Source organism: Impatiens glandulifera, chromosome 1, assembly GCF_907164915.1.
Source record: "Impatiens glandulifera chromosome 1, dImpGla2.1, whole genome shotgun sequence".
Taxonomy (NCBI): Eukaryota; Viridiplantae; Streptophyta; class Magnoliopsida; order Ericales; family Balsaminaceae; genus Impatiens; species Impatiens glandulifera.
Window position 1 is genome coordinate 81,460,723 of NC_061862.1, and position 72,089 is coordinate 81,532,811.

Sequence of the window (72,089 nt, forward strand, 5' to 3'; positions counted from 1 at the left end):
TTAGACGAAAATAGAATTTATATTATTTGATTGTTAATTTGATCCAAAATTCAATGTTTGAAGATATTTTGTCGAAACTACCTACCTTTCTCACCTAACTTATGTTGTCAATTTATGTGATTCGTCGACGTTCAACCGTTTATACATTTGATTTTTTCTGTAATTGTTCTTCAGATAAACCAAATTAAATTTCAAACTCATATAAATGAATTTTTGTAATTTTAGATATTTGATCAATTTAAAAATATATATTAACATTAAATTTTGATTGAAATTAATTTTTATAAAACCAATCCAAAATTAATTAATTAGATTAATATTACCTATCTCCAAAATATTTATACATAAATTCTATTTTTTTTATATTCATACAAGGGGAAATTGGATAAAATGAAACCCTCAAAGGATATCTCAAAACTAACCCCATAAAAGACATTTGCAAAAATAACCTTTTTTTTTTTAATTTGGACCATTTTACCTTTCTTAAATTTTACTTTTTTTTACACCCCACTCCCTTCATAAATTTTTTTCCCACGCAAAATGCGTTTTACGCCCCTACGCAAAATGTTTTTTGCACCCAACGCATTTTTGTCCACCCCTGCGCAAAATACAGTTTGCCCACCCTACACAAAATGCAGTTTGATATAAGACCCTATTAAAAGTAAGGTTTTAGGCTTACAAATACATGTCATGTTTTCTTATTTATTGGCGATCGCTTCATGTTCTGTCTTGATCTCGACGATTTCTGTAACTACATTTGGTAGAACTAGGGTTAGTCTTCTAGATTCTGAGGTTCTCAATGGTTTGTTTCATCTAGAAAACTTGTTATTCGCATGAACTAGGGTTTTTTCATTTGTTTGTATATTTAATGTTACTCTTGCTCGGTTTTGGGTTCTCATTCACATTAGTGTAATCTTAAGTGATAATTGACTTACAAACTCGAACTTTAATAAGATTTAAATATTCACAGTTTTTACCTAGAATTTTTTTAATATTTGCCAACTTGATTTGGGTAATTCCTCATTACCAATAGTTTTATCTCGTAATAGATGTTAACGTGTACACATATATCGCTATTTATTTGATCTCTTATGCATAAAAAAATATACATCTTTATTATGTAAAATCTTTATTTATTTGATCTCTTATGCATAAAAAATATTTACATTCAGAATTGATGAGAACCATGTAGAAGACCTTGAACTTCAATATTCGCCACTGTTATTACAATCAACATGATCAATGTCAATAACTATATAAACATAATATAACCTCATAATCCACATTTATCCATCACCCATGTACTAAAATGTTAAAATCAAGCTTCTCCTTCAATGCATTTGATTCTCTATGCATATACGATATCTCAACTTTATTACTCAATAGGCCCTCCAACTGCTTTTCCATTTCATGCCTTAACCTTGAGAGAACTTTCATTTTTGATTCAACAACAATAGTTACAGGCTTATCTGGATGGAACAGCCTAGTGTAGCCTATTTTTTAAGATAATATGTTAACTAGTGGAAATTTCACAAAATAAAAGATGAATTTACTACATATATTCCAAAATAAGAAGCCTTACATTTGGTGCACCAGAAACAATTTTGGTTACAAATTTTTTTTTTACATGTAATCAATTCTTCCATCAAGTTGTAGTTAGTGAGTAAACCTATACAAGAAAAATAAATAGTCTTGCTACATCATATTAGAATATGGTTACAGGTGACGATGTAATATAATATAAGGTTCAAATGCTTACGTCCAGATGTATAACACAAGACAACATCAACTCCTTGCTCTTTACCTCTTTTCACAGCCTGTGAAAGAACTATCCCGAAAGAACATTAAGAATGATTGCCAGATGATATGTTAAACTAGATAAGACAGTCTCATAATCTTAATATACCTTTTTGTTGCCTTGGAATTTTCCTTTTCAGCCACCACAACTCACATTCTGTCCTCTCTATCCAAATTCCCAGTTGATCAATGGAAGCTGACCTAAACAAAATGTATCACCTGAGAAAAAATGCAATGTGAAGAATGTATTAGAAAGATATAATGTTATATATAAAGACCAAAGGATAAAAGAAAACAAACCAATTTTTTTTTTTCAACCGGATTATAAACCCTATAATAAGCTAGAATCAATAATCATATGCACTATATTGGTTAAATTTATAATCATAGTTTTTGTAAATGAAATCTTAACCAAACTATTTAACCCATTGTTAGAATAGTAACTATAATGAGTAATATAGAATGTAGCCCTTTAAGAACTCGGTCCTACCTCTCTCAGTTTTGTTTTCGTTTTATATTTGTGTGATTCTCAACATCCATATGCATAACTTGAAATGTTAAGGAACCATGAGGGAAGAAGTGTATTACTTACCAAGAGATGTTCCCCACCTCCATTAATGCCTACAATCATGATCAAAACTGATTTCCTTGTATAATAAAGAACAAATGCTTCAAAATTAGAACACCATATAACAATGCATGTGATATCAATGTTACAGTACCACCAACCTAAAACCAAGTTGAAGCTTTGTTTTCTTTCATTTCTTAGTCAAAAAGTCCAGCACACTCCTTTTCAAGGAATTCTACAAAGAATATAAAATTTGAACCTAAATTAGTTAAGGAAATCATAGTTATAGTTGAAAGATTTATTTTCTAAGAAAATTTGCATTAACATTTAGACATATGGAGTCAAGGTTGTATAAAACTCCCCACGATCTTAACAATAATCATCAGTCCAAAATCAGCTTCTAGCAACGCCTTCAAGTATGAGATAAGGCAACTTTTTGAAGCACTAATCGTCGCATTAAATAGTTCTTGGCCAAACTCTTAATAAAGCTAACACTCTCACTTTTCAAACCATACTACAATGAATCCGTCAGCAGATAATCCAACATTAGAAGATAAGAACTAGCAACAAAATAGGTAAAAATTTCAGTTCAAACTTGAGTGAAATGTAAGAGCGAAAGGAAAGAAGAAAGGAAGACCTCTTCTAATTCACCGATGACGCAATTATTTTATCGTGGGACGCAGTTCTTTTTATCGTGGGACGCAAAATGGAATTTGCGTGGGACGAAAAATGTAATTTGCGTCCCTCGTAATATACATAAATTCAATCAGGATAATAACTATTCATACTCATTCTTCTCATCTTTATTCAAACCATATCCAAAGTAGAAAAACATTCACCTAAAACCTTAAAACCCTAAAAACCTAAAACCCTAAAACCTATCATACATAGCATGCAAAGGGAGCGAAAAAACTCACTTGAATATGCAAGCGGTGAATGGCTGCGGGGAGACGTACATCGTTGCTTTGGGATTGTCCGACGTTGTTTGTCTTGGAGATCGTCGGGGAGGAAACCGGGGAAAAGAGTGAAGGGAGAGCAATGGTCGGTTCTGGGGAGAAGAGGGAAAGAAAAGAAGAAATATTGGGGGAAGAGGGGAAGGTTACTGAAATAAATAAATAAATTATTAAGGGTAAATGTTCAAATTTAAAAAAATGTATTAGATAAAATAGATAGTTAATAAGTAATTAACTATCTAAAGAACCTAACCAAATCCACCGTTTGTGTAGGAGATGTAGGGATCAGTCATATCTTCAAATCAGTTTTATCACTCTAGTCCGGTCGATCGATCTTGAAAAGGTGGCGCAACCGGTGGTCTGTCCAGTAAAATACTTGGTACAATCCTAAGCTACTATTCAAAGATAATCCATAAAACGACCGGTAGGTTGATCGATCAGATCTAAGATATGGAACCAGTCTTATGCCAAGACAGATTTAAACTGGAAACGTCTAGAAGTTTCTATTTTGGTGCAATTCAGAATACTTTGGGAATATACAGAAGGAAGCTTTCAAATACACAGATTGTATCATTGTCATTTTGATACAAGTCTGATGATAGACCTTAGGAAGTAGAAGACTGCCAAAATTGATCAGATACCTATTTTGGTATAAGTCCAACAACAGTCCCTAAGGAGCAGGTATTTGTCAAACCGCTCCAGATGATCAAATCAATAGAAGACAAACCTTTCAGCTAATCTGCTCCTTGGAAAGCATCAACCGCATTAAATGCCATGTTGTACCTTCTTGAACGACCAATCAGAATCAAGGATCAAATGATTACCATGCAAGTATCCGTTGAGAATGAGAAATATGACCGTCGTCATATTTCACTATTTAAGAGGTCTTGAAGAACATAAAAAAAAAGATATACATACAAGAATACACGAAGCAACAGAGAGAAAGATAACAACCAAATCCAAAAAGCTTCAAACTGTTCTTGTCTACATACTGTCTCAAGTGTTAAGTATATTACAATTTCATTCATTCTGTGTAAGAAGTGAGAGTTGTAAGTCAATAACGAGCAGTAAATAAGTCTCGGTTATTCGACATATTGTAAAGTGTGTTGAATATTCTTAGTGAATATCCTTCTTAACGTTTGAGAAGAAGGGGTGATGTAGATGTTTTATCTCCGAACGTCCATAAATCTAGTGTTGTGTTTCTTCTCTACTACATACCTCTTTATTGCTGTTCAAACTGTGTGTGTCGCTTCAAGTTGAAACGAACTATTCTGCACTTGAACTCGGTTCAAGAGTTTGTGACAACTTGCGAAGTATAGAGATCGATATTAACCTCTAACAGGGTTAGTATCAATTGTTGGTGTGTGTAAGTGTTCACCTAAGGCAGACCCTCATTCTTCTTCGGCGATCCCGATCCTAACAAAATGTTATTTTTGCAAAAACGTTTTATGAATATTAATTTTGAGACGAGGGTTAGTTTTAGGGTCATTGGATCAAATTCCCCAATACAAATACAAATGCACGAGATTCACGATAGCCTTAATTTTTATTTTTGGAATTAGATTCATGCAACTATCATGAACATCGATCATCAACAAATTAATGAATCTTAGTAGATTTATTTCTTTATCCAAACAGATTTAAGGTTTAACACTTAAAATATTTATTCTCTATAACCTTAATATATTATTTCATTCATTAAACATATTTTATTCAATTATATAAATCTAATTTTTTTCTAACATGAAGTGTATTATCGATCTATAAAAAAAAAATACGATTAAAACCGTCATAGATTTCCCCCTCCGTATCCACTTTAGTTTAACTTGAAGACTATATTTATATTTATTTATGTTAATTCTAATTTTTGTAACTAAGTTTATTTTTTAACGCTTTGTTAGTTTCTAAAAATGTTAGAATCTTAAAAAAATAATATTATTTTATGATAGAAGTTATTAATTTTCTATAGTAACCATATTGAATTGTTTTTTAAACAAATATATTGTGTTTATTATGAACAATATAATACATATATTGTACCTAAATCTTGGTATGATCGGTATATTATTTGTATTAATATGATTTTTTTATACCGAAATTTTTGACACGGTATGCCATATGGATAAAAAATTCGGTATATACCGACCTACTCCTAGTCAAATACATATTATTTAACTTTCTATCATTAAAAACATATTAATTACAATAGAATATTATATATGTGTTAACATACTTCATAAAAGAATGTTGGTGGTCTTAAAAGAAAAAAAATGAAAATCATCATCCTTTAACATTATAAAATATCAAAACTTATAAGAGATTTATAGAAAAAATTATACACACAATTTTGTAGATTCAAAGTATTTTTTTTATATATAAATTTAAAATATAAAGACTTATTAGTTTAGTTGATTAGAACTATCACTAATAATATAAATGTTATAGATTATTTTTTAATTTGGTATGTATTGTTATTTTTTTATGCAATTGATGGTTTAAAATTGATCTAGATTATTTTTCAATTTTGTATGTATTATTATTTTTTGTATGCAACTGATGGTCCAAAATTGATCCATATATATTATTAATCATTTTCCAAATTCTATAATTAATTGAAATTAAATGTATATTAAACATTACTATATACCTTATTTATTTTACTTATAATGAAACAATTTGGGTCAACTTCTTAAGTTAAATCTTCTTCCTCACCTCCGCCTTTGTGTTGACAATAGGGATGATATCCTATTTATTTGATATTGAAGTATTTGTCATGAATCCGGTTTTGATTTTAATTTTACTATTTAACTTTGATCTCCTACCTTGACATTTATCGTTATTTTTATTACTATTCCCTGATTTTCTTGTTACACACTCTCATTTGGTGTGTACCTATTATCCAATTAAATACGTATAAAATTATAGAAGTTAAAATAATTATAATTATATTAAATGATAAATAATTTTAAAACTAGTAATATTGAAATAAAAAATTGAAACATTCCTTATCTACTTACTTCTGTTATAGAGATTACAAAAATATTTTTTTTTTTACTTAAATTGAAAAAAAGAATAAAATATTAAAGAATAAAGGTTAAAGTAAAAAAAGTGATGGAGAGAAACAACATATTATTATTAAAAAAGAAGTTAAAATAAAAGTGATAGCTCATGAGAAAAAAGATAACTTTTTTTGTTATTAGAAAAATGAAGTAATATATATAATATGGATGTTATTTAAATAAATTTACTCTATTGTGATGTTTATTATGATGTGTCATTTGAAAGATCTTATTAAAATTTAATAAAAATAATTATTTTTTAATATTATTATCGTCGGATATCGAGTTTTGGTTTAAAACATTCTTGATCTTCATTCTCGAACTCAATTGAGTAGAGATTGTAATAGGCGGTTCGGTTCGAGGAATTATATTACCATCCCGCCCCGACCCGACGAAGATTTTAAATATGAACCATCCCCGCCCCGATCGGGACGGGTGCATCGAAACCGGAAAATAGTTTAAATTTAAAATATAAATAATAAAATAATTCATATAAATATAAATTATAAAAATATTAATAAAACATCGATAAATTAATACTCAATAAATTAATAATCTCGATTAATTAATAAATTTTGGTACTCCTAACTCGGGACCATTAAGATAAATTAATAATTCGTTAAATTTATAAGATAATATATTTTTTATTAATGCATATAAGTTTCATATAATATATAAATTAATAATTCTATATTATATCAAAATTATAAATATTTATTTTAAGATGTACTTTTATATTAAGACTCTAATGTAATTTGTTTTTTTTTTGAAATTGATGTTTCTATGTACTTAATCTTGAATCCTTCTTAATGTATTATAGAGTAGTGGCGTACTATATTCATATTGCAAGAGAAAATTACGCAATGTAATTGTTGCTTGAAGTTGATGGAACATTCTTTCGTGAGACCGACTCTAACTCTGTACTGTCATTTTCTACTTCATCTTTTTTCTCATTTTTCATAACACTGCTAATGGTTTAGTAATATTCATAAATATATTTAATTTATTTAAATTAATGCATCTACAATTTAATTACATTCAATAATTTATTTAAATAAAATTCATGAATATCTCGATAAATTAATAAATTATTAATTTATCGATTAATTAATATTTCGATTAATTAATTATTTTTCTATCATTGATAGGTATTAATTTATTGAAGTTTTATTATATAATTATAATGATTGCATTAAGTAATTTTGAGAAGATAAAAAGTTTTTTTTATTGAAAAAATTAATGATTTTATTAAATAAGTATATATATTAATTATTTTAAACAAATATTATTAAAAAAAATAATTACATATTTTTTGATTCGGGTATCGGTGATATGAAAATACCATCCCGTCCCGAACTCCAATCAATATATTTTGAGTTTTCCTTAATCCATCCCGATCTCGTTAAAAAAGAGAAAAACCGGAGCAATTAGTTCAGTTATTTGAGACGGTTTCAAATTGACATTTTACCTTGGATTAAGTGAATTTGAAATGAGAACCTCTTTTAGGATCGAGAGCTCAATATAATTTTTTAAATTTGTTGGACTATTGGTATTTTTTGGGCCGGTTTCTGGACCGTCCGGTTAATTGTTGGACTTAGAAAAATAATAAATAGGCAAAATAAGCATCGATTCTTAGAATCACATGGACTAATACTCATTTTCTCTCTCTTCCAGATAAAACGTGATTGTGTTCGACGGGATTTGTTTTTCGCAGCGTCGTCCTCCATTGTGAGATTTTAGTCAATCATTCATTGATTCAAGTGTTCTAGGTGAAAATCAGAAACAGTTCATCCACAAACTTGATCATTTCGATTGCTAAAAGGTCAGAAACTTCATCTATTAATCGACCTCGATATGTTTGCCCTGATTTCCCCAAATTTTGGCTTCTTTTCATCTGGTGGTGGCAGTTTGCGGCTTTTTAATTGACTCAGAGGAGCGACTCTTTCTGGTGCAGCATAAACTTTAAATTAGTATACTGCCTGTTAAGGGTTTGATCAACTATTTGTTTACCTTGCCTATCAATGGACATCCCACTGCAATGATGTCGAATTATTGGAGTTTCTTTTGGTCTGTATGTATTTTACGTGTTAATCATGGTGCTAGGAATCGAACCCTTTTGTCTTCTTTCATTTCAGTTAAACTTTTTGGTATTTTCTTTTGGAAATGGTTGCAACATTGGGTAATAGCTTTAGTAGCCATTAAGTGATAATTCAACTAGGAACTATATTGTAGTTGGTTGTAAGACATTATTAAGCTTATACATTTCTACACTGGAAGGGGATAAAGAACTGTGGTGGTAGTATGATGTTTGTGTTGGCTTGAAATGGGTATACTTTTACATTCTTGTTGATGTTCGCTGTAAAGAACTTCAAGTATTTTTCTCATGCTTCACTAGGTGCTGTTTAAATATATTCATTTTGGACTAATTTTCTTCTAAGTTTTATGTTACAAGGTGGAACTGTTTCTGTTTCGTTTTTATACTCAGGTTGGTTACAGATGATACCATTTAACCTGAGGTAACAAGAATTGACAGTGAGCACATGAACCTCCATTATCACAGGTGATGTACCAATTGAAATGAAGTACCTATATATTACAATCATGAAGATGGATATTGCCACCATTCTTAATTATATTATATTTCATCAATGTTTGTTGCGTATATCTTGTAGATGAATGTGCAGGCACATATGTCTGGGCAGACTAATCAAGCTGCCTCTCAGATGCCTGTTCTAGCTCAGCAAAACGGAAGTTCTGTTCCCAACCAAATTCAAAATTTAGGAATCCACCGAAATGCAATGGAACCAGATATACTTAAAGCTCGCAGGTTTATTCAAGAGAAGATGTATGTCATTCTTCCTTGATATGTATTCGTTATGGCTGCAATTTGCTATTTACTCACATGGGGTGATATCACTTCGTTTGATATCACCCATGGGTGCATCTCCTGACAACAAAAGTTTTAAATTATTGATACTCCTTAGTCCCATGTGGCACCTGATTCAAAATTTTCATCTGCTTATTCTTCCCAATTTTGTTAGCTATTTTATATGTATTTTTTCACCTGTTTGATATTTTATATATTTCCTTTCAAAAAAATTAAATTAATATTTTTTTTCCAGCTATGACTTGCTTATACGTCGGCAGCAGACTTCTTACGAGATGCAGCCAAATAGGGTACTTGATATTGTAAAGCGTTTGGAATATGGGCTCTATAGAAGTGCTGCTACTAAGGTTGTTATTGCTATTGCAATTCAGCTTTTTCCCTTCATGATTTTTCCTTGAGAACAGTGATACATTTGTGCATGGTTTATTTCCTTCTCCTTTTGTGTTATAAATAATTTTGAAGCTTTAAAACCTCTATTTTGTATGCTATTGTTTAATTAATTTTGAATAGATTTAAATTTATTATTTAGGAAGAGTATTTGAACTTGGACACTTTGGAGACTCGAATACATGCTTTTATCAAACGTACCTCTTTAAGCAGCCTTAATCAGCAATTTCATCAAGTTGTCAAGTCATCTTCTTCCTCCATTGGGCCAATGATTCCAACTCCTGGTATGCCCCGCGTTGGGAACACGAGCTTGGAGATCTCACCATCTGTGGATTCTACCATGGTTCCATCTACTAGTGGTAATATCTTAGCTGCCACAGGTAATGGATTTTCACATCCCGCTGATTAATGATGGTCTTTATGTTTTTGGCTGCAAATAGACTGTTCTGACATTCCATGTAACAATGCATTTCTGCAGGGACTTTAGATTTGTCTAATGCTTACCAACAATCTTCTTCCAAATTTTCCGTCAGTTCCAATGGAAACATTTTGTCAAAAGGTGTTCAAACGACGCCAACTCAAATGATTCCAACCCCTGGATTTAGTAGTATGAATAATCATAATACAGTGGAGTCCCAGCCACCTCAGCAAAATCAGAATGTTAGTGGTCAAAACTTGGGGATGATGCAAAATACTAGCAGCCGCACAGTCAGCGGACGGAGATCTAGCTTGCAGAAGAAATCTCGTGGATATCCAAATGGTCCAGCTACTGGGCTTTTGGGTATGGCAGGAAGCCATTTGCAAACAGTCAATGGTCCTGTAACTTCTGATGGTTATACGACAGACATTGCTTATAGTGATTCATCCAAGCATTCACAGCAACACCATGGTAAACAACAAAGATCATTGATTAAGGGTACCTAATGCTTTGGACAACTTAAATTAGTTATTGATGTTATAATCCATACTAATATATTAAGAAAATTCTACTTTTGGTGTTTGGGTTTTCTCTTTTCATCCATAACATACTCTCCTGGTGGTGTTCACATGAAATACTCGTCACATTTCATACAATTTAATAAGAATCTTATAATCATGGTAAGGGGTAGAAAAACACACCACATAATGAGGAATTGAACCCATTATCAATTTTAAAAACCCCAATTGCATGAACATCATTACAAGTGGAAGAATATCATCTTTTGATGGTTATATGGTACATTTAATGGCTGTTAGTTTGTGAATTCACCTAAAATGAATTATTTCTGCAACACATTTCATATGTTTGGCATCTAGTTCCTATTTTTCACAGTATTTCTTAATTTTGATGACTTATTCGGCAGGTGATGGATATGAGGTCATCCCTTCCAATTCTTCTGGCTATGGTGTTGGAGTTTTAGATGGATCGATGAACCAGAAAAAAAGTCTTGCTCCATCTATTTCCAGAACTGAATCCTTGAAGACCAGCATGTCCAATTTGCCCAATATTCAGCAGGTTGCAACTTCTCAACCTGAAACTGTGAACCATTTACAGTCTCATAATCATCAGCAGTTTCAGATGCAGCCTCAGCAGCTCAAGCCACAAATTTTCCTGCGTAAGCAGAAACAACATAATCAGCAGCACCATGCTATGACGAGAACTGATAGCTTGGGCCGGCCTCAAATGAATCCTGACATTGATAATCAAACAGAGCCTGATCTCGAAATTGAATGTCAAGATGGTATTCTGCGGTCTGGGGTTTCAGAGCAGTTCAAAATTTCTGAAATGCAGACACAGTTCCAGCAGACAGATGATCAATCTAGAGGCTCACAATTCATTCCAGTTCCATCTGTCTCACAAGAAATATGCCCATCACTAGATCAAACTACGCAGCAGATGCAAGATCTTTTACACCCTGAGCCATTGATAGACACTCGGAATGTTTTCAGTTCTATTCATAATCAAGAACAAAGAGACGCGGCATTACATAGTCATTTGAATTTCAAGTCTGAAGAGATGTCTGAGATACCAGGGAACTCAAAACAGGAGCTAACCATCAAAGAACAATTTCACCAGAGAATTCATGGGCAAGATGAAGCTCAAAGCAACTATTTCCCTTCAGAAACTAACCAAGCAACCGATCCTAGAACAACAGAGGCCCCAAACTCGGATGCTCCAGCCTGCCGACCCAATAGTCCAAATCGCGATAGGCAGTTCAGGTATCAGTGGAGATGGTTACTGTTTCTGAGACATGCTCGCCGATGTACTGCTCCAGAAGGAAAATGCCCAGAAGTTAACTGTATATTAGCTCAAAAACTCTGGAGGCACATGGCTGCATGTAGTTCATCTCAATGCACATTTCCTCGTTGTGTTAATAGTAAGAAATTACTTACTCATCACAAGAATTGCAGGAACCCTACCTGTCCTGTCTGTATTCCTGTCAAGAAATATGTAGACCAACAACTAAAAGCTCGTGTTCGCTCTGGCCTGACATGCTCAGTTGGTGACTCATCCAAATCCTGTGATGCTGGAGTACCAACCACTGGCTCAGTTTCAATGAGTCAACCAGTTGCTGGGACTTCTGATGACGGTCAACCTGCTTTAAAACGCATAAAAATTGAGCAGCATGATCAGTTGATTTTACATAATGGTGAAAGTTCTTTTGCATCACTTCCTTCCGGTGATGAATGTATAGAAACAAAACCTAAGGTCTCAGAATTGAAAGTGGATATTCCTTTGTTATCAGGCCAAGCCAGTTCATTTATGACAAAAGATACTCTGGATGATGTCTGTACGGAAAATAAGCCTTCCAGTGAACCTATGTTAAGGGATGACCATGTTTCTGAAACCATTAAGGGTGAAAAAGAGATGGCCCAACCCAAAGAAGAAAATATGACATTACCTGGTGAAACTTCTTCCATGACAAAGCCTGGAAAGCCAAACATAAAAGGAGTATCATTGGTGGAATTGTTTACAACAGACCAAGTTAGGCAGCATATACAAGGCCTCAGACAGTGGGTTGGCCAGGTCAGTATGAACATGCATTACAATAGACAGTTACATCATAAGCTTTACCATTGTGCTGAGCCCATGGTTTATGGAATCTAATTAACTTGATGCTTACTGGTTTTATTATAAGATATCTACTTTTTCAGCACTGCTTTCTAACACTTTCTTTTTCTTATATTTTCTTACTAGACTTCAAATGGTTTCCATTATTGTTTTACAAACTCGACTTTCTCTTTAAGAAAATCTTCTCTGTAAGATATTGAATGGTTAGCTTTTTGAACGTGGGACATCTAGCTTCATTTGTGCCCTTTTTATCCCGACTCTGTAAGAAAAGAATACAAGATCAAAGAATTACAATCTTCAGCTGATTTGATTCCCTATTCTACATGATAAGATTGTCTTTGATCTTATATTCTACATGATACATCTTGCTATTTTCATTGACTTGTTTCTGATTTCATGGAACTCTCATATATTTTCCTATTCATGCCTTAACGTTCTTTCATCCAACTTCTTTGATCTGTCATTTTTACCCTTGGCGTAATCATATACACTTTTGTGCATGACTTTTTTTCTTATTCAAAATTTTCCATTACTGGTCTTAACTTATTTTCACCTCATTCTTTGTCTTTGATAGAGTAAAATAAAAGCTGAGAAGAATCAAGCGCTGGAGCACTTTATGAATGAAAACTCATGTCAGCTGTGTGCAGTTGAGAAGTTGACTGTTGGACCTCCACCTATATATTGTTCACCATGTGGTGCTCGCATTAAAAGAAATGCAATGTACTATACTGTAGGAGCTGGTGATACACGTCACTATTTCTGTATGCCATGCTATCATGAGTCCCGCGGGGAAACTATACTAGTTGATCATATTGCTATTCCAAAATCAAGGATGGAAAAAAAGAAAAATGATGAAGAGACTGAAGAGGGGGTACATGTTTTTTGTGATTTCTGACTTCTCTCATTTCTATTAACCTAAATTAACATTTCTATAACCACTTTCATTCTTTGCAGTGGGTGCAGTGTGATAAATGTGAGGGTTGGCAACATCAAATATGTGCATTATTTAATTGTCGGAGGAATGATGGAGGACAAGCTGAGTACACTTGTCCAAACTGCTATATGGAAGAAATTAACAGAGGTGAAAGGAAGCCCCTACCACAAAGTGCTGTTCTTGGTGCAAAGGATTTACCAAGAACAATCCTCAGTGACCATATTGAGCAGCGTTTGTTTAGACGGCTGAAGCAAGAAAAGCTAGAGAGAGCAAAGCTTCAGGGAATAAGTTGCGATGAGGTGAGCCATTTAACTTGTCATGTCACATACATTGATAGTTATGAAGTCAAATCTTTAAAGTGTGGATGGGTATTTTTCTTTTACTATCCAATATATGAGCTGAACATGGTACAGTATTTTGGAGAAGGTTCTTATTTTCTAGATGTTAAATTGTGTTTAAACATTCTTCAAATGGGTGCAGTTCAGACTACAAATGGCTGATAAGAGTTTATGTACTATATTCTTATGGGCTTCTCTAGGTTGCCAGTGCTGAAGCACTTGTAGTGAGAGTTGTATCATCTGTTGACAAGAAATTGGAAGTGAAGCCAAGATTTCTTGAGATTTTTCAAGACGAAAATTATCCAAAAGAGTTCCCATACAAGTCCAAGGTAAGCTGGGCACATAGGGATCTGCTGCTATTTATTGTATATATATTGAACACAATTTTTTTCTTTTCAATTTTGTCTTGTACTTCCTACATGGGAGCTGCAAATATGCATTTTTTTCAATCTTTTGGGGAATGTAAATTATGAATAAATTTTTGCCTTTTGCAGGTGGTATTATTATTTCAGAATATTGAAGGGGTTGAAGTATGCCTATTTGGCATGTACGTTCAAGAATACGGGTCAGAGTGTCAACAGCCAAACCACCGCCGTGTCTATCTATCCTATTTAGATTCTGTCAAGTACTTCAGACCTGAGGTTAAAGCTGTAACAGGAGAGGCCCTTCGCACCTTTGTTTACCATGAAATACTGGCAAGTTTCAACTTTAAAATTGTTGTCTGGGGTGCATTGTTCTTTTGCTCTTTTATTTTTTGTTGTCGTTATACATCTTGATATTGATTGACCTGCCTGAGATAAAACAATTTCATTATTTGGCAGATTGGATACTTGGAATACTGCAAGAAACGCGGTTTCACTAGTTGCTATATCTGGGCTTGTCCTCCATTGAAGGGTGAAGACTACATTTTATATTGCCATCCAGAAATTCAGAAAACACCAAAATCAGATAAACTGAGGGAATGGTGAGTGAAAGAACAATTAGATGGCATGATCCTGTTTTTCTGTTTGTTTGATGCTAGTAGTTTAAGAAGTTTTTGTCTTAATTGATCACATTCTGACATAGATTACTGCTTTTTGTTAGGTACTTGGCCATGTTAAAAAAAACATGGGAGGAAGGTATTGCGGTTGGCCTGACCAATCTGTATGATCATTTCTTTACAACAACTGGAGAATGCAAGGCTAAGGTAACTGCTGCCCAGCTTCCTTATTTTGATGGAGATTACTGGCCTGGGGCTGCAGAGGACATGATCTATCAGCTTCACCAAGAAGAAGATGGCAAGAAGCTACTTAAGAGAGTACCAAGCAAGAAGAGCTTAACAAAAAGGTCTTTGAAAGCATCCGGGCAATATGATCTTCCCCCAAATACATCAAAAGATTTGTTGCTGATGAGTAAGGTGATTCCAATTGCCAGTTTCTGCAAAGAAATAATTTTCTGATATTATAATGTTCTCGCAGGGATCAGTTCACCTCGGTAGAAGGATGTTAGAAAAGAATGGAAAATGATTTTCTTCTAGGTTAAGAATAATAAGAGTCTTTCCTTCAAATTAGAAACTTTTAACATTTATTGTACATGCAATGCAATATATTATTTTCCTGCCCGAAATATAAATCGAGTTAATATTATATATATGTTTATACATTTGTTTTGAATATCTACCCCAACATATGCAAGAAAAAGTAATTTGCTTTCACTTTCTTTTAGTTTTTTCTCATTTCCTTTTAATTTCATTCTAACCAATTGGAGCAGTAGTTAATTTCCTTCTTCACCTACCTCATATTCCTTGTGTTTTTTTGTATGTTTTCCTTCCATTTCAGCAAGAAATTTTAAATGTGAATATTTTGATTGTTTTGAGATAAAACTTGTAGATTCTTACAAGCATTTTGATTCCTCCAGCTTGGTGAAACAATTTTAACAATGAAGGAAGATTTTATCATGGTTCATTTGCAACATGCTTGCACACATTGCTGTGTATTAATGGTATCGGGGAATCGCTGGGTTTGCAGTCAATGCAAAAGTTTTCAGATTTGTGACAGGTAAATTTCAGTACCTTAATTTGTTATTATGCTCGAGTGATATGATATATTTTGATCAGAAAAGTTATAGAAGAAGACTTATTTTGAATTGTTTTGGGGGAAGGCCAGAACCTTATTTTAATAGATGAAAAACTCCTTGGTAACCAACAAAAAAGTAGGAAGAAAAAGATACCCAACACGAGTATCACAAATAGATAGAAAAAAACACTTAACCTTTTCATCAAAAAAAGGCCAAATAGATAAGAAAGTATAAAAGACAAGAATGGCATCACCAAACCAATTTATGAGATTTGTTCGATCAAGATGAGATTAATTGGAGGCATTTAGTCTTGAGTGAGTATTCATCTGCCATTCTTTGCGCAAAAGTCAGTTAGTCACTTGATTGTTCGTGTATTTATTTAACCTCTACTTTGAACATTGCAGCACATCTCAATCATTTCCCAAATTCGCTCTTATATTTTTATTGGTCTACCAAACGCCCTCAGTACTTTCCTTTCAGTCTATGTATCTCATAGACAATTGCATCGAGCATCATCGTAGCATCATCGTGCATTTCATTATTCTTTGCCATAGATAGAGAGAGAAAAGGCAATCAAACAAGAGAATGTCAATGTTTTCTTCTTCATTCCTGCAAAGAGGAAGTGAAGTAAGTATCTACATTTGGAAGAAATCGTCTCACTTGTCCTTCTCATCCGTCTATTTTGAAAAGTAATATATAGGAAGATTTTTGCTTGTTCTTAGTGGTGAGTCTTCTTCTATTAGTAGGGGCTTTATGTTTAAATATTTCCAAACTATTCCTCAAATAATCCTTTTCTTCTGTACTATTAAAAGGAATAAACTGTACTGTTTCTGTTCTTTTACCCCATTTTTCTGGCAAGTCATGTTTAGTACCATATGTCCAAAATTTGTTGACATGATGATTTCAGGGGAATGTGACAAAAATGCCAATTCTTTTCTGCGTTCTTGTTCGACCATTGTTTGTTGATGAGTTCTTTTTATATTGCCTTACCTTCTTACCATTTTAATTTGAACTTCACTTTTTTTTTATATAATATATATTCTTGTACAGTTGTTACGAGGCTGAACAGAAACTTGACGACAAAGATAAACATCCAATCAATCTGAGGGAGGCACATATCCTTTATCCTGTAAGATCATTTATTTAATTCTTTTTTATTCACTTGATGCCTTTCCATTATAGATTAGAAATTTGATTTTTACTTGTAGCATAATTTTCTAAAGTAAAGAGAAACTTGCAGGTGGAAATAACAGATGTACCCAACGATACCAAGGATAAAGATGATGTTCTTGAGAGCGAATTCTTTGATACAAGACAAGCGTTTTTGAGTCTCTGCCAAGGAAACCATTATCAATATGATACTCTACGTCGAGCCAAACACTCTTCCATGATGGTCCTTTACCATCTTCACAACCCTACTGCCCCTGCATTTGTTTCTACTTGCAACACTTGTCATCTAGATATTGATGTGGGTCAAGGATGGCGATGTGAAATCTGCCCTGATTATGATGTATGCAATTCTTGTTATGTCAAAGATGGAGGGACAATTCATCCTCACACGTTGACTAATCAATCATCTCTAGCTTATCGTGATGCACAGAACAAAGAAGCCAGGGAACTAAGAGTTTTGCAGGTACTTTCGACAATATTTTACTTCAATAATGTGGACATAAATGGTGTTTTCCTTAATGTAAATGATATAATGTTAATAATGAATCAATTCATGAAATAAAATGGAACTAATAATAAATTTTATGTGTTGAGTACGTGAATTTATTATGTAATGTGATAGTTAAACAAATTTTTAATTTTTACACAATTACAGGTAGGGTATTTTGCAAAGATTGCCTTTGGAGAAAATTAGAATGGATTATGTTGTTTCACTCTTTCCATTAAATTGTTAATAAACTGATCCTTCTTTTTTTTTGGTGCTGTTGCAGCTTAGGAAAATGCTCGATCTTCTGGTGCATGCATCTCAATGTCGATCTCTGCATTGCCAATACCAGCATTGTCGCAAAGTGAAGGGGCTTTTTCGTCATGGAATACAATGCAAACTACGTGCATCTGGTGGTTGTTTGCTTTGTAAGAAGATGTGGCATCTTCTTCATCTTCACGCCCGAGCTTGCAAGGAATCTGAGTGTAATGTACCTCGATGCAGGTTTGAACATCAAATCAGCCTTAAAAGAAATAGAAAATATTCACAACTTGTGAAAATATAACCTAAAAAACTCCGTCATCCACCAAACAAGCCCTTATAGTTTGTAAAATGATCTTATATAATACTATTTTCGTAGGTTAAAGTGTTTGTTTATATGATACTTCCATGATTCTGTAATTGTAGTTGATCTTTGACTTCATACTAGATAGCTTGGTATAGATAGTAAAGAACATCACACTAACATTTATATTGATGGCAAATTAGGGATTTGAAAGAACATGCTAGAAGATCGCAACATCAATCAGATTCTCGACGAAGGGCTGCAGTTATGGAGATGATGAGGAAAAGGGTGGCTGAGGTTTCCGGCAATTCAGGTTCATGACATGGGTTTTGTATGTAAGTTCATCAAGCAAGAAACTCGACTAAAGCTGTTGGTCTGGCCGATTTTTGGGAGATAGGGTTCGGGCAGGAAATTGCATAATCGGGTCTCTTGGAATCATGAAGAAATCCAATGGTAATGAAATGGTTGAGGTAAGGTGCCTAATGTTCTGATTGGGATTTCTAACTGTTCCCAGTTGAAAAAGGAGGAAGCTTTGTGAAATAGTTGAGAAGTAATGCGGTTCTTGGTTCTTGATTTTGCAATTCTTTAATTTTGAGTGCTCGATTGTAGCTGATATATGGAGGTGAATTGCTTTCATTAATTTTGTACTAGATGTTTCATGTACCCTTATATAGTCATGAATCTCATGATTACCTTGTACACTATACCTTATTTTCTTCTTCTTTTCAACCTATAGTGAGAAAAAAGTTTATCAGGTCCTTCCAAATTGCAGTTTGGTGTCTTGAACTTTAGAGTTCATCATATGATTGATTTTTGGGTATGATTTGTAAACTCATAAAATTATGCAACACTTGAGAAATCAAATAAATTGTCTTAAAACCATGTTTTTGTTTCAAAACAAGGACATGTGATGATAATATAGATAGAAGCCAATTAGACAATACTTTCAATGTATGATGTTTTTATAATCCTTAGTATTTAAAGAGTAGCTCAATACTCTTTACCTTCCTTACCTTAGAATTGTTGGAATAATTTGGGTTTCAAGCACTACTTCTCATTATTATGACTCATCATTTATAATGTATGAGAATGATAACTTTTAAAAAAGTTTGATTGTTAATATTATAAATGGTGGGTTTAATTTTAATTAAGTTTGGTAAATAATTTAATAATTGGAATTGAAATTAAATTAGAATTATAATTTGAATAGAAATCAAATCTTTATAATTCTTTATTTTACTATTTTTATTTTGGAAATATAATTTAAATAATTTATTTTTTAATTTAAGAAATTAAAAATTGAATTGATTTTTTTTCCAGTTTAGTAAGTTAATATTTTATATCGATATATATATTTTAAATTTATAAAATTAATATGAACCGATATTTGTTTTATGAATTTAGTAAGTTAACATGTTATATCGATATTTTTTTTTAAATGAGAATTAAACCTTAGAAAAAACTCTTTTTATTTTGTTAAATTAATATTTTAAATATATATATTTTTTCAAACATAAAAATTAGAATTTTATATTTTTTTTTCTAAACATAAAAATTAAATAATAATTTAATGTTAATTATAATATAATTAAATTTAAAATTTAAATATCAATTTTAATATAATTGTGTAGGATAGAATTAGTAAAATATCTCAACAAACTTATTTAGTGTATATTATTTAAAACTAGGATAATGTGATTGTGTTGTAATGTTAATAGCTCAATTTTTTGTGAACAAATTTTTTTTGGGTCAATTTTTATTTTTTAAATGTCAAACTTTTTATTGAAAGTAAACGCAAGATGCGTTTAGTGAATTACAGAGATGAGAGGGAGAAGAGAAACATAAACAAAAGAACAGAAGGAGAAGAAAAATACTAAATTCCAATAAGTTCAAATATTTTTCAATCCGTACAAAATCTCCTTTTACGAATAGAAGTAAACGCGTGAAGCATAAAACCTTTGATTCTTTCAGCTCCACAACTTTTCTCTTGGAATGTTCTTCTATTTTTTTTATTTCCAAATTGTCCACCTCATTATGAGGAGTATAGGCTTTCAATCATCACTATTGTTATTGTTTTCTCTCCACCTTATCCATCTTTTTCAGAAGTCAGCGACGATAAACGACATCTCCCACTGAAACTTGAGAATGTTTTGTATGACTCACATGTCTTTGCCAATGTTGCAATGGAGAAGAATGTGATCGGTAATTTCCTCTTTCTTTTTACAAAAACAACATCTACTGGCCAAATACATCATTTTTAAAAGTTTGACGGTAGTTAAAACTCCCCCATGAATTGCTTCCCGCGCAAAAATGAAATCCTAGAATGGATTTTGGATTTCCATACTTCCTTCGAAGGGAACCGAGTTGGCGCCCCTTGAATTATCGCATGGTAGATAACACTAGTCTTAAAATCTGGGGATCCAATTGGAGTAAAACTATCACCAGACTTCGGTTGAATTGTAACTTGCATAAGATTCTCCACTAAGCTGGAAAGTCTGTCCTTTTTAGCAAGCGAAAGGTGGCGATGTGATGTGATTCTCCATTCAGTGAGGCTATAAGTAAGTCTATTGAAGTCAACCACTTTTCCTTTCTTTTTATTAGAGATCTCATATAAGTCCCGAAATGATTCAACCAATTTCTCCCTAGGATGCCACGTATCGTTCCGGGAATCAATTTTGTTTTTCCGTTTCCCACTGAGAAGGAGAAGAGGGTAAAGGGTCTTCCACGTCCTTGTAATATGCCCCCATATGCTACTACTCTTGAGAGATTTCCTTGAAAGTGACATCCATTCATTATGACAAAGGCCATATTCCTACTACTCTTGTGAGATTTCCTTGAAAGTGACATCCATTCATTATGACAAAGGCCATATTCGACAATGATAACATTCTTCCAAAGATTGTCATTCTCATTTTTAAACCTCCACCACCACTTGCAAAAGAGAGAAGTGTTAAAAATAGAGATGTATTTGATTCCAAGACCGCCTTTAGAGATGCTAAGTTATGTAATGTCCCACTTGACCAGATGAGTGACCCTTGTAGAGTTAGTGTTACCCTAGAGAAAATTTCTCATGATGGTTCAATTTTGTTTGCCATAGAGACTGGGATAGGGAAGAGAGACATAAGGAAAGTGGAGATTGTGGCAAGAAAGTTCTTCACGGACAAAGGACCTCCTTGTTATTACCCATTAGTGTCATGGTCCACTAAGCTTCTTGGTGCTCGCTCATGCCTTCTTCAAGCCGGGTCACCCGCGCTTCTATGGCAGCACCTCTCTCAACGGGCTTATCCCTCTTAGATCCCTTGTCCTTATGTTGTCGATTGAAACCTTAGTGATGGTAGTAGCACTTAAATCAATTTCTTACAGCTTGAATGTGGAAGCACAACATTGCTATAATACCACTTGTCATGTGATGAAATTCGACCCGTGTGGCACTAGGCTATATCGACTCAAATTATAGCCAGTAAGCCTTTTTAGACAATGAAAGAAGAACTTAAAGAGAGAAAGTGATTAAGAATAAGAATTCTATTGAATGAATACTTGGTGTTTACAAAGAAATATATTTGAGGTATTTATATGACTAATTACAACTACTACATTAATGATACTACCCAAATACCATATTAATTATATAATACCCAACTACTCCATTAATAATATTCTCCCAACTATCTCATTAATGGGCCTACTATCCAACTAATATATTAATTACTCTAGGGAATGTCTTTTCCAATGCTTCTAGAATATTCCTTGTAGTGGGCTTACTTAGACGATTGAGCATCCCTTTGGTTAGGGAGATTAGTGCACTTTGAGGCCAAAACTTCAAAGAATCTCGACATCTCTTTGAATGGATCATGACACTAATGGGTCGTAATAATAATCTATCATCACGTATATTTGAGTTTGTGTTCTTCAATACCGTACGGTTCTTTAAATTTTTTATTGGTAATTAATCCTAGTATCTTATAATTTTTTTTGTTAAATTGGATTCAATTCATTCATCTTGAATTAAAAATATACCTAATTTGATTTTATAATTTTCAAAAAACTGGGTTGTTATTCTTGTGGAAACCTAACAGTGATCATAATAATTTCTAAATGTTATTATGAGTATTTCTAAACAAATCCCAATTGATTTGATGAAAGTTTGCTCAAATTCATAAGAGTTCTACAAACTCTCGGTTTTGAGTTTTATAAACAATATAGAACTGGTTTAGGTTGTTATTTGTTACTCCATTTAAGTTTTAACATATATAAAAAAGTTTTTGGAAAACTCCAAATTCGAATTAGATTGAAAAATTCCGAAGTTTAGTTTCCGACCAAGCTTTCGATTTACCAACGAGACTCCAACGATGTCTTTGCATGTTGAATGATGACTTTAGACAGGTTCAAAAATATTCTACATGAATAAATAAAACTTCCACTCTATTTAGTTTTGAGATTGGAGGCCCAAAACGTGAAACCAAACAAATTTGAGCATGACCCTTTAGTTTCTACTAAAGGTTGAGAAGATGCAGTCCCGTCTACTTCCTGACCAAACGATTTCCTTAGCAACCTAGGGAAATACATGGTTGTCCTCCCTTTCGACAGTGGCGTTTGGTTCACTTCCCAACCGATGTAATAACCTTGCGACAAGAGCCATCAATTTTAGTTAGGGTCGTTGTGTTGGCCCGCCACGCCAAACAATTTAGACGGGTTGGGTCGAGCTTGGGTTGGCCCGCGGGTTAACAAAAAAAATCTAATTTGATTTATAGTCTTATAGGCATATGCCGCATAGCCCTAGTTTTTTTCTCACATAGGAAGCATCACAGCAGTCAATACTCAATACTTCGCTCATCAGCTGCCAGCTACTTATTTGTTCTGCATTTCTTCTCTTCGTTCTCGCCTTCAAGGGTTTGTCGATTCAAACTCGGTTCCAGACTGCAGCAGTCAATACTCAATACTTCACCCATTGGTCGTCGGCTACTTATTTGTTCAACCTTTCTTCTCTTCGTTCTCGCCTTCAAGATTTCGTTGATTCAAACTTGGCTCCATTTTCAGAAGCTTCACACTGAAAGTCTGAAACTTAATATTCTATTAAATTAATTTTTATTTGTAGTGAGACAACCTGCGGGCTGGGCCGCCTAACCCGTAACCCACCTTAGGTTGGGTTGGGTTGAGTTGGGAATTTCAGCCCACCTAAATGGTGGGTCGACCCGTCAAACGATGGGTTTGGTGGGTAGGCCCGCCCCGCCATGGGTTGTCCTGTCTGAACGCTCTACTTGCGACCAAGAACAAAGATCATTTTGCGCCTAGTGCTCGACCGAGAAGGCAATATGCATCGGCGCACCTATTCACCCGCTCACTCACTCTGTCATGTCCCTTTAAACCAATTTTACTTAGAACATTTCAGTTAGAAAGTTAGTATATTTTAGTTACTTAGTCGGAACTCCTTAGTATAAATAGATAGATTACTAATGGTTATGATATAATATTTTGGATGTAAACCACATTACCTTTCTTCTAATAATAGAATACCTTGAGTAATTGCTCTTAGTTTTTCTTTCTTCTTTTTCTTCTTGTTCTTCTTTATCAAGACTCTCTATTTCTCTTCCTTCTTCTTCTTCTCTACATGCTCACCAAAATAATTTTAGTTTGAGTTACAGATTTATTGATAACGTGCATTATTGGAAAACGTGAAATTTATCGGGACACGACATTTGGTATTATAGCTAAACAATCTTTGACAAAAATCCATTGACACCAATGAAAAGATCACAAGTCACAAAAGAAATCATCCAAAAGCTAGGAGAGCGAATGGATAATCTAGAAGCAACTATTTCTACTAAACTAGAAACGGTCGTGGCAATGCAATTTATTACGTTACAGCAAGAAATTCAAGAACAACAAAGGTTAATAGAAACAAAGTTGGTATCCCAATTCATAGAGTTACAACAGGAAAATGCTAAACAATTCGAACTCATACACCAAGAAATCGCAAGATTCCAACAAGATGTGACCAAACGTCTTGAACTGATGCAGTCAAAATTCTTAACTAATTTGGATGTCAAGCTTGAAGCAAGAAACATACCTAACAAAAATAATAAGTAAGAAATTATAGGGTATTTTCTTCAAATTCAAAAGGAGAGAAAAAAGTTGTTGAAAATGGATTGTTGAGGCGACCAGATACAAACTTGACAACCAATAATAAATCTAAAAAGATGGAAGCTCACGACCTACGAAACTCATTGAACTACAATCAGTAGGAAATCTATCACTAAAGAATCCTATGATTGATATGAAAAAGTTTGATGGAACAAATCCAAAGGGTTGGGTTACAAAGACAAACCAATTTTTTGGAAATTTCATACTTGAAGATATTCACAAAGTGAATTATGCGATTTATTTATTTAAATCTCGAGAGGTTTTAAAACATATATTTTTTAGTTGAATTTATCATTTCGGTTCATCATCTTTTCTTACGAGATTTAAGAAAATAGTAAGTTATGAGATTCAGACTCTCGAGATTTAAAACCAAAAAAAAAATAGTTAAACTAAATCAATATTGGCTACTTATAAAAAGGCTTTACATTATGGAAATAATGAAGCACTAAATAATGTAGAAGATACAAATTCCTCAAAATAATTGAACATTAAATAACAAAGAAGATAAAAATTTCTCAAAATATTGAAGAGATTAGCCTAATTAAAGAGGTTTAATCTCAACTTATCTTGTTTGAATGTGGTATTTGAATAAGGAATATATAAAAAACAAATTAGAGAAATGTGCATTGTTTGACTTGTACATAATTATATTACCTCTACAAGGAAAAGAGGGGAATACTAGGGACAAATATAATAGAGAAAATGTAAATAATGTAGTGGTAGGTGAGACCAAGTTAAGTTAGAGATATATAAGACAAGATGAGCTTAATCTATTAATATTTCTCATTATAATTATTGATCAACACATGACTCCTGTCATGAGTCAAAGCCAATTCATGGAAGAAGAACAATAAAAACATAAATTAAATTTGGTAGACATCATAGATGAACATCTGAAACAACATAGGAAGATGCTAAACTAGTTGATTTAACATGATTAACTCATAGGAGATTGAGTTAATTAACATGTATAGTTATTAACTATTATCAGTCTATTAATTAATTAAACTGCTGGCGGGATTTTGGTATTCATGCTTCGCTTGACGGTTTCTGCATTCTCTTTAACAGCTTCCTTGGATTCTTCAGCTTTTCCGACGACAGTTTCCTTAATCTTCTCAGCTGTCCCTTTAATTGTCCCCCAGGTATCCTGTGCTGTTTGCTTCGCTTTCTCCGTCAAATCTTGTGCTCCTTCCACCGCCTTTCCTGCTACCTCTTTTGCTTTTCCACCCATCTTAAACATAAATTTTGCATGAATATGAACATTTGCATATATAATAGAGGTGGGAAAGTTATATATTAGTTATGCATGAACTATTTTAATTAGAACATTCTTATTCTAATTATAGAGTAACAATACCCTCAAACTATTTCCTTATATGCAAATTTACTCAATCCTTAATTAGTTAATTTGGTATATGTAAATACTTGAATATTCTCCCATCAAATTAAATACCATCAAATTATTATATTTAAAAAAGACAATTAAGAAAATGTTGTAAGAGCTCACATCATTGGCAGCAGATGAAGCCTTGTTCTTGATCTCTTGTCCAGCCTGGCATGCTTCGTCGGAGCTCTGTTTTGCTGCTTCTGTCGCCTTCCTGCCGATTGTCGATTCACAGCGAATGCTAATGGCCTGATATATATGATAACCAACGACGTATCGATTCAGAAATTAAAGTTTGAGTGGGTTTAAAAATAATGTAAACAAAAATTTGAGTGAACTTACAAAAATAAATAAATAAAAAAGTAAACAATAAAGAAATAGAAATAATATGTAACTTAAAAAATGAATCCACTTTGATTAAAAAATTGTCAAATTATTAGCAAATAATATAAACTAATATTATTTTAAAATATATATAGACTTAGTAGGGAATACAAAAATTCTCTGAAATATTTATATATAATAATAATAATAATAATAACCTATATTATTATAAATATATATGACATCTTCTTCATTCATATTTATAGACGAGTTTTAAGAGTAAAAAAATAAAAAGAGAGAGACTAAAATCAACATATTAGTGTACATGACTTAAATTTTTTTTTTTTTGTTAAACTTATTCTAATTTTCATTTGGTTGGTAATGGTCTATTATATTAGCGTATCATTTATGGAATATCATATGGTCCAAAATTTTTATAGAGAATTTTATTATGCATGTCATTGCATGAGTGGATTAAAATTTAATAGTAAAGAGAATTTAAAATATAGTAATAACACATCATTCCTTATTAATTAAAATACCCTAAAAAAAAGTTCTCAAAATATAATTAAAAGTAGTTTCACTTCAAAATTAAAATAATAATGAATACAAAAGTTGAATAAATTAATTTAACTTGTATTCTTAAATAGGTCTTAATTATTCTTGAAAAATCTTTACTATAAATTGTAGAGTAAAAACCGTTTTCTAAATAAAATAATAATATTTTTTCGTTTATGTATTATTTACAGAAAACTTCATTTAAAATATTCAGTTGAGAAGATAAACTATAAAATAATATTTTTACATATTCCAATTAAATGGGTATTTTTATATAGTCCACTATTAGATCAAAACACAAAGATAAGAAAATACATCCTATGGAACAACATATATAAATTACAATTTGTAAATAAAATATGAATACATCCATCCTATGCAGATTCGTAACTCAGTGTTATATACCAGAAACCCATGCATTCAAATTCATGTTTTTGAGTTTTCACACTCATCATTTAAAATATATATATATATATATATATATGAATAGAGTACGTACCTGATACGATGAACGTGTAATGGCAACAAATGCGCCTGAGTTTTGAGATTTGATGAGAGTGGATACGACGGTTTTGCTTGCCATTTTCCTTGAAACTTAAAAAATGATAGGAAATGAATAAAGGTTCCTTCAAATTTAGGGTTTGTTAGTAAGGATCGAGAGAGAAATTGTGAGAAGTATTTATACACTTATGTTAATCATGTGTGTGTGTGTGAAAGAGAGAGAGAAAGAAAAAAGTAATCGTTCGGCTTGGTTTAAGGGGCTATTCTAACCATGGAGAGTTTCTCTCACTTTTGTGGTTCTTAAAGAGCCATTGCGTGGCTAGTGATGAATGATGATCATGTTATACTTTGGATATTCGGATCATATAAAACTACACTAAAAATGCTCGAAATCTAAACACACCCGTTAAAAGAAGAAAAATTAACAATGGGAAAATATGTAACGAGAAATAAAATTTCCACCAAATAAAAAAACATTATCAACTAATGAAGAGCTTTTCAACAAGATTAATGAGATTTTTACCGACTCCATGGTTTTTCCGATGAATGACGGACGTTATAAAGTAAACACATTAGTTAAACGCGATCGCAAAACGTCATGCGTTTTCTTTCAAATATAATGATCCACAAAAAATTATCGGAATAGACTCAAATCAACCCAATTGGCAGTCTCACTTCAAACTTTTTAGTAGCTAACGACTTCCACATCACCTAACTAAATATCTAAATTGTTGCAATTAAGTTCCATAATGTTGTAACTGATTTCGAATGTAAAATAAGTGGGATGTCGTCTATGATTTCTTGTAACACATTTTACGTTCATTTGTCATAATACACTAATTTTCATGCATTTATCATCTTTTAAAATTACATCTTTGTATGTCATTTCACATGAATAGGAAAATTATCGATATTTTTTGTATATTAAAATTTAATATCATAACATAAAAATATCCCTTTTCAATATACAAAAATAATTGGTACGATAACGGTATAAGTTTTTTAAAACGTTAGTATTTCGGTATGTAACAAAGTACTGAAATAATATTTGTACATTAATTATATATATATATATATAAACGGTATAATATTTGTATTGTATTAAAATATCCACTAGTAGAAAAAGGGGTATTAGTAAGGGCAAAAACCGTTACTGAAAGTATCAAACGCCGTTACTGAAACATAATTGTAACGACAAATAAAACCGTTACCAATCGTTACTAAAAATTACGTTATAGAAACTTCACAGGTATCAGTAACGGCGTTCGAAAACCGTTACTGATATTAAAGGAACAACAGTAACGGTTCTAGCCGTCTTAAAACCGTCACAAAAACAACACAAGTATCTGTAACGGTTTTCGAAAACCGTTACTGATATTAAAGGAACAACAATAACGATTTTAGCCGGATTAAAACCGTTACAGATACTTGTGTTGTTTCTGTGACGGTTTTTTATTTGTTAAACCGTTACAGTCAGGATTATAGTAACGGTTTTTTAATTTATGTAACCGTTACTAAACCATAATCGTTTTTTTACAAATTTTTACCTATATAAAACTACAATCATCAATAACCAAAAACTAAAAAGCACAATCATCAATAACCAAAAACCCAAAACTACAATCATTAATTCAAAACAATAATCATCCACAAACTACAATCCATCCACAAACTATAATCCATCCACAAACTACAATCATATCACAAACTACAATATCATATCACAAATCCAAAAAAACCATTAATTAACGTACTTCAAATAACATTTCAACTAACCAGAATTCAAGTGGGAAAGCGACGATCAAGTGGAAGGGGCATCATCTCTAAGTGCGAGGGGCATCATCTCTAGTGGGAGGGGCAGGTGGACGTTGATCACCGGGAATCCTAGATAATAAGAAGTTCATCGTCGATCTCATCTCAAGCATCTCATCCCGTATTCTATCACGCTCTATAAGTGATTGTTGTCTCTCCCTTCGAGCTTCTTCACGTTCCTCTTGACGCTGCATCAATAATTCTTCGCGCTCCATTTCACGCTGCCTTTGTGCTTCCTCACGCTCCATCTGACGCTCGAGTAAAGCTTCTTCGTGCTCTCTCCGTGACTGAAGCTTCTCCGCTTCACGCTCCTCTCGCATCCTCTACATCTCCTCAAGTAAGTTGGTTTTGTTCACGGAAATTTTGCGTGTCACTGCGCGGTGTGCTAGAACCACCACAAGCATCAGCTCTAAAAGATCTAGGTGTGACACCGGAGCCCAAACCCACAACTCGCCCATGTCCTTGAGATCCGAATGCGCACTCAGCCAACTACAATTCATTTCTATTCGGGTCTTCTTCTATAGCAGTTCGCAAGGCAGTCTACAAACACAAATTACATTTGATTACATACATAAAATAAATAAAAGAAATAAAACTAATAAACACGACTTACCACTTTTTCTTGAATAATAGGGGAACCTCCGGATTTGGATCTTGCAGAGTTGGTTTCTTTGTATGAGTGTGCAGAAATAATTCCGCAAAATTAGGCGACGTACTAGTAGTCTTCTCCTATACAAATTTAATAATTAATAAAAACGTAATAACATTATAAACTTTGTTATTCAATGATAAAACCTACCATTTGCTTCTCCACTTGCGAAAATGAGGTGCTGTCCGCATGATTCTTGTACACAACACGTGACCTATTTTGCGCATTCACAGTACTTGTTTTCTGCAAATAAGAAAACATTTGTGTTTAATGAATGATTAATGTAATAGCTCTTTATAAACACTTTAATTTACCTTGAATTCTGGAGTGAGAAAGCGACGATCAAGTAGATAATGCCAATCACTTATTTCGATCTCGGGAGGGGGATTTGCCCTAATCGCTTGCTCGTTACCTTCACGGGCTTTAATGTACATGGTGTTCCAATGACATCTCCATCTATCCCATAATTTGTTGGCTTGAAATAAACCTTGTCTTCGATAGTTGTTGATGTCCTCCCCCACAGCCTTGAAAGGATCCTAAATAGTCAACATTAAAATACGATTATAGATTGTGATGAATACATAATGGACTTAATAATATAAAAGTTACCGTGATAGTCATCCATATGTGATCTAGCTGTGTAGAGCTCAGGTCCGACCAATGCAAAGTCCTGTGAGGTAGTGTATTGAAGTCTCGAATGACACTCCCAATATGCCTCGACCAAGCTGTCCTATTCTCCCACATTGGTTTACAATCTACCGGGTTAAATTGAAGAGTCATCTTTTGCCCCGCTTGCAATCTACCAACTGCTTTATTCTTGTTCTTGCCCCGTCTCCTCCTCGAAATAGATCCTAAAATTAAACAAAAAATTATATAGGATCATAACAACTAACTTAAGCAAAAACACAAGTACCTCCATCTTTCTCCCCAGACGGGGGTTGTGTCTCATCATCATCATCATCGGGGTTAGTGTTTGGTACACTATTAACATTCATGACATCATCAAGGTCCAAATCAATTTCCTCGATAGAGTTACACAATTGCAAAGGATCTTCTGAATGTCCCTCGGTCCTTTGTACAAGGTCGTTTAGTGCGCTGCTTAAACTCTTACCTTGCATTCTTTTAGGTTCCATGATAGCTGCAAATATTGAATGTAATGTTTATAAGACAAATTTACAAGTAACCCTTCATAGAAAATAATTCAACCTTAATTAGAATAACGGGGATTTATTGGTGTCACAATTTTCCATTCAAGCCTTGATGCCATATCTGTAGAGTAAAAGACTTGTTGTGCTTGGTTTGCCATTATGAATGGTTCATTTAATTGAGTCTGTAGAATCCTGTTGATATTTATATTAACATAACCATACTTATCAACTTTAATGCCCCGATCTTTGTGATAAACATCAAACCATTTGCATTTGAAGAGAATCACTCGTCTTCCACAAAAGAATATCACTTCTATGATTTCATTGATCACTTCATAGTAGTTAATAGTCTCGGCCCCATTATTACCAACAACCAAAACCCCGTTATTTTGGGTGGTCAAGCTCTCGTCATGTTTTTCAGTGTTAAACTTGTACCCATTTATTTTGCACGAGTTATATTTCTTTGCATACAATGTAGGCCCACGTCCTAAAATCTTAAGATTTGTTGTCCGATCGGATTGATCGGTTAATTGCTCCACCTATTAATTAGAAATTATTGTTAAACTAATTGTCATATACTAAAAAGGAAAATTTTGAGACGATTACTTACTCTTTCTTGGAAATATCTAACATATTGTTTATCCCGAGCCTCATTGGAAATATTAGGAGGGCATGATTGAACGAAATCGCTGCGCAAATGATAGATTAAAATATTACTTAAATCATACCTATATAAGATGTAATTAATGGACTTACTTATAATATTCTTCAGCTTCGCGACAATTTTTTTAGATGTACCAATGAGCACGCTCACGATCACCCGATTGATATGTGTAGGCTGTTCCATTAGATAAGTCTTCCATAGCGATGAATATGGAGAATGTTGTACTTGTATTTATCGATTCATCTTCTGACTCTTGATCGTCCAAATATCGGACACACATGCTCATACTCTCATTCAAAAGGTAACTCTCGCTGATTGAACCTTCTGGAAAGTTCATATTCCTAAGGTATTTCTTGAATGTGCTCATGTATTGTTCAACTGGATACATCCATCGATACTGAACCGGCCCTCCAAGACAAGCTTCAAAAGCTAAATGAACTGGCAAGTGCACCATTATATCAAAAAAAGAAGGTCGAAAGATCTTCTCCAATTTGCAAAGTGTCAAGACAATGTCGTCATGTAATGTTTCCAATTGCCCACGTTGTAAACTTTTTTGGCAAAGCAACCGAAAGAACCTTGCTAAATTCACCACAGCATCGTACACATCATCGGGAAGTAGGCCACGTGTAGCTAGTGGAAGGATATATTGTAATAGAATGTGACAATCGTGACTCTTCAATCCTGAAATTTTTTTCTCCTCCATGTTTACACATGCCCCAATATTTGAACAAAAACCGTCGGGCATTTTAATATCTTTCAAAAACTGGCATAAACGTTTCTTGTGTTCTAAAGACAATGCATAGGGGCCGGCGGACACCGAAGAACACCATCAATTTCAACGGGATGTAAAGAATGTTTTATGTTCATTATGACCAAATATTTCCTTGCTTTAATTCCATCATTGGTCTTTTCTTTGAAATTCATTAAAGTTCCCAACAAACTATCACATATATTCATCTCAATATGCATTACATCCAAATTATGTCTCAACATCAAAGATTTCCAGTAAGGCAATTGAAAGAATATACTGAATTTATTCCAATTATCACCTCAGGATTCATGTATAACTTTCGTTTTCTTAGGCAAGTACTTTGTCAAACAAATTTCCTTTAGATCTCGCGCCTGCAATTGAATTTCAGAACCCGATAATAGTACAGGAGGACCTCTATGCTTAGTATGCCCGTCAAACGTATCGGTCTCTTTGCGCCATCGATGATTAGACGGGAGGAATCGTCGATGATTCATATAACACTCCTTCTGGCAATTTGTTAACCTCAAAGACGCGGTGTTCTTATTACAAGACGAACATGCCAATTTCCCCTTTGTACTCCATCCAGACAAATTTGCATATGCCGGGAAATCATTAATAGTTCACATAAGAGCTACTCGTAAATTAAAATATTGTTTTTTGCTTGCATCGTATGTCTTCACACCGGTATTCCACAATTCCGTCAACTCTTCAATAAGTGGCTCAAGAAATACGTCAATACAATCACCGACACTTTTTGGTCCGGGAATGAGCATTGAAAGAAGAAAATTGTTTTTGTCCATACATGTGGTAGGAGAGACGTTGTAAGGGATGAGAATAACTTGCCAAATGCTGTACGATGTTTTTCCGCTAGCAAAAGGTTGAAAACCATCACTTGCTAAACCAAGTCGCACATTTCGAGGTTTTGTTGAGAAATTTGGGTACAAGTTATCAAAGATCTTCCATGTCATTGAATTAGCAGGATGCCTCAACACATCATCTTCGGGATTGTTATCTTTATGCCAAGTCATGCGTGGAGCAGTTTTGGAACACATGTATAATCTTTGCAACCTCGGTTTTAATGGAAAATAGCGCAGCGACTTATTGGGTATATACTTACCATTCACCTTCGTTCGAATTGCACTATTAGATTTATTGACATTCCACCTAGAAAGCCTACAAACTTTACATTGCTGCAAATCTTTATCCTCTTTACGAAAAAGCATGCAATCATTCTTACACGCGTCAATTGTTTCGTACGATAGGCCCATGTCTTTAATGAATTTCTTGCACTCATAATACGAATTCGGTAGTTGATTATGAATTGGCAGTATTTCCTCCTTCAATAAACTCAACAATAAATCAAATGACGTGTTTGTCCACTGACCTACATTCTTTATGTGAAAAAGTTTAAGAAGAGTTGAGGCTTTAGAATTGCGAAAACCTTCATACAAAGGTAGCTTCGAATCGTCCAACAATTTGTAAAACGTAGCATCATCAACGAAAGACTCATTTTCACTCGGATGTTCATTATCATTGTTGACATTAGGGTACAAATCAGCAATAATATTTTCCATTAGATGATCCTCAACAATAATATCGTCCATTAGATGATCCTCACAAACTTCAACAGGTTCGTCTTCCATGATATTAGTCTCGTTATTTGGTGGTTCATTGATCGGTTCATCTTCAATTTCATCATCTGATTCATCTTCCTCCATATTCTCGGTAACAACATTTACAATTTGACGTCCAATTGATCTCTTTTCACCGTGAAAATACCAAAAACCATAATTTTGTCTTATTCCGTATACAATCAGATGAGATCTAACCACACTCTTATTCTCATATACTCGATTTGCACACCTTACACAAGGACATGCAATCGATGATCTACCCGTAGACCTTTCAGCAAATTCTATGAATTTGTCAACCCCCTCACTATATTTAGGATCAGTACGAAGTATAGTCATTCATGTTTTGTCTGGGATTTCCATCTAACCTAACATACAAATTAATAATCCAACAACCTAACATCAATAATCAAACATACAAATCATTTATTCATTTACTAATCCAAACATGCAATAATCTAACATACAAAATATCTAACTTAATCTACCAATCCAATAATCTAACATACAATTAATCTATAATTCAAACATGCAATAATCTAACATACAAATAATATAACTTAATCTACCAATCCAATAATCTAACATACAATTAATCTAATAATCCAAACATGCATGCAATACTCTAACATACAAATAATATAACTTAATCTACCAATCCAATAATCTAACATTCAAATAATTTACCTAAATCTAACATAAAATAATCTAACTTAGCATTCAATATTATGTAAACCTAACATACAAATTATTCACTAACCTAACATCAATAATCTACTAACAATCTAACAATCTAACATTGATTGTAAATAAGAACTAACCTGAATTTTGAAGTGCAAACTACAATCCGCGGCAACAAAGACAATGGCAAATTCAAACCCCGATAGAATTGAAATTAATGCAACCTGATTCAACAGTTCAAACACAAAAAATGATAATGAAAACCTGATTCAACAGTTCAACATATATAAGAAGTAACATGATTGAATACCTGATTATACCGTTCAAACGACAGTGAATAACGAATTCATCAGTTTAAACGGGGAAATTCAGAATTTCTGCAAACTAAAAATTTGATTATGTTGACAGAAAATACATAGCCCAAACTCTAAACCAAAATCAAAATCATCTAAGTGATGTTAGCATCTAAAGCATCATTTGTATATATACCATGACAATCAAGAATTCTGAACATAATTCAGACATGCAAAACAGATATTCAACTCAATTAAGGCTAGAAAAGTGACAGTTAGTGAATTAAACATAATGTAGCTGTTGAACATTTCAAATAGAACTCCAGTATGTCTAGGTTTACAAAAAAAAACTAAACAAATACTAATGGAACTAAAACAGATACCAATGGAACTAAATAACACTTAGCCTAAATCACACAAATCATATTCTCACAAATTTCAGGCCAGACCTTTCAATGTTTCAGAGAAACATGAGAGTAACTTTGCATTCTAGAACCACTTACAAGTTACTTTGAAACCCTTAGAACAATCATAAATTCAGTAAAAGAGATATGAACCTGTCTAAAAGAAGTAAAAAAAGGTTCCAAATTACAACTAACAATGAACACAATCCATCCAACACAAACAATGTTCACAATCAGACTTCACATAACAGTTACAAATATGACTTACATAAACAACTCTATGACAAAATCAAACTTTAACATAATATCAGAAGATAAGGCAGATTAGCCATCAAAACATAAACCAAATATTGACTAACATAAACCAATCTTGGACAGAATCAAAACAGAACTGATTATCCTAATACTACCTAGATTACTTCAATCAAAATAGAACCAAAATAAAAAGGGCGGAGGGAGAAGAGAGTTTACCTGGCGGCGACGGCGACTTCAATCGAAGAAAAGAGAAGACGATCCTTGAATAGTTCGATGATCGGCGGGTGGAAGAAAAGAGAGAAAAGAAAACTTACCTGGCGGCGACGGCGATTTCAATAGATGGGCGGCGTTGGCGACTTGAGGAGACGGGCGGCGATTTCAATGCCCGGCTTCAAACAGATGATCGGAAAGAAGAGGAGAAAGCACGGAGGAAGAAAAGAAAAGAAAGAAAAGAAAGGAAAGAAAGAGGGAAGTTATCCGCGGGTTTATTACAGACTATTTGTAACGGTTATTGACAAAACCGTTACAGATACTAAAGAGAAAAAGTAAAAAGACGGTTCACTTTCTGTAACGGCTTTATCATTAACTATTACAGAAAGTATATTAGTAACGACGTTGAAAGAAAGTCGTTACTGTTGCCTTTCTCCAAAAAACATTTATTTAAGCCTTATCTGTAACGGTTTTCTCAATAACCGTTACAGATACTAGAAGAGAAAACGAAAGGGCGGTTCACTATTTGTAACGGTTTTCTTAATAACCGTTACCAATACTCTATTAGTAACGGTGTTGAGAGATAGCCGTTACTGATGATACGTTCCTCAAATGGTAACTTATGTCTTATCTGTAACGATTTTACAAATAACCGTTACAGATAGTAGTAAAGACAAAGAAGAGACAGTTCAGTATCTGTAACGGTTCTTCTTCAACCGTTACAAATACATTATTAGTAACGGTTTTCGTATAAAACCGTTACTGATATCCTTACTGAAACGTTAAAGGGATGTCGTATCTGTAACGGTTTATATCGTCGTTACAGATGTACTTATATTAGTAACGACTTTCGAAAATCGTTACTGATAAAATATATTAGTAAGGGCGTTCGAGCGCCGTTACTAGGAGTCGTTACAGAAGACCTCTATTCTACTAGTGATCGATATACCGTAAATATTCGGTATGATTGGTATATTATTTGTATCATACCAATATTTTAGTATACCGTAATTTTAGTACGATATTATATAATTTTTTATGTACCGAAAATTTCAATTAAGTATGGTATGGATAAAAGAATTCAATATACTATATTAACATACCCAATCATCTTCAATATATCAACATATGAATCATCTTCAATATATCAATATATCAATATATGAGCAATTGCTCTTGTAGTACGGAGGTGAACAATAACCACAAGACTTTGAACATTTCATCTGTTCATTGTTAAACAAATATTTTTTTGAGATGAAATATCATGGTATAAGCATATATTAAGCTCATTATGTTTCTAAAACTCCCAATTCATCTAAAAAAACATCAATCTACATATTAGTATAGTTATGCTTATTGAATTCCACTGATTCATTAAGTTGAGTCATCAATAAATTTATCGAAAAATAGTATGTCTAGTACATAATCGAGTTTCTCCATCTTTAAAATAATAAAATATTTCTAAACTAGTCCAAAAAAATGATTACAACCAACTTGTGTTCATTCATTATAAATGCATTTTAAAGGGAATTTAAAAATCATATTATTTAAGAATATTTTTGAAAAAAATATTTTAGTATTGCTATTGGAACTTAAATATTTTACATATATATGAAACCCATAATTTTATTATTAATTATGAGGCCAAATCTCTTGATTCATATTTTACCATATCACATGCATGTAATTCTAATGAGATCCTTACAAATTATTAAAACCATAGCTTGGGCTCATATTATTATCACTACAAGATGTAGTTCCCACTATACTAAACTAATTATACATCTAATCAATATCATTAGTAATAACACTATTTGGTGTTTATTTTGTAATTTTATTTTTTACAAGATGCTATTCTTTAATTTTATTGAGATCTCATAATCAAAATATGTGTTTCCTTCTCTTTAGTCACTATTTGGACCCGAAATTGGTCCTTGCATTTTCACGGGTGGACAAGGATATAAACAGAATATTATTCGAATTTTTAAATTATTTAAAATTTATAAAAATTAATTTAAATTCAAATTTAATGTTTACGTATATTTTTATTTATCAGTATATAAAGTTTAAAAAACATCTAAAACAAAAATATAATGCATGCAGACCAATCATATAAATTGCATGCAGACCAATCATATAAATTGACATTCATTAAGTGTGATGAAAAATAGTTAAAAAAAAAAACTCATCAAACATTAAATCTTTGATCAAATTACCAATCAAATTATATAAAGTTCTCCTAAATATAATATTATTTAGAATAATGATAGGGAGAGCGACGCTAAAGGCAACGACTCCCACGTGACAGACATGTGAAAAAACAAGCCACAAGGAAACAAAATATCATGTACAAAATTAGAGAGAGAAAGGCATGTTTGGGACCATTCCGTCCGAATATGGTTTCTCTCTCTAACTTTTTTCATGATAAATTTTATTTATTTTTCTATTATGGCTTATTTTTTACACACGAATGCTAGGTGAGAGGTCAGTGTGGAGTAGTTGTCCTAACGTCGCTCACTCAATCATTACTCTATTTTTTATTGGAATAAATGATAAATTTAGAACTATAGTTGAAAGTTTTTGTCAAATATAGGACTCTCTTAATTTTATTTTGTTTTGAGAATTCTACTTTAGATATTTTGTTATATTTAATACTCAAACTAACTACCGTTAGTTTAGGTAAGATTCTGTTAAAATATTTATTATCTTATTTTATTTATTTAATATATTTATTTTATAGGTCATTAACTTTCTTATAATTTTTATTTTATCAAATTCAACATTTCAAAAGCTTTCAACCCCCGTCTCCTCAATCACCTCCACCGGCCCCGACTACTCCTCCCCCTACATCTCCAATTCTCTCTTATGTCCCAATCGAATCCACTATACTCCAAATTACAAGTGAGAAAAAAGGGAAAAAAATATTTTTTGTCCTATCTAATTTTGCTTCTTCCACGATCTCTACTAGTCATCTTCTTCACTTTTGAATTTGATTCTGTTAAATACATCAAACATGGCTCCAGCTCTTCTTTATTATAATAGGATAATCCGATATCCATATCAAACCAGGAGAGCGTACGTGGATTAGAGAATTATTAAAATATGTTACAGCTATTACAAAGGAGGAGGAGAGAAAATTATATAAAAAACTATGCATCTGATACCGAGAGAATGAGCTTTTTTTGCTTTGCATTGACTGCTTCTGTGCCGGCATGCTTTTCACCACCACCAGGTGTTATGTAATCATGAATTCTGTATTTTTCATCTATTCAACTGTTATAACCTCTAACAAATTACATCCATCATTAGGTTGAAATATATATATTCTCCGTCTCCCCAAAACAACTATTTTCTTTTGCTCCTTGTAGAAGAGGAGAAACAAAATCCAAGAACTCTCCTCCTCCTTACCTTCAATCAAGTTTGGACTTCCTTATCTTTTTCTATGAAGTTCTTTTTTTAGGTAAATGAACCATGTAAGTGAATCTTACTTTCTACAAGTTAAAGACACGATATTGGGATTCTCCGTGTCTGATTTTGTCACTTTTTTTTTGTTGTTTCTTACATTCGATCTAACGCACATCGACTGAGTTATGCAGGTTGATCCGACTGTGCTAAGCTTGAGACACGTTGAAGGCTGAATTATCGAGAGGATAATAATGAATACAAAACCTAATAACGGAAATCGCAGGAGATGGTAAAGTAGCCGGTGGAGGAGGGGAGGTGGAAGAAGCGGTCGTCGGGCGGTGGGGAGGACAAAGAGTGTCCGAGGAGATGTTATAGAGAAAGACGGTGGAGATGAGGTTATTGGATAATGAATTAAATTATAATTATATAAAGTTTAATGACGTTTAAAATTAATATATTAAATAAATGAAATAAGATAACAAATATTTTAACTTTAACTTAACGGTGTTAGTGGGAGTATTAAATATAACAAAATATGGGGAACCCTCCGTCTCCTCTCTCCTCCCTTTCTCCATTGAATCCGACGCCGCAATTCTCACTCTGACGCCGTCGCTCTCTCTCTGACGCCGCCTCTCTCTGGGACAGAGTGGAAGAAGATAAGATATTTTCGAACGAAGAAAAACAGATAAGATCTTCTATCAAATTCTCTATTTCACTGTTCTGGACCAATCATAATTATTATTATTTTATTATTAAATCAAACTTTGGGTTGAAATGAAGAGAGATCCGAAACCCATAATATAATTATGGGTCCACTTCATTCATGTAAAATCAAGTTTGAGAAGTACAACACAAAGGAATGAAGGAAATATTTTACATTAGGAAACGTTATTTGGTGAACTTTGCTTCACTTCACTCCATTACTCACTATAAATATATAATGCATTTAATTTACATGTAAATTCACTTACTAATTCATGTAAAACCATTTATTCCTTCTTTAAAATCATTTATATCTTCATGTAAAGCTACTAAACAATAAATTAATTATTTTACAATGCACATAATTATATTTGTTAGGATCGGGTACAACAATAGAGACGGAGGTTTAACTATGTTGAACTCTTACACAATTCGGTTTGATATTAACCTTGTTAGAAGTTAATATTCGTTTGTATTCTTCGCAAGTCGTCACAAACTCTCGAACTGAGTTCAAATGTAGAAATGTTTGTTTAGACTTGAAGCAACAAGTGAATAATATTGTAAGAAAGGAACACAAGAGACAAGATATTTTATGGATGTTCGGAGAAAAAGATCCTACGTCACCCTTCTTCTCAACCTTGAGAAGGATATTCATTAGAAGATTTAGTTTGAATACAACACTTGTAAAAATCCAGTCGGACAACCATGACTTAGACACTACCTATTTCCGAACTCCTATCACATAATACTCTGTTGAACAGAAACAAATTCTGTCAACTTACAATACTGAAGACTCACACAAAATAAATAATATGTAATACAACTTTAATGCTCTAGCAAACTTGTAAGCTTTTAGGAATTTAAGAGCTTGAGAGAGTAGTGAGAAAATCAGTGTTTAACTAGTAAAGCGGTTGTAGAAGCAATTGATAGTTCAAAAGTAGTGAGGAACAATGTACAAAAGATTGGTAAATTGTATGCTAAGGTTGTTCAAAAGTTGTGATAAAAAAACCTTTGTGAAGCACATTGTCCTCTATCTTGTTAAGTAGGCAGGCTGCAACAGACATATAACGGACACATTTTCTTTCAAAGGACACTTGTCCTAATTTGATTGACTGAGTTCCAGGAAAATACATCAGAGAAGATCCTCTTTGATCTTGTCTGTACTTGAATGATAGTAAGCTAAAATATCCAATAATGGGATTGCGATGTACAAGAAACGTACAACTTAGTGGGTTTGACTTGTCTTGGTTCATATTAGTCTTTTATAGGTCTGATTTTACTACCGTGTCAGATTGCCCATAACGAATGCTTAATTGGGAGCTATGATTGATCAGGTACATGAAAGCGTTTACCCAAAATACCGAACTTGGAAAATACTGGAAGCAACTTGTGTAGGACCGAAGTGGTAAAATATCGGAAACGTCCTAATATAATACCGAACTGGTAAAATATCGGAAGGCTTGAATATAAAGCCGAGAGTGAGATAAAATCGGAAGCGTTTATCCAGAAACCGATCTGAATAAACTACCGGACGCTTCTGTAAAATACTAGTTTTATGTAAAAACCAAAAGCTCACAAACTACTGGACGCGCATTTATATAAAACCGAAGTTACAAAATAACGAACTCATATAATACCAGATGCGCTCCAATAAAAAACCAATCTTATAAAATACTAGACGCGTCTTTTATAAATACCGATCTTATAAAATACCGGACGCATCTTTTATAAAACCGATCTCATAAAATATCGGACGTGTCTTTTATATAAAACCGAACTTAGTATAGATTTGGAGATAAAACCGGAAGCGCCTTTTTGCAGAAACCGAAGTTTGATCAAATGCCAAATTTCAGACAACTATCAGACAACTTTCCTTTCCGTTTTTTTTTTAATCTGCACAAAATTAATTTAACACAATTCAGTTATTTATTTATACACTTATAATTAATACTTTGATTTAACAATATTATATATATATATATATATATAACAACATATTTATAAATTTATGTGATATATTAAAATTAATTTGTATGAATTATTTTATAATTTGTATATTTATATAATATATATATATATATATTATAATATATATATATATATATATATTATAAAACAAAATATTTTAAAATTTATTTGTAAGATATTTAAATGAATTTATTTTAATTATTTTATATTATATATATATATATAACCTAGGAAGCACGGATACGGGTGCGTGAGTGCGGGTGCGCAGTGCGGGGATACGCCGATTCGGCAAAATTTAAAAAACAAGGATTTGGGTGCGGGAATACGTCATATAAAATATAATTATATAAATTACAAGTACACAAAGTTACAATCTGACTTCCATATTGCCAACAGTCTTAATCATCTTGTAAAAACATTGCTTCAAACTCCGGCTCATCTAGTGAAAGACTAGATATTTCAAGTTCTTCGGCACCATCAAGCGGATCAAATCGGTCACCTCCTACATCCACAACCTTGATTGCCCTTGCTTGTAATGTTCATTCGTTCTTGAAAGAAGCTTAAGATTGTTGTGCACAAAAACTAAATTTTTCGCTCGTTTTGGTAGTATCTTATTCCTTCGAATTGAGTGAATAAAGGAATATGTGCTCCAATTTCGCTCACAACAAGAAGAAGAACAAGGCTGGCATAATAGTTTCAAAGCTATTTTTTGGAGATTTGGTGCTAAAGCTCCACGAACAATCCACCACATTCGTGGTTCCATAATGCCTCTTTCTTCCACGGAATCGGGACAACCAAAAATATCCATTTGCCCCGAAAAGCGAGCAAATTCAATATTTACCGCTGTTCTTGCTTCACTTGATGGAAAGTATCGTTTGAGGCACTTATTTCTTTCTTCCGATAGCTTAATATTAAGATGAGGAGGAATACGATTTGGAGAGGCACTAAGCCATGTGTCACTATAATACCTAAACAAAAACAAGTAAATAAATTAAATTAAAGCTCAAAGATGACAAAAATGATCTTAAGAAGTATGGTATTATATAATAAAATAAAAGTTCACCTCGGATTTAGTGAATGAGCAAAGCAATGAAGCGGTGAAGAGCTTTTAGTCCATCTATCTGTTAGTATTGCATAGACTACATCATAAAATTCAGAACCCTCCGTGAGCTCTTTCTCTTCATGCCTATATATGATATTTTTTACCTTCTCTATCATATCATCCCACATATCATATATCAAATGAAGTGAAGGTCTATCGGTATCCGCAAAACGAAGCATATCATAAATAGGAGCAGTGAATTCTATAATATAATCAAGTTTATCTCACCATAAATCATCAAGCACCATGCTCCTAATAGTTTGAGCTTTTGAGGGATCACATTCTCGGTAAGTACTCCACTCATTACAAAGAACCATTGATTCAAGTGCTCGTTTCACTAATTTAAATCTTTTGAGCATGACAAGTATCGAAGCAAATCTCGTTTGAGCAATAGAAATAAGTTTTAAAGGAGCAAATTGATTAAACATTGTTAAAACCATATTATGATTAAGAATATAATTCTTAATCATTAGTGCTTTGTCTCCAACCTCTGTAATCCAGTGACACTCAACATATACATCCTCATTAGACTCGATATTCTTAGCAGCACATATATTCTTCAAAGCCAAATTAATGAGCATACTTGCTGCCTTGCAAACGGGTGCATTGTCCGTGATAACTTGAACTACATTTTGTGGTCCTACTTGCATTATAACTTCTTTAATTAAGCTGGATATATAGAAATTCCTCACAGTTCACTGCCTTCAAAAACATAGGGCCACTCTCAGTAACAGCCATGAAATTAATCATCGGTCTTCTCTGACTGTCAGTCCAACCATCTGATACTATGGTCACCCCTTTCTCATTCCTAGTCGTCTTGATTGGTTCCAATAATCTTTCAATATATGCCTTCTCCTTTTCTAATAACGTAGTTCGTAGTGCATTATAACAAGGAGAAACATAGCTCGGAATGTTGCTGTTGGCAGCAAGTGTATACGACTTGATGTAGTGGGGATTTCTAGCAAAATGGAAAGGTAACCCCCCTGAATAAAATGCTCTTGCAATTTCGCCATCCACTTGTGCTCTCACCTCCTAATTAAAAGCTTTATTTATAGGACTGTTCTTGTCAACTACTCTTCTTTTGGAACCTTGTTTTGGCAGCATTTCAGCTCCTCCCCAGGAAGAATCTGATGAAGCATAACTCAATGGTGGGAGTTGCAACAAAATATCAGTAGTGACTCTGAGACACACTAAAACTCCTTCTCCTTTGATCTGCAACAGGTGTGCTTTAACCCTTGAATACGAACCCGTAAATTCCAAATTACAGAAGTTGCATTTAATTTTCGTATTTCCACCTCTCTATTTCATTTTCACTAATTTTGTCACATATTTCCACAACGGGTCCTTATCTACTGAACTTTGTTGCCTTAGAGTGGTTGTCCTACTTGAAGCTGAGTTAGAGGAAGCCATTGATTCCATGTGCTATAATCTCTCTCTCACACACAGAAGAAGAAGAACTAACCTGATAGTGGAAGAATGGTAGTGGAAGACATGCAGCCGAGAGAGAAGCATCGTAGAGATTAGGTTTTTTAATTTGGGGGGGGGGGGGGCTCATAGTCATATTTAATATTTGGGTTTTTTTTTTTAATTTGGGTTTTTTTAATATTTTGGAACTCATATTTACTGAATATGCCATTCCCGCACCCCCGCACCCCTCACCTTCGATTCTGGATACGCCACGTGGCGCACCCCGTACGCACTCCCAGCTTCACCCCCACACCCCCGCACCTCCGAAGCACCCGGTGCGCAGTGCGCTACAGAAACGAAGCACTCATGCATCCTAGTATATAACAACATATTCAAAAATTTCTGTAATATATTTAAATAAATTTGTAAACCAAAATATTTAAAATTTTATTTTTAAGATATTTAAATAAATTTATTTATATTTTATATAATTATATATTAAATATATATAAACGTTCATGTAAAACCAATAACACATTTATGTAAAAATATTTATACGTTCATGTAGAAGCATTTATACCTTCATTTAAGCCCTACAAGAGAATTAAAAAAATAAACAAGCGCTATCTGGTGAGACTTGCTTCACTAGGTATTTACAGGGTTCAAATGAGTGAAACAAGCGATATTTGATTAGGCTTGCTTCATTAGGTATTTACATGACTCAAAAGAGTGAAACAAGCGATACCTTATGAGGCTTGCTTTACTAAGTATTTACCGCGCTGATTGGAGTAAAGCAAGCGCTACCTAATGAAGAAAACTCCACTATGTATTTACATAAATCAATCATTCATTTGTAGTTGCTTCACTTTTATTTACATTGTTATTAAAAGTGAAGTTAGGTTTACTGAAATAATAATTTAAATAATAGAATTTTTTCTGCTGCACTCTCACTATTTACTTTCTCTCTCATCAATTTTTCAAACTCTAGCTCGAATCTTCTGCGCTACAATCTTCTCGCAAAAATAGCATTTAATGGAGGTGGCTTCGAAGGTTATTTGTGGTCTTTGGGATGATGTCAATGTAACATTGGATCTCTTAAAGTGTGTAGCGATTTATTGTTATACATCTGTGATTTATTTGTTAGAAATCGTCCATCGAATTTTTGTCTTCTTTTTGTAGATTCGGGTTAACCAGATCTGCAAGAGAGTGTTCATCTTATTTTCTGTTTTTAATCATCTTCTCAAAGTATCCGGATGAAGCCGTCTGTTAACTAGGTAAAATTCTAAACGATCTTCTCGTATTTCTTAACAAGTACAATGTCGGCCTTCTTTAACAATTATTGCAACAAAATACTTCATATTATTCATTATTCATCAACATTATTACTCTATAACTCAGAAATTTATTTACTTTTCTCACGGGCAGAAGAATGATTATATGTGTTGTGAGATACGTGGGATCGAAGGGTATAATGAATGTTTGTTATTTGTTCTACTGCGATTCTCAGTGGCATATGTAATATAAGATCATTCTGCATGTCGTCAGTCATTTTTATTAGATATCTATTATCAATAATAATATACTTTAGGTATATCAAATCTCTTTACAGAGATGCAAAATTTTCTACTTCGTCTCTTTGATAATAACAAAACATTATAATAGGTTATTAAATAATTGTTTTTGTATTTCTTTTCGGTATTGAATGGTGGATGTAGCAATAGAGGTCAAAACTTTGAATGAATACATAAGTAAAGTTGCATATAAAGTTAACAATATCTTGAATGATGAAAATTTTGAATTCTCTTCGACTAATCTTTGATTATATTGTTTTTAATATATATATATATATATATATATATATATATATATATATATATATATATATATATATATAAAGAGAGAGAGAGAGGATTCAAAGAATACATGAACAAGAATGGCATGCTACAACAATCTTTAATGGGATGTTCCCTCTACTACTCTCGATTAAGCCTGATGAATTTCAATCTACGGTTTTATATATAGTTGATTTTATAGCAGTGAAACTGTGTACACTATTTTTGTTCATTGAACGGTTGAATGTCTCTAGTTATGATAATGTTTGCATTTATTGATGAATTTGGGGTTGAAGTGTTGTCTGCTTATTTGATTGGTTCTTTAACTTGATTTTCTTTTTCAGATGTCAATTAAACCTCTAATAAATGAAGCAATAGCTATGATAGAAACAAAAATGGACATGTCATTAGATGAACAAACTATTACAATCTCTGTCAATTCATTATCAATTTCACAGATTACTTATTTGGTGTTTTTTATATTATGTGTTCTTAGAGGATGTCATCAAAATGTCAAAATAAGGTCCACCTAAAGTTAAGAACCAACGAATTTTGGTTAATTATTTCTATGTAAACTTAAAAGGTTCGTTGTTGTCTTTAGCTACTTAATTTGTATTCTTATTCATTTGCAGAATAGAAACCAAAAGACTTCAAATTAGACTCCTCAAGACAATTATTTGTAGGTTTAACAAATTTACTCGTGTTTGATGGTTTCTTTAAATAATTGGTATGACATATTTGATATTTGTCACTATTCTGCATTTTGAAAGCCTTTTCATTTCATGGCAGGGAACTTCTGCCCAAAGGAGATCGAATTTTCAAGGTAACAAATTTCCTTAGGCAACTGAAACTGCTAGAAATGCAGTCATCACTTATATGCTTGTACGTGGTAGAGCCTATAATAGAAGTAGAGTTGTTAATAATAATACGAATAAGTCAAGGTATTATTGACTCATATATTCATTCATGTTATGTTTACAATCCTTTTGTTATTTCTCTGTTTTCATATTTGGAGTTTTACTAGTTCAGAAGAACATTGGAAATGGAAGCTTCTCGGTGAAGGTTTGTCTCACTGTTGTAAACTAGAGAATTAAAATTAAGTTGTAATTTCCATGTAATCATTCGTTAGATTTATTTTTTCTTGTTTATATATATTACAACAGTAACCACTGAAGGCAGAAGTGAATGTATTTTGGAAAGTAGAGGCCTCAAACACTATATTCACGGTTTGCAAACATGAAGGAGGAGAGGATGATGAAGGCTTTGGAGAAGCAGGATAACAGTAATAATAGAGGAAGAAGAAATGGTGAATTTGAACAAAAACAGTAGTGGGGTGGAAGAAGAGGTTGGGGCAGTTACTGATCAGTTTTTTCTTATAGATGAATGGTTGTACATCATTTTGTTGATAGCAACAAACAAGACAACAGTGAAGCAAATGCCTGGTTTATTTTATTTTTTGTTTTAGAAAAATATGTCTTAGAAGAATTCCAGTTCGCTTTGATGAATAAAGAAACATGTCTTTTACTGTTTAATTGCAAATCCGTTTATATTTTAGTTTTTGGGTCTAATTCTTTCTTTTTCATTGTATAACCAAAACAAGAGAATTCTTACATTTCGATCACAATCATAACCTTGTCGGACATGTGAGAATTCTTCTTCTTCTTCTTCATATTTAATTCAGGAACTCATAATGTTGTTGTTGTCTATTTAACCAAGTAAATGCATGTATGCTATTGAAAGAAGTCAAACAAGTGGAGCTGATGGAGGAGTGGGTGAAGAGTTCTTGCAATAATGTATTCGAAGAAGCATTGGGGAACATCTATGAAACAAATGGAACATTCAATTCAATAATAAGTTTATGAACTTTTGAGGAGCATCAAGAGCTGACGGATACCCTTGTTTGTGTTTATTTTCATTCTAGTCTGTGTCTCTTTTCGGTCTCCTCAGGCACTGAGAGATCTAGATGAGATTTCAATAAGACGTTAATTTGAATGATTTTGTGATTGATGAGATTATTAGTTTATTCTTCTTGTGTATTCATTCAAGCGTTTCACAATGTTCTATAAAAAGTCACTAATTGAGCTTCTTATAGACAAAATGTTTTTTTTTAAAAACACATTTCCATGTTGGCAATTCTACAATTATGCTAAAAGATTGCATTTTTCAATTTACAAAATGAAAAAGGGTCTAATATAAGGAAGGCTACGACTGCAATCTTCAACCATATTAAGGCAACTGACCGCAAACTGCAGCTAAAATCAGACTACTAGTACACTTGCACCTATACCAGAAAGTCTGTGGCCTGCACAATACCAGCAAATGCACGACCTACAAACCGCACAAGAACTAGTAATTGCATCTGCACAGTCTCACAAAATACAATAATAGGCGCTTCCACAAGAAGATGAAGAATCAACACCTTCAACCGACCACAAACAGTAGGAATGAACTACGAGTACACCAGCAAGGCCTATGACCTGCACAATACACAGTAGCCGCACAACCTGTAACCTGCAGCAAACAACATACATCAGGGATGAACTACGCCTGCACCTATTCAACGAGGGACTGATCCAACACTTGCACCAAGACACCAATACTTGAAACGCAACTCGATCAGCTGCAACAAACGAGATCTGCGTCTTTAGGAAGGGTAGTCGGACTACTGACCTGCACCCTAAAGATTTGTACCTGCACCTACACAATACCAAAGGATTAGACCACACATGCACCAGGACAAGACAAAGACTATCACAGCAAACTACATGAGGCAGGGTGTAGGAGGATTTTCTCCGATGTGTCGAACGTGTCAGATGTGCTGGTCGTGCCGAATGTGCTAGACATTCTGACGATCTTTACTCCGATCACATTTCCCATAACTAACTACCAAATCAATTGAATTGTGCGACTGTGCTGACTGTGTCTAACGTGCCGAATGTGCTAGACATACAAACGATCTTGATTCCGATGCGATTCTTGTTGAATATGAGAATGTGCACGTTCTTTAAATTGTGGCCACAAGGGGGTTGATTACATAGCTTGATCATCATTGTAAACTGCTTCATACGACACAAAAGTCCTATCCTAATTAGATGACTTAGTCAACACAAACCCAAATTCAATAAAGTTTAGTGTATTGAGTTTTTTTGGTTTGCATATTTTGACAGAATTGTTGTAACATACCACTAAAGGAGCATTTTTTTCCAGCAAATAACCGAAAACATCCATATAAAATAACTAACCATAAGGTACTCATGCATGGTTGAATTAACAGATACAACTCCGTTTTTACCTCTAGCTTCAACAACCATGTTACACAAGGCCATCATCTCTTCCATCTTTGCAAGAACAAAAAAATAAAAGTATTAGGTTACCAATGAACGAAATTTGTATACTCCAATCTCGTGAAAATTGTTTGATCAACTTACAGTTAGACTTTCAACTGTAGATTGAACGAATTCATTTGCTTTAAATGTTGCTCCTGTCATAGATATTTCACCAACCAATAATTTGCACAAGCAGAAACAAAACAAGTTTATGAGTTATCCCTTAATAACTCCATTGGAAAAAATTAGGTAATCAAAATATAGGACAACATTAACCTGTAAAATCAAATCTATTTCCATCAAATAATCCAATATTTTACAGTCCAATACAAATTTGAGTGTTGGTGGAACCTGAAATTAAGATGTAGACGATCAATTAGCAATTATAAATTATAACTACTTGACACAAAAAAATGAGAAAAACATTATTACACTTAGCTGAAATCGCACTTGGCTATTCAAACGAACATACCGAAATCCGTTTTATATTGTAAACAAATTTGTAGAAAGAAAACAAAAACCTGACGGATAATTTGTATCGGAGAAATCGTAGATATCCAACAGCAATTAGCTACACGCTTCAAGGGATCCAAGGCAGTGGCGGACCTACAAGGGGGGCCTTGGGGGGCCCGGGCCTCCCCCAACCTTAAGATAAATTATTTTTTATATATATATTTGACAAGTATCTCTTAGTCCAGTTGGTTTGGTAACTGAACTCTGTAGATGAGGTCAGGTGATCAAACCCTGGCCTCACCTTTAATTTATTTTAACATATAATAATAATTTTAAAAATTTATAAGAAAATATAAATTAAAATAGTTAGGCTTAAATCTATTAAATTAGATTTTCATATTTTTTTTATATAGTTAATTTTTTATGAATTTGTTTTTGTGTTGCATTTGATGAAAAATTTATTGGGAATTACAAGTGAGTTGTCACTTTGCCTACAAAGAGGAGAGCAAAATATAGTTCAAGCCATGTCATTGATTTCGAGTTCGAAAAATCAATTATAAAAATTTAGAGAAGATGGATGACATGATATTTTGGACCAAGTTAACAGTTTTTGTCAATTACATTCGATCTTAATATTTGATATGAATAAGCATATGATAATTGATAGCAATGATAGGCGGAGAAGAAAAGGGGAACTCATCACTAATCTTCATCATATCGTGTGGAAATCTTTTGTCAGGTATAATAAAAATTATTTCTTATCTATTAATAGTTATTATTTATTAATAGTAATTATTTATTATTTAATGTTAGGTTGTTGACTTGATTATGCAATAAATGAATAATCGTTTTTCAGAATTTAATACAGAATTATTTGGCTGCATATCATGTCTTCCTCCCAGAAATTCATTCTCCCAATTTGATATTCGTAAACTCATTCGTCTTGCCAAACTTTATCCCAAAAATTTCATCGGTAGTGATTATTTATTTTTGGAACAACAACTTCGGGCTTACTTATTTAATTTGCGGGATGATCCTCAATTTTCTTAAATTGAAGACTTGGGAATTCTTGCTCAAAAATTGATTGCAACAGAAAAACATATAGTCTTTCCATTGGTTTATCGATTGATAGAGTTGGTTTTAGTTTTATCAGTTGCAACTGTATCCGTTGAAAGAGTTTTTTTCTGCAATGAAGACCGTGAAGACTGATTTGCGTAATCGAAATCGGGGATGAATAGATGAATGATAGTTTAGTTTTATATGTTGAGAAATATATTTTCTCAACAATTAAAAATGAGCCAAATATTGTAATATTTTCAACAAATAGAATCTCGTAAAATAAATTTGTCTTCTTTTGAACCGACTCATGAACAAGAATAATTTAGTGATTGTGTTTATTAGTATTTTGTAATTGTGTTTGTTAGTATTTTTATGTAATTATCGAGTAAAATTTTAATTAGAAAATGTATTTAATTGATCACAAAAAAATGCTACGTTACTATATATTTGGCCCCCCCGAGAAAACATTTCTGGGTCCGCCACTGATCCAAGGGTCCAAATATATTATTATTCGTTATCCGTAGTAATAATGTTGATGAATAATGAATGATATGAAGTATTTTTATCGCAATATTTGTTAAATAAAGTCGACATTGTACCTGTTAAGAAATACGTAAAGATCATTTAGGGTTTAACCTGATTAACAGACAGCTTCATCCAAACACTTTGAGAAGACGATTAAAATAAAAAAACAAAAGATGAACACTCTCTTGCAGATCTGGTTAACCCTGATCTACAAAAAGAAGACAAAAACTCGACGGACGATTTCTAATAGAGAAATTGCATATGCACAACAACAAATCGCTACACATTTTAAGGATCCAATGTTGCATTAACATCATCCCAATACCACAAAGAACATTCGACGCCACCCCCATCAAATTCCATTTTTGCGAGAAGATTGTAGTGGAGAAGATTCGTGCTAGGGTTTGAAAATCGATGAGAGAGAAAGTAATAATGGGAGTGTAGCATAAAATTTCTATTTATTTAAATTATTTATTATTTTAGTGTTATAAATAGAAATGAAGCAAGCATCACTAGGTAGCGTTTGTTTCACTCTTATTAGCTATGTAAATAGAAATGAAGCAAGCATCACTAGGTAGTGTTTATTTCACTCATATGCGCGCTGTAAAAACGTAGTGAAGAAAAAACTTCATTACGTAGCGTTTGTTTCACTCTTCACTAGGTAGCGCTTATTTCACTCATATAAACCCTATAAATACCTAGTGAAGTTTGCTTCACTGGTTAGCGCTTGTTTCACCCTTTTTAATTATTTAGTATAAGACATAAATGTTTTTATAGTTTTACATTAATGTGTTAATATATAATTATATAAATTATAAAATAATTAAAACAAATTAATTTAAATATCTTACATATAAATTTAAAGATATGTTGTTATATATATATATTTATATTTAATATATAATTATATATATAATGAAATGATTTTTATAAATTAATTTAAATATATTACAAATAAATATATAATTATATAAATTATAAAATAATTAGTATGTTATATCACAAATAAAATAATTAATAATTAATAAAAAAATAATTTAATTATCTCACAAAGTAATTATGTTTTTATATTTGTATATATATAATTATATAAATTATAACAAAAATAATACAAATTAATTTAAGAGAAATGATTAGGTGAGAGAATTTGGTGAGGAAATAACTTGACATAATCTTATTCGCTGAAAAAATCAAATAATTTCTCTCTTTTCTCACTTTTACATTTTTCAAACAAAGTCATTCCCTCACTAAATTCTCTCTCTATCACTCCTCTTAATTTAAATACATCATAAATAAAATTATAAATATGTTTTTATATTATAATTATATTAAATATATAATTATATAGAATATAAAATAATTAATGTGTTTTATTTACGGAGTCAAATGAAACAAGCTTCGTTAAACAACGCCTCGCTTCATTCAATTTTACATTGGAAAACCCATGTAAAATGGAGTTGTGCTTCTCAGCCCGTGATTGTAAAACGGAGTGAAGCGAATGAAGCTTCACTCATTTGCTTCTCATGAACCCGGAAATAAATCCGGGTTCGAATATCTCTCTTCATTTCAACTCAAAGATTGATTTAATAATAAAATAATGATGCTACATTATGATTGGTTCGAATAGGAGAATAGAGGATTTGGTAGCAGAAGATCTTATTTGAAAAAAAGGATCCGATGACTTCTTAAGAATTGAACGAGGAGCCGTATGATGTGAAAAATCTCATGTACGATTCTGTAGAGTTTTACCCCTATTGTTGTTTATTATTAGCTATATTTCTCTTAAATTTCTATCATTCATAATGTTTGTTTCAACTCTATTTATTTCCTTTCAAATAAATTAATTAATATTCTAACAAACAACGAATGTAATAAATTAATAATATTGAATTGAATATTTTGTTTTATTAAAAAAAAATGTTGAAAGCTAGCTCTCACTTCTTTATGGGACGATTCCACAACCATTGCCTTTACGAGATTTATGCTTATGCTTATTATTGAAAAAATGTACTTCTCTACCTTGCATTATGAATTCATATTTAAAACTGCCCAAAGAAATTTGGAAGACATTTTTTAGACTTTAATTCACATGAAAATAATATTATAATCCATTAATTAAGGAGTTTATTATCAAACATTTCTAGACATTAAATTGTTCCATTTTCACTATGATCAAAATTGGATATATTCGGTTATAAAGTTGTTTAAAACTTGTTGGTGTATGTTATAATTAATCATAAACTAGAAGATAAATCATAACAAATGGTTGGACTAGTAGGTAGGTAATTGGAGAATAAGATGATTATTGGAAACGAATTACAATTGATTCAACAACTCTTAAAGATTTTGGCAAAAATTCTTGCTCTAAAATTGATGACCATATGCAACCGCCTCTAGATTCGTACAAGCACTATAGTTTTTGGATATATGTAATTAAGTAAAATAATTAAAGTTTTTATATCAATAATAAGAGCCTGTTGGAAGGACAAGACGAATAATTGCAAAACTAGACAAATAGAAAGACAAGAAAACAAATTAAAATAACAAGACTACAAGTAGAAACGTGTAAACTTCAAATTTCCCAATTCATGTGGAAGATAATTAAGGAGATAAAAATAAAAGTTTCTGAATTTCTCGATCCTTCTCTGAAACTCCTAAACTGGCCCTGGGCCCTCCGAATAATGAAACCTACAAATATTCCAACCTAGCTAGGAGGTTGGTCATGTTCAGGGACGAATATACAGTGGCTCGGGTGGGCTGAAACTTGTGCCGATAATATTTTTTTTATGGTTAAAATATGATATTATCCCTTAATTATTAAAAAAATTCAATAGAATTCACTATTTTATTTATTTAATTATTAAAAAATGGTAAAACTCACTTTTATTACCCGTTTTATTAAAAAAAATCATTTTTTACTTTAACCCACCCTAAAAAATTTTAAACCCACCCCACTACCGAATTTGGGTCCGTCTCTAGTCATGTTCATGTTATTACTTCATAATCTGAAGCAAATATTTAATGGGAGATTCGGGATGTTTCACCTGCTCACATACTATCTATGTAGATGTATATGGGCTATTTTTTTACCTCCTCATATTCTAACTTATTGTATTAACTTACTCTCAATTTGGTAATAATATGTTTCCATTTTTAGAAAAATATAAAGTAAACAATCTCCTTTATCTTGTTGAAACCCAACTTGCCTTCAATTGTGTTTCTGTATACAATTTGATATATTTCTTAGGAGAGTCACTTTTGAACCAAACACATATGACAATTTTACTTTTTTTTAAGCAATAAATGATTTAATCGCCTATAAACTTACCCTTATTTTATGAAAACTAACTAAAAAGTAATTATAAAAAACGTTGTAGCTAAATTTCATTAAGAATAAAACTTTATAAAGTGGTGGCAAAATATATATTAGTTGCAAAAGTTGTAGAAATAAGTGTTGAAAAAGTTTCTATAGTAACATTTGAAACTTTTAGGTGAAAATGGTGTTGTGGTTAAAAGTGTTCTTAAATAAAAATATGTTACCTTTTAATGAATTGTAAAAACTAGCTCTTAAAAGTTTTTCTTTTTGTTAGTCTCAATCTTGCATTTTAATCTTTGGTTGTGTGAAGAGTACTCATGAGGGTTTAGAAATGGTTGAGGGCACTATGCAATTTTATTTTATTTTCAAAATAAATAACATTTTTAAAATATAATATAAATTAAGATATATAATATTTTAGTATTAAATCTAATATCAATAAATTTGTTTAGTTAATTTGTTTTTTTTGTTTGAAAGCTTAGTGCTCTAGGTTAAGAGTTCAAACCTTTATTTAAACATTTTTTTTTTGTCACCTCGACCTCCCTCGCATATAATATATAAATCATGTTGAGCTAGTTTTAATATAAAAACATTTGTTATAGATTGAGTTTTTATTTTCTATTTCATGCTACTACCAATTAGTAGTTGGTATGATCCATAATTTAAATATGTGCTATTTTTTTGGGTGGGGGTTATATAGACCCAATTTATTGGATACACCTAGCTAGATCTTATCTTCATATGATTAGTCGGTGCCTTTGGTGGTAACCAGTTAAAAGTGCCTCATATATAACATCATCATCATTTATCTTATTTATTATTGTTTTTCTTTATGGAATTTTTGGCTATTTGTATTTATTTATATTGACTATTTATGTATACAGTTGTTTCATAATCACGTTCAGTATTGGCATTGAGAATTTGGGGCCAATACAAATTTAAGTTTTGAGGTCCTTTAAATAGTAAAAAAAAAATATTTTTTTAATTTTAATAATATAAAATGAGATATAAATAATGATATACTATAATATAATATGGAGGGAGAAAATAAAAAAAGAGATTAAAAAAATTAATTTTATAATATATATTTAATATTAAAGAAGAAAAAAAAAGAAAAATTAATATTAATAATATAATATTATTAAATATTAAAAAAACTCTAAAAGTTGGGGCCTATGCAACTGCGTTACTCAGGTCCTGATCACATTATATTTATGTTTATAATAATTAACAAGGATATCATGCATTTTGTTTTCATCTTGACTTATAATCCATTTAATAGCGAGCTAGGTTAGTAAAAATATATACATTACATTTAACTGCAATCTTTAAATGAGAATCACATATAAGAGTATCACAATATAGAAAATTAATCTCCTAATAGAATTTTTTTAATAAACTAATCTTTGTTGTTAGTTTTTACACCAGAGTTCTCGAAGAATCCAAACCTATTTATTAGTATGAAACTAAATAAATAAGAAAAATATATGATGCATGAATCTATTCAATTTTGGAGTCCTAATAGAAATCAATTTTGGGGTCCTAATAGAAAATATATTATTCTCTTTATAGTTTGTACATGATAGTATATATATAATTAGTATTATAATATAATATAACCCGCCTTGTCCTTATACTGATAATTCAATTCATTAATAACATTATCTATATATATATATATATAATGATGCTTAATTTTAAAGTGTCCGGATTGCCGGGTCGAGAACTGTGGTTAATTTGGATATTTATGTGAGTGTAAATGGATACTTGGGTCGGATTCTAGGTTGAACCGCCCAAAACTTAAAACGGTTAAAAATAAATTTAAAAATATTATTTGTACGTTTCGAACTTGCAACCTAACAAAAACAAGTTTAACCTTTTAACCAACTAAGCTAACAACACTTTTATATTTAAGATTCAACACCAAATTTGATGAACGCGAGACATTTTAATAATAAGAGTTCAAATTTTTAACTAACTAATTTATATATATAATGATGCTTAATTTTTAAAGTGTCCGGATTGCCGGGTCGAGAGCTGTGGTTAATTTGATATTTATGTGAGAGTAATTGGATACTTGGGTAGGATTGTGGGTTGACCCGTACATAAACTTAAAACGGTTAAAAATAAATTGAAAAATGTTATTTTTAGGTTTCAAACTTGCAACCTAACAAAACAAGTACAACCCTTTAACCAACTAGGCTAACAACACTTTATATTTAAGATTCAACACCAAATTTGATGAACGCGAGACATTTTAACAATAAAATTTCAAAATTTTAACTAACTAATATATATATATATATATATATATATATATATATATATATATATATATATATATATATATATATATAATGATGCTTAATTTTTAAAGTGTCCGGATTGCTGGGTCGAGAGCTGTGATTAATTTGGATATTTATGTGAGAGTAAATGGATACTTGGGTCGGATTCTAGGTTGACCCGCCCATAAACTTAAAACGATTAAAAATAAATTTAAAAATATTATTTGTAGGTTTCAAACTTGCAATCTAACAAAACAAATACAATCCCTTAACCAACTAAGCTAACAACACTTTTATATTTAAGATTCAACACCAAATTTGATGAACGCGAGACATTTTAACAATAAAAGTTCAAATTTTTAACTAACTAATATATATATATATATAATGATGCTTAATTTTTAAAGTGTCCGGATTGTCGGGTCAAGAGCTGTGGTTAATTTGGATATTTATGTGAGAGTAAATGGATACTTGGGTCGTATAGTGGGTTGACCCACTCATAGACTTAAAACGGTTAAAAATAAATTTAAAAATGTTATTTGTAGGTTTCGAACTTGCAACATAACAAAACAAGTATAACCCTTTAACCAACTAGGCTAACAACACTTTATATTTAAGGTTCAACACCAAATTTGATGAACGCGAGACATTTTAACAATAAAAGTTCAAATTTTTAACTAACTAATCTATATATATAGAATGATGCTTAATTTTTAAAGTGTCCGGATTGCCGGGTCGAGAGTTGTGGTTAATTTGAATATTTATGTGAGAGTAAATGGATATTTGGGTTGGATTGTGGGTTGACCCGCCCATAAACTTAAAACGGTTAAAAATAAATTTAAAAATGTTATTTGTAAGTTTCGAACTTGCAACCTAACAAAAAAAAGTACAACCTTTAACCAAATGTGATTGAGATATCATTTGAAAGTGGTTAAAAAATATGAATCAAATATTTAATTGACCAAAGTGTGAGGTCACGATGCTAATTATTAATAAATATGAATCAAATATTTGATTAACAAAATGAAAGTGTAAAGTCACAAAATGAGAGATTCATTCGAAAAAAATATGTGATGAAAATGTGAGAAAATAAGTTGTTTCATATGAGAGTGTTATATTTTTTATTTTAATAATTTTAAATATTGAATAAATATTATTATAATTTTTTTAATTTATTTTATTTTTATCCTTATCCGTGTGCGAAAAATTTTCCTAGTTAAATTAATAGTACATAAATGGTTTAATTTTGTGGATAAGTCCATAGACATAATTATTCAAGTAGCTAGTCTCTATCCAATAATAATGTACGTAATTCTTATATAATTAATTTTCTTGTAGTACATATATAGGTAAGTACGTAGAAGAAGATCGAACGAATTAATTCCATTAATTAATTATGTGATCATCAGTTACAGGGATATCAGACCAGATGAAAAGTGTTGGTGCGGAAAATATTATAACTAGAAAAATAGGATTTTATTGATAGAATTCTTAAGTAGCTACAACTCACTTAATTTTGATATATTGATTAATGAGTGATTCTCAATTTAAAGGAAAAGATGGAAGGATCTAGAACTCAAATTAAATACAATTTATGACATTAAACAATGCATCTCTTGAGTTTCATCTTCAACTATTGAGCTTCACCATCACATTAAATGTTTTCCAAGATTATTATGTTGGGAATTTTGAAATGAAGATTACTTTTATACTGTAATCTAGCAATGTGAGATGGGTAAATGCACATGTTATCCAAGTCTAAAACAGAAGATCAAGCACAGAACAAAACAACACCAGATTTACGTGGAAAACCCTCTCAACCTGGAGGGTAAAACCACAGGGCCAACCAGCAAATTTCACTATAAGCAAAAAACAGATACAAATGTTCTTCTCAACTTTAAACCCAAAGTTGAGGTTTACAAACAGAGAAAACCAATTTCATTCAGACTTAAGCTAGTCTAGATATAAGACAACAAGAGATTAGAACCTGAAGGTGAAAATGTAAAAGATCTACTTCTCCTTCTCTTCTTCTTCCTCTGTTTCTTCTCCTCTGTTTCTTCTCTTCTTTACAGAATGACTTCTTTCTCTAGAAGTGATAGAATGAACAACATTCTTAGGTTTTGCTTAATTGGGCTGGACCCAAAGGCCCAACATATTAATTATTTATTATTTTTAACACCCCTCTTAATTAGTAATCTTGAGTTTCTTCTTGAATTTGTCGAACTTGTCAATCGTGACGGCTTTGGTCATGATATCTGCTGGCTGATCCTCTGTCTTGATAAACTTCATGGAAATTACTTCTTGAGTAATCAAATCTCGAATAAAATGATGTCGTAGTTCAATATGTTTGGACCGAACATGAAAAACAGGATTCTTTGTCATTGCAATAGCTGACATATTGTCACAATGAATAATTTTCGGCTCACATTGTTCAAACTTCATGTCTTTTAAAACTCTTTGAAGCCAAACAACTTCACAAGATGCATCAGTACATGCTATATACTCTGCTTCGGCTGATGACAATGCCACAAATTTCTGTTTTCTTGAGCTCCATGATATTACTTTTATTCCAAGACAAAAGATATAACCGAAGGTACTTTTTCGATCATCAATCGAGCCCGCCCAATCACTATCTGTATACCCAACCAACTTACATTCACTTTCCTTTTTGAATTCAATGCCTTGAGTTTTTGTGCCCTTAAGATATCTAAGGATTCTTTTTGCGACTGTAAAATGAATTTGACTTGGCTCATTCAAAAATCTAAAAAGCAAGCTTACCGAATGAGTGATACCCGGTCTTGTGTTGAGATAGATTAAGGAACCAATCAACTTTCTATAACTAGTTGAGTCAGCTTTCTCAACGTCGTCGTTAACTTGAAATTTTTTATTCAACGCCATATAAGTAGAGAGGGGCTTGCATTGACTCATATTGAATTTCTTGAGCAGATCTTCAATATATTTTTCTTGAGATAGAAAGATTCTTCCTGGACTTTGCTTAACTTGTATGCCAAGAAAATATTTCATGAGTCCCAAGTCTGTCATCTCAAATTCTTTCATCATTTGATTCTTGAATTCTGCCACCATAACTTTGTTTGTTCCAAAATAGATGAGATCATCTACATATAAACATACAATCAAGAAATCTTTGTCAATAGTCTTCACATAGAGAAATGATTCACTTGTACTTTGATTAAAGCCTTTCTTGATGAAATAGCTATTGATTTTGCTGTTCCACGTTCGGGGTGCCTTCTTTAACCCATAAAATGCCTTTTTTAGTCAATAAACTTTCTTATCTTTTTCTTTGATCTCAAAACCTTCGGGCTGCTCAACATACACCTCTTCTTAAATTTCTCCATTTAGAAAAGCTGATTTTACATCAAGTTGAAATATATTTACCACCAACTGAGCTGCAATGGCTACACAAGTATGGATTGTCTCCATTCTTGTAACAGGAGCATAAGTTTCTGAGAAGTCAACTCCCAGTTGTTGAGAATAACCCTTTGCGACAAGTCGAGCTTTATGTTTTTGAATCAAACCATCCTCACTGTACTTTACTTTGTAGACCCATTTTAAACCAATAGTTTTCTTTCTATCTGGCAAGTCCACGAGTTTCCATGTTAAATTTTTCTCAATTGTAGATAACTCGTCCTTCATTGCTTTTTGCCAATATTCATTTAGAGAAGCTTCTTGGAATGATTGTGGCTCACAAGAAAATAATCCAAACTCAATTTCATCATAAATGTCTTGAACCATTCAGGTCTTTCTTGGAGGACTATCTGAATCAGATTCTGAGTCTTGTGAAGAAGGTTGAGATGAACTAACTTGGGATGTACTAGCTTGGGATGCAATTGGATTAGTAAATAGTTGTGATCCCAAGTATTCAACTTCTTTCCCCTTCCAATTCCAAGTAGCTTTTTCATCGAAAACAACATCTCGAGATATAATAATTTTGTTGGTCAATGGATTCATCAATCGATATCCCTTGGATTCATCACTGTAGCCAATGAACACAAGTTTTTGTCCTTTATCTTCAAACTTCTCCCAATTTTGAGATGGGATTAGAGCATAAGAAATACTCCCAAATATTTTAAAATGATTAATGACGGGCTTTTTATCATACCAAGCTTCAAATGGAGTCTTATTTCTGACCTCTTTGGTTGGTGATCGATTGAGAATATATATAGCTGTGGGAACAGCTTCAGCCTAATATATATTTGGAATTCCCTTTCCTTTCAGTATGCTTCTCAACATCTCTATGATCGTATGGTTTTTTCGTTCAGCTGCGCCGTTTTGTTGTGGAGATCTATTGACGGTTAATTGTCTTTTGATACCATTATCTTTGCAATATTCCGTAAAGGAATTTGAGAGATATTCTCCTCCACGATCAGTTCTCAAGCACTTCATTATATGACCACTTTCCTTTTCAACTAGAGACTTGAATCGTAAGAAAATAGAAAATGCTTCGGACTTTTGATTAAGGAAATAAATCGACATCATTCTTGTATAGTCATCAACAAAGAGAATGAAATACCTCTTATCTCTAGGAGTAGGAGTTTGCATTGGGCCACATATAACAGAATGGACAAGTTCAAGTGGTCAATTTGCTCGCCAAGTAGTTTTGGGAAATGGGAGCTTGTGCATCTTTCCATAAATACAACCTTCACGTATATCATTCATCACTTGAATAGAAGGAAGTCCAACCACCATATTTTTCTCTTTTAGCAGCTGAAGTCCCCGTTGATTTAGATGACCATATCGTAGATGCCAAAGCTTAGACAAATCTCCATTTTCAACTTTTAATGCACAATCATTTTTCAATGGAAACGTGAGAGAAAAAGTCTTATATTTCATTTCGACAGTTGTCACAACCACATTCTTCTTTTTGTCAAATATTTTGCATCTTCCATCATCAAAATATACCGAGAAGTTCTTCTTAATAAGTTTTCCAATACTAAGAAGATTATATGAAATATTAGGGACATAAAGAACATCCGTGATAAGTTTTTTATTACCTCCCAAATTTGGAACAACAATGGTTCCTTTTCCTTTCGCATCTTGATAAGAACCATCTCCAAGAACAACGGTTGAAGTAATGTCTGAGTTGAGCTCCAAAAACATATCTTTATTGTTGGTCATATGGTTGCTAGCACCGCTATCAAGATACCATCGACTTTTTGACTTCACTTCACCATTTAGAGAAACAAACATAATGTCATAATCTTCCTTCACAATTTTTGTATCATCTTCTTTCTTCTCCTGATTTTGAAATCGACAATCCCTTTGAGAATGATTAGGGATTTTGCATCTTTTGCATTTGAAATAACAATCTTTTGACTCATGATTTGATTTCTTGCAAATGATACAGGAATAAGAATCACTCGATTGTTGTGGTGCTTTGCCTTTTCAACTGAATGTCTTCTCATTTTTTTTACTAAATTTGTTGTGATGACTTCTTGAATACGCTTCTAGTACTTGCTTGGATTTGAAGGCTTGATCAGTTGATGGAGTACAATAGCGATTAATTCTTTGCTCATGTGCTAGAAGAGATCCAGTCAACTCATATATTGTCATCTTGGACAAATCTTTTGATTCTTCAATCGCAGCAGCAACATGATCGAACTTTTGAGGAAGGCTTCGAAGAACTTTGTCAACAACATTTTTGTCTTTGATTTCATCTCCGCTGTTTTTTATTTGATTGACAATAGTAGAAACACGAGAAGAAAAATCTTGTACCTTTTCTCGATCCTCCATCTTTAGATTGTCAAAATCTTTCCATAAGGCTTGGAGTTTTAATGCGATTGTTTTCTCCGTACCTTGAAATTCTTGTTTCAATATCATCCAAGCATCTTGGGCCTTTTTTACTCCAAAAATACGAGAGAATATGGTTTTCTCAACTCCTTGTTGAATATAGCGCAAAGCTAATGCATCTCGTTTTTTTTTGAGATCCTTTTCAAATTTCTCGTATCCTTCGTCGTATTCATCGGGTACATCGAGTTCTTATTCATCCATCATATCCCAAAGACCTAGGGATATAAAAAATGTTTCCATTTGGATGCTGTAGAATTCATAGAATTCGCCTTCAAAGATAGGAACTTGACTTGGAGAGTATGAGAATAGAGTAAATGCCATTTCAAGATTGAAACGTAACCTTGCTCTGATACCAAATTTGTTGGTGCGGAAAATATTATAACTAGGAAAATATGATTTTATTGATAGAATTCTTAAGTAGCTACAGCTCACTTAATTTTGATATATTGAAAAATTAATGTGTGATTCTCAATTTAAAGAAAAAGATGGAAGGATCTAGAACTCAAATTAAATACAATTTATGACACTAAACAATGCATATCTTGAGCTACATCTTCCTTCACGCTTCATCTTCAACTATTGAGCTTCACCATCACATTAAATGTTTTCCAAGATTATTAATTATTTATTATTTTTAACAAAAAGGTACGAGAGAACTTGCCAACCAATTATTAATGAACAAGTATTTTCTTCTATACGTACTAGCTAGTTATCTAATTATATATGTTCAGATTTGGATTTGTAGACAATTGATGATCTAATAGAAACCGGAAGCACCGAAGAGATTTTCAAGAAATTAAGCTATGCATCAACAAGGAAGAGGGCAGGTGCGCTAGCTAACTACACATGATATTATTAATTTGAATTTTACTACTAGATATTTATATTTAGGGAAATTTGACAAAATGACCCCAAAGATGGAGTTATTTGACCTGGTGGAAAAATATAATTTTTATTGCATTTGTGGTCTTTTTTTGACGAAATTACCCTTGTAGCGAAACGCTAAGGGACTAAGCGTTTCTCTAAGTGGATTAGGTTTAGTATAAATACTCTAATTTTTTCATTTCTTTTCTCTCTCTTCTCTTGTTCTCTCTTCTCTTGTTCTCTCTTCTCTTGTTCTCTCTTTCAAGGCTGCGGCGACGGAGGCGGCGACGGAGGCGACAGTCCTTATACAGATACAAATTTATGTTCTTATTTACCTGATCTTTATTTCACCCTAACCTAAATCGATTTTTGTTTTTATTACACGATCTTCATTTCTTTCAAACCCTAACCCTAAACTATTTTGCATGCAGGTCAGGTGAAGGATTTCTAAGGATTTGAAGGTCGAAGAAGATGTTCATTTCAAACCTAATTCGATTTATGTTCATGTTTCCATGATCTTCATTTTAAACCCTTCGAGTTAACATGTTCTTATTTGGTTCATATTGGTTCATATTTGGTATTTGGTTCATATTTGTGGTTCATATTGGTTCATATATGTCGATGATGATATTTGCGGATAATCTCGGATCATATAGGTTCTGTTTCAGGGAAGTTTCGCTAAAGATTTACCGTTTCGCTAAGTGTGTAGCGTTTCGCTAAGTTCTTAGCGCTTCGCTAAGTTCTTAGCGCTTCGCTAAGTGCTTATTTATTTTGATTAATAAATAAGTAATGTGATGCTTATTTATTTCTCTAATGATGTTTGAAGGATGAATATTGTGCTAATTTAAAATATATTTTAAATAATTTGGTGCAAAAATTACTTTAAAGTGTAATTTAATTTATACTTTAATTTTTGACAAACATAATTTTTTTTTTTAAATTTACCCATTTATCATAATCAAGATGAAAATAATAATCCATAAGAAAGAGTCTAATAAAAATTCATATAGAGAAAGTAGACTATTATTGGTTAGATATATCATATATATCCTGATCATAATGCACTCCTTTCATTACAAAGTTGTATACATGCATTTAAAACAGGAAAACACTGATAAAATCAAACATAAAACCAAAAAAGCTAATGAAAATAAGAAAGAAATTCACATAAGTTCTTCATTGAAGAACCAAAAGATGAATTTTAGATGATTAAAGTCATGAAACAAGTGAGAATTACACAAATACATACATACATACATATTATTACATACATAGAAAAGAGCAAAATTCATTAAGGTTCAAGCTTCAGCGACACAACTCTGGCTTGTCGATTACTCTTCGCAGACTTGACGAAAACAACCGCCAAACAAGGAGGTTCCCACCATGGCCTTCGTACCCTTTGTTCTCTTTTCAAACAAGCCACTGAAAAAAGTTCATTTTCTTATTATCAACAAATTAAAGCTACTAAGATTATAGTTTTGGAAGAGAGTAAAGGAAGGACAAGAAATCGACCAACCTTTAATTCGCCTCAGTTCCTTGAAAAGGGTTATAAAGTCACCCCATTTCATGTGACATCGTCTTATAAACCTAAGTATTTGTTCTATCGTGAACATTGACATGCTTTCTAAGTATTCCCCATTTACACCAATTTCTTTGAATATTTGACGATAACTTCCCAAATTTATCTCTTCTAACCACAACCCAACATCATATCCAGGAAAAACAATAATTATAAGACTTTTAAAATATAAAGCCCCTCAAATGTTGACACAGAATAAGCAGCTCAAAAGGGTTCCCAATGATAGACAGGTGTTATCTATTCATATGAAGAATCAATACATCAATTGATCATTTCCTTATTTATGTTTCTTGATTATCTAAATACATAATGATCTCCAATACACATCATAAGAAAATATATTTATGTACTTTAAACAGGCAGACTTTGTCCAAGATTATCTAAATGATTGAAAATACTTAACATATCCTTTGTATTCTGTATAATCTTCAAAAGAGATGGAAAATTTTCTAGATAGTTTAACAATGCATAATCATAATCATAATAATAATAAAAAATATGATTCAATATATCTATTTCAAAATGATAAGCACTTAGCGAAATGCTAAGCACTTAGCGAAATGCTAAGCACTTAGCGAAATGCTAAGCACTTAGCGAAATGCTAAGCACTTAGCGAAACGGTAAGTCCTTAGCGAAACTTCCCTGAAACAGAACCCATATGATCCGAGATTATCTGCAAATATCATCATCGACATATATGAACCAAATACCAAATATGAACCAATATGAACCAAATAAGAACAGGTTAAATCGAATGGTTTGAAATGAAGATCATGGAAACATGAACATAAATCGAATTAGGTTTGAAATGAACATGTTCTTCGACCTTCAAATCCTTAGAATCCTTCACCTGACCTGCATGCAAAATAGTTTAGGGTTAGGGTTTGAAATAAATGAAGATCATGTAAATAAAAACAAAAATCGATTTAGGTTAGGGTGAAATAAAAATCAGGTAAATAAGATCATAAATATGTATTTGTATAAAGACTGTCGCCTCCGTCGTCGCCGCCGTGAAAGAGAGAACAGGAGAAGAGAGAGAAAGAAAATGAAGGAAAAGAAAAAATTAGAGTATTTATACTAAACCTAATCCACTTAGCGAAACGCTAAGTCCCTTAGCGTTTCGCTACAAGGGTAATTTTGTCAAAAAAAGACCACGAACACAATAAAATTTATATTTTGCCACCAGGTCAAATAACCCCATCTTTGGGGTCATTTCGTCAAATTTCCTTTATATTTATATATATATATATATATATATTATTACAGTGTTGTAGTTTTTAGGGTCACTTGTATAATAAATAATTGTGCATATGTCATATTTAATATAAGCCAAAATAATGTGATCTAATATGAAATTAAGTTTATGACTTATGGGTGTATTTGTCATGAATATAAAGTGAGGATACATAAGTGGCTAAATTAGAAATTGTCAAACCATAATAACTAACTTATTGTTGGTTATATGTAACGGTAATGGTCCCCATTTGATGTACGTCAATTCTCTTTTACGTCCCCATCAACAGAGAGAGAAATCTATTGTCGTACTCATGAAATGGAAGAACCATTCCACATAAATAAAGTATAAGGAAAGAGAAGATTAAAGAATCATCTCATCCATGCAAAATCTAAGAAAGAGAAGATTCATGATTCATCAAATTTAAAGTAAGCTTCCGCAACATTCAGATTTTAATTTCTCACACATTAAATTAGGATCTAATTAGGATAATTCTAACAATTGGTATCAGATCCATCCAAATTTAATATGTGAAAAAATTATATCGGTGTAGATATATATACAATATGCATGAAATTAATATGCATGCAATTAGGAATATATATTTGAATCGATTAAGTTGAAAGATTGACAATGAATATTTTAATCGGAATATATGGATATATTGATTTTTGATAATATGGAATAATTAAGTAAAGAATATAAAGATTTACAATGTTATTTAATAATATTTATTAGATTTATAGATGGTTTTAAATTGAGGATTAATTAAATATCATTGATATTTGTTGTTAAAGGATTGATATATAATATATATAATATATATATATATATAATATATATATAATATATATATATATATATATAATATATATATATATATATAATATATATATATATATAATATATATATATATATATATTATAAATTTAAAGAGAGAATTAAGGAATAATTTTATTGTTAAGTATATATAATAAAAATTTAATTATATCCTTTAATCTTTATTTTAGGATTAAAAGATTAAGGTTGATGATTATAATAAGGATGATGATTAAGGTCGATGATTATATCCTTTATTCAAATTTAAGAAGTATGATTTGACTTACGGTATAATTTTATTTTTTATAATAAAATAAATTACATGTTTCATGGAAAATTGTATATTATTGATTTGGGTTATATACACTAATATGACATTTAAATTTAAAATAATTATATTATTGTTCATTATTTGGATTGTATTGATTGATACAAATAATCACCAAAGTGACAATGTTTGTTAAAATTAATTCAAGACAATTTTGAATGGTAGTATTGTGTAATTCATGTGATTATATTATTTGGCCCAAAGACTGATAATTAATTGACAGAATTGCATTAATACTTGTGATGGCAAATATGTAATAATTATAAAGTCTTATTTTTATGTGAATAATTAATTCATCCAAAGATAAATTGATTATTTGACATGTCTTATTATTAATGTTTGATCATCACACCAAAATACTTATTGCAATTAATATTATTGTTTAAAGACTTGATATTAATGTTGCATTAAGTATTTTGAGATGTGATAAATCATTATTTGAATTTATTTGTTACTTAAGTTTATGATAAATATGAACAACTATTTTATTGAATATTCTAAGTGATTAAGGGCTATAATTTTTATTGTGTCAAGTTAAAGATAGTTTTTTTAGACGAGACTGCAATATTGTTTTTGAGGATATTGAGTTTGAGGGAGAAATGATTTTGTCTTTAAAAATAATTTAGATCAATAATTCCTATTGTGGAATATTTGATTTATATCTCAAGTGTTTTTGACATTGATAAGGATTTTATTGATATTATGATAATGTTAAAAAAATCAAGAGTAACAAGACAATATTGATCAAATTCATTAAGTACAAACTCAACAACCTCAAAATCAAGTGTCTTTATGATAATCCAATTTAATTGAATTACTCTTTAAGGACAAGTACTCATTGCATATTTTTGATATAGAGCTTTACCATAATAGATGTTAAGGGGTTTTTCAATAGAGACATTGAAAAACAATTTGGTGCGATGAGAAAACTTATTGTCGAGAGACCAATTTAATATAGTTTGCAAATTAAAGAAATTCATCTATAGACTGAAAGAAGCATCTCGTTAGTGATACCATAAATTTCACAAAATAACAATCATCTCTTTTGGTTTTGAGGTGAATTTAATTGATTATTTGTGTATCACAAGTTTAGTGGGAGTAAACGTCTACGTATGGTTTTATATATGAGTGACATTTTATTTGTCACAAATTTTGCTTAACATTAAGTAGCCAATACTTACGAGATATTTGAAAATAACTAAGAATTAAATGCTCACATATAGAAAGTCGGAAAGTCTTGAGATCATTGAGTATTCTGACTTCAATCTTACGGAATGCCAAAATAGTATGAAATCCACTTCGAATTATATTTTTTCTTGAAGAAGTGTCAAACAAACACTTATGGCATCATCCACCAGTAGAATTTATGACATATTATTAGGCATCAAATTAAGTGATATTGACTTCAAGTTTTATTGTTATGAAATAAATGATACAAAGTGGATAAATTTCTATAAAATATTTATGTACAAACTCTATGGTTATGAACCTCTTGATAATGAGTTTTTTTTTTTATCTATTGTCCTTCATAAGAATATTGCTCGTATGAGTGTCGTATAGGGATGCAAATGAGCTGAGCCAAACTCAATCTTGTTGGAGCTCGAGCTCGACTCGATTAAGTATTTATTAGCTCGACTCGAACTCGAGCTCGAACGAGCTTATAAATTTGAGCTCGAGTTCTACTATATTACCCAAAAGCTCGACTCGACTCGAAAGCTTGAACCAAAATTGAATTATATATAATAAATTATTTTTTTTTATATTTTTTAATATTTTTTAATATTTTTTAATATTATATATATTATATACTTTTATTATATATAATATATTAACGTTTTTTTTTTATTTTCAATATTATATACACTATACTCATTATTACATCCTTAGTATTTACTTTTATTATATATATTATATTAATATTTTTTTTATCTTTTTAATATTATAAATAACATATTAGTTATTATATCCCTAATATTTATTTTTATTATATATAATATATTAAACTTTATTTATCTCTTTCATTATTATTTATAATATACTTTTATTATATATATAATATATTAACCTTTTTTTATCATAAATATTTAATATTGTTTGTCGACTTTTTTTCTATCCTAAATCAATTGAAAATCAGTGTTTTTTATATTTATTCAACTCTATCTATATAAACATAAGTTTCTTCTTATACCTGAAGAAATTATCTAAAAGAAAAAACAATAATTATAAATGAAGTTAAAAGAAATTTAATTACCAATAGGATTTTGTGAATTATTGAGATGTGAAGATTGAAGAAAAAAGAAAAAAAAAGAGTAAAAGAAATTGTGAAAACTGAATAAGAAGTATATAAAAATTAAAGAAGAAGAGATAAGAGTGATCGAAGAGGAATAATAAATAAAGAATAAGAAATATAATAACTAAAGAAGAAGAAGAAAAACTAAAGAAGAAGAGATAATAGTTAATTAAAGAAGAAGATGAATAACTGGAGAAGAGAAGAGTAATTGATAAAGAAGATGAAGAGTAACTGATGAAGAAGAAGAGATAAAGAGTGACGGTAGATAATGATGAATGAATTATATATTAGAAATTAGAGTTTTACTTTAATGATTATGAGCCTTCATATCGGACTTTGAAGAGAGAGGAAAATAAAAAAATATTGTGTAAAAATTTAATATGAAATAAATAAAAAAATATTTAATTATTTTGAGGCTCAAAAAAGCTCGACAAGCCATCAAGCAAGCTTTATATGAGCTCGAGTTCGACTTGAATAATACACGAGTCGGCTGGAGCTCGACTCGAACTCGGTCAAAGTCAAGCTCAAGTCGAGCTTTGACCGAGCAGCTTGCGAGCGGCTCACGGGCGGCTTGACTCATTTGCAGCCCTGGTGTAACACCCCTAACTCCTAATTTACTTAGACCGAGTGAGGGATGTTTGAAACATGAACATAAATAACGGAAAACATAAACATGTGCGGAAGCGTTTGTTAAGTATAAAAAGTGGTGCTACAAAATTTCTAAATTTACAAAATCAAGACACGATCCTTTACTTATAAAATACAGACTTTTAATAATAGACCCAACAAAGGGCTCAGTCTTCTGCCTTGGTCCCTCCTTTCACACACATCCCTGCACATTGCCCTACACAAAGCCTCCCTTTACTTGTCATAAAAAGACTATGGTTGTGTACCTACACCACACAAGCATAGTGAGTCTAAAGACCCAGCAAGTTATAAAACAGATTGTAGAAAATATATTTTAAAATCTTCTTTGGATCCACATGCTGGTTTGTAAAGTATATCATCATTTGTGAAAGTATAGTAAGGTCTTGAACACATATTGGCCCTTTACAATTCAGAGCTGATCCTGAAAGTTAGGAATCCGGTTTGAGCACATATTTGGATAGGAACTCTTCGGAGTCTATCCCTAAATCCCACAACCTGGTTCGACACTTGTCTGTGTGGGTAGGATCTTCCAGAGCTCATCCCCGAAGTCCAGTCCCAATAGAAACATCAGCACATATTTTGGAATCAGACTACCAGAGCTCATCCTGAGTAGCCCTCCCCCCATTCCTTCAATTCCCATACATCATTGTTCACAATGATTCCATAAAACGTTTCATACTTTGGAAAATAGATCCTTCTTTTGAAAACAGATCCTTGTTTAGAAAAGAGGTGGTACTTTGGAAAACAGTTTGTCCTTTGAAAAACAGATTATCTTTTGGAAAATATATTGTTCTTTAAAAACAGTTGTTCATCATTAAAGATATGGATATACAATGAAATCATGAAATAAAAACAGTATGCATAATTTATAGAATATGCATGAACTATATAAGCATGTGTGGGTTTATAAAGAGTGATATAAAAAGGTTTTATTGCCTTATACTTTGAAACTGCTAAGGTTTGATCTTGCTACGAAGGTTGGCTGTTCTTCAAGAATTCTAACGGATGTCTTTTGATTTTTAGAGAAGAGAGAAAATGGATTGATATTAATCAATCCATGGTGAAGTATATAAATACAAAGGGTCAAGGTCGGTTGAGGAAAAGGGATGGTCGTTGTCTTGACAAGTATGTGCAGAATACTATTTTATAATAAAAAGGTCTTGTCACCTACTGGTCATAAGCATGGGATAAATAACTAGGCTGGTCACCTACTTGTTACCAACTTGTTGAATAAGTATGGGTTTGAAGCATGAGGTGGCTAAGAATGAGGTGACTAAGCATGCGGTGACTAAGCATGAGGTGGTTAATCATGAGGTGGCTAAGCATGAGGTGGCTAAGCATGAGGTGGCTAAGCATGAGGTGGATAAGCATAAGATGGTTAAGCATGAGGTGGTTAAGCATGAGGTGGCTAAGCATGAGGTGGCTAAGCATGAGGTGGCTAAGCATGAGGTGGCTAAGCATGAGGTGGCTAAGCATGAGGCGG

General features: G+C 32.1%; 3 protein-coding genes across 4 annotated transcripts; 1 reads left to right on the forward strand and 2 right to left on the reverse strand.

Moving 5' to 3' along the window:
- Positions 1 to 8,025: 8,025 nt before the first annotated feature.
- Positions 8,026 to 18,978, forward strand: LOC124919089 (histone acetyltransferase HAC1-like). Of its 2 annotated transcripts, none has more exons than XM_047459231.1 (18): positions 8,026 to 8,199; positions 8,863 to 8,937; positions 9,050 to 9,222; positions 9,500 to 9,611; positions 9,794 to 10,031; positions 10,130 to 10,567; positions 10,995 to 12,658; positions 13,278 to 13,574; positions 13,658 to 13,936; positions 14,176 to 14,304; positions 14,470 to 14,670; positions 14,797 to 14,939; positions 15,059 to 15,371; positions 15,872 to 16,011; positions 17,081 to 17,159; positions 17,271 to 17,663; positions 17,971 to 18,188; positions 18,453 to 18,978. In XM_047459231.1, exons 3-18 carry the CDS (start codon positions 9,050 to 9,052, stop codon positions 18,568 to 18,570), a joined length of 4,935 nt encoding a protein of 1,644 aa, XP_047315187.1. In that variant the 5' UTR covers positions 8,026 to 8,199; positions 8,863 to 8,937; the 3' UTR covers positions 18,571 to 18,978. The 2 variants fall into 2 exon arrangements, with proteins under 2 accessions (XP_047315187.1, XP_047315188.1); XM_047459232.1 differs by having other exon boundaries at positions 10,130 to 10,540.
- Positions 18,979 to 25,393: 6,415 nt separating this feature from the next.
- LOC124934084 (uncharacterized protein At4g13230) lies at positions 25,394 to 27,239 on the reverse strand. The gene is made up of 3 exons (XM_047474559.1): positions 27,156 to 27,239; positions 25,898 to 26,023; positions 25,394 to 25,621 (listed from the first exon to the last, which is right to left on the reverse strand). The coding sequence occupies exons 1-3, from the start codon at positions 27,237 to 27,239 to the stop codon at positions 25,394 to 25,396; spliced, it is 438 nt and encodes a 145-aa protein (XP_047330515.1).
- A 3,272-nt stretch (positions 27,240 to 30,511) lies between these two features.
- On the reverse strand, positions 30,512 to 43,482 carry LOC124934094. Its single transcript, XM_047474570.1, has 4 exons — positions 43,128 to 43,482; positions 42,794 to 43,034; positions 42,394 to 42,698; positions 30,512 to 30,756 (listed from the first exon to the last, which is right to left on the reverse strand). The coding sequence occupies exons 1-4, from the start codon at positions 43,480 to 43,482 to the stop codon at positions 30,512 to 30,514; spliced, it is 1,146 nt and encodes a 381-aa protein (XP_047330526.1).
- Positions 43,483 to 72,089: the final 28,607 nt, after the last annotated feature.

Coding starts and splice junctions, on each gene's coding strand:
- LOC124919089 (XM_047459231.1), top strand. CDS start 9,050: ATGAATGTGCAGGCACATATGTCTGGGCAGACTAATCAAGCTGCCTCT. Junction 12,659..13,277: donor TCAGACAGTGGGTTGGCCAG/GTCAGTATGAAC, acceptor TGTCTTTGATAG/AGTAAAATAAAAGCTGAGAA. Junction 13,575..13,657: donor ATGAAGAGACTGAAGAGGGG/GTACATGTTTTT, acceptor CATTCTTTGCAG/TGGGTGCAGTGTGATAAATG.
- LOC124934084 (XM_047474559.1), bottom strand. CDS start 27,239: ATGGCAAGCAAAACCGTCGTATCCACTCTCATCAAATCTCAAAACTCA. Junction 26,024..27,155: donor TTACACGTTCATCGTATCAG/GTACGTACTCTA, acceptor CATATATATCAG/GCCATTAGCATTCGCTGTGA. Junction 25,622..25,897: donor CTTCATCTGCTGCCAATGAT/GTGAGCTCTTAC, acceptor TTTATGTTTAAG/ATGGGTGGAAAAGCAAAAGA.
- LOC124934094 (XM_047474570.1), bottom strand. CDS start 43,482: ATGCAAGTAGGACCACAAAATGTAGTTCAAGTTATCACGGACAATGCA. Junction 43,035..43,127: donor GGTTCTTTGTAATGAGTGGA/GTACTTACCGAG, acceptor ATTATATTATAG/AATTCACTGCTCCTATTTAT. Junction 30,757..42,393: donor GCCTTGTTCTTCTTCTTGTT/GTGAGCGAAATT, acceptor CAATATTTGCAG/CTATCATGGAACCTAAAAGA.